Genomic DNA, 72,089 nt, shown 5'->3' on the forward strand with positions numbered 1-72,089 from the left:
TCAGCTCCAGATTTTTAATTTTTCGAGGAGCCTTTAAACTGTTTTCTGTAGCAGTTGCACCATTTTAAAATCTGTCCATAACACACAGGGATCCAGTTTCTGTACGTGCTTGCCAACAGTTGTCCTTTCCTTTCCTTCATATGTAAATTGTGTGTGTATATGCACACACAATTTTTTTCATGCCCTTTTCCATTATTGTTTTTCACAAATTATGAATATAGTTCCTTGTGCTATCCAGTACGATCTTGTTTGTCTATTGTATATATTACAGTTTGCATCTGCTAATCACCAGCTCCCAATCTATGCCTGCCCCACTTTTCCCCTCTTGGGAATCACATAGTCTGCTCTCTCTCTCTGTGAGTCTGTTTGTGTTTCATAGATAAGTTCATTTGTGTCATATTTTAGAGTCCATGTAAGTGATACCATACGAGATTTGTCTTTCTCTTTTTTTTTTAATTTTTATTTTTACTTTATTTTATTTTACAACACTGTATTGGTTTTGCCATACATTGACATGAGTCCGCCACGGGTGTACACGAGTTCCCAATCCTGTCCTCCTCCCACCTCCCACCCCATATCATCTGTCTGGATCATCCCTGTGCACCAGCCCCAAGCATCCTGTATCCTGCATGGAACATAGACTGGCGACTATCTTACATGATAGTGTACATATTTCAGTGCCATTCTCCCAAATTATCCCACCCTCTCCTTCCCCCTCGGAGTCCAAAAGTGCGTTCTATACATCTGTGTCTCTTCTGCTGTCTCTCATACAGGGTTATCATTACCATCTTTCTAAATTCCATATATATGTGTTAGTATACTGTATTGGTGTTTTTCTTTCTGGTTTACTTCACTGTGTATAATCGGCTCCAGTTTCATCCATCCCATTAGAATTGATTCATACAAAGTCTGCCAGCAATAAATGCTGGAGAGGGTGTGGAGAAAAGGGAACCCTCTTACCCTGTTGGTGGGAATGCAATCTAGTACAGCCAGTATGGAGAAGAGTGTGGAGATTCCCTAAAAAATTGGAAATAGAACTGCCGTATGAGCCAGCAATCCCACTGCTGGGCATACACACTGAGGAAACCAGAACTGAAAGAGACACATGGACCCCAGTGTTCATCGCAGCACTGTTTATAATAGCCAGGACATGGAACAACCTAGATGTCCATCAACAGATAAATGGATCAGAAAGCTGTGGTACATATACACAATGGAGTATTACTCAGCCATTCCAAAGAATATATTGTCTTTCTCTTTCTGACTTCCTAAGTATTCTTTTTAATGCTAGTGTAGATTCAAGTATTTACTTAACAACATGTGTTGCTACTGTATAAAATGTGGTTGACTTTTAAAATATTTGTCTTCTATTCTGCAAGCTTTATATTAATTCTGATACTTGTGTTTTCTTCAAGATTTTCTATATACAAAAGTATGTTATCTCCAATATACTTTGACTGTTTCCTTTCCATTCTGAAGGCTGTTTTTTGTTTTTGTTTTTTCTTTTCTTTTTTTTTTTTTAAACAACAGCAACATTTCTCTTTTGTTACCTGATTGCTCTGGTTATAGAACTGCCAGTATAATGTTGAGCCAAAGTGTGTAATAGACTTCCTTGTGTTGTTCCCAGTCTTAGAGGGAACGCTTTCAGTTTTTCATTATTAAGTGTGATGTTAGCTGTGGGTCTTTTTACAGGTGCCCTTTGATTGAGAAAGTTCTCTTCTGTTCTTAATTATTAAGTGTTCTTTTAAGCCCGGTTCTGAAAAGGTGCTAGATTCAGGGAAATGCTTTTTCTTCAGGCAGATGTGTTATTTGTTTCATTGTTTTAAAATGGCATAATGTTGGGTGACTTTCATATAATGAAGCAACTTTGCATACCTCCCTAAATCCCATGTGATCATGGTATACAGTCTTTTTTATATGTTGTTGGATTTCGTTTGCCAGTATTTTGTTGAGGACTCTTTCACCTGTATTCGTAAGGGATATCAAGGTGTGTGTGTGTGATGCCTCTGTCTGATATTGGTATGAGAGAAATACTGGCATCACTTTGCCTGCTATGTGGGGAAGAGACCTGTGGCGTGAAGGATGTAGCATTGTTGGATTTAAGTTTAGCCAGGATTAGAGGGAGAAATTTAGGATATATCGGTGTGGAATTGGGGTGAGATTATCAAAGAGAGCTCATTCTCAATTTCCTAGGCCTGTGTTAAGTGCTTGACATTGAATTATGCTGTTTGTTAACTAGGTATAGATAGATTATACTTTGAATTTGCTACCTATTTTCTTTGTTAACATTTATGAAATTAGAATTTGTGAATCAGGTGTAATGTGCATTTAAGATACATTTTCTTCAAATTTTACTACAAAACAAGATGCCATTGAATAGCTGATGCCTTTTAAAAAGAGCTGGTAACCTTAAGTCTAAGAAATAAGCATGTTTGTCTTTAAGAGACAGAAACACCTTTAAAAGTTATAAATTTGCCCAAGAAGATGCAACTGGTGTGTGGTTAACTTAGAATTCCAACTTAATCTTCTTTGACTCCAAAGTCCATGTTTCTGAACGCTGTACAACAGTGCTTTTGTAAAAATACTCGTCCTTTACATGTGATTTCACCTAATGATCAGTCGTGGTGGGTTTTTGGTTTTTTTTTTTTCTTTATTTTTTTAAATAGAAGAGGTTAAAGTGAACGTGGGACAAAGCTTATGATTCTAGAGCCATGTAGACTTGTAGTCATAGGTTTTTCAGCTGTCACTGAGTCTCGTTGACACTCGGTGTCTTTGTCTGTAAGATAAGGATGTTTAAAACTACTCTAGAGTTTTGGAGATAATCAAATAGCCCATTTTTCTGTACTTAACTAATATGTAGTATGTTTATACTTAGGTGGCAGTTTGTATAAAGGAAGCCCTGGGACTTGTGGCCGCACCCTCTAAGAATAAAAAAGTACTCAAAATATGGAACTACCATGTATGTTACGTGAAGAAGAACAAGAGCCAGAAGTACGGAAAAGGGAGGGAGAAACCAAACAAGCAGATGATGATGATGATGATGAAGTGATCTTGGTCAGAGTGGAACATGTAAATGAAGATGCTGACGTGATCTTTGTTGGGATGAGCTCAGCTTCAAAACCAGTCGTTTCAAACGTACTGAGCAGAGATACCCCAGGTTCTTGTTCAAGGAGAAAAAGGTATGGTCACTTCAGGAAAGGTAACGCTGACAAATTACAGCCAGCTAGTCATGTGACTCCTACATCAGAAGCAAAGGCTGCCTTGCCAGTTTCTGACTCTGAATCAAGATCAACAGATAGCCCTATTATTATTGAACCTCCGTCTCAAGCTGATTATAAAAATATTTCACCACAAAGAGTGCCGAATTGCTTTTCAAAGGAATCATGTTCTTCTTTGATTACCTTCACAAGTTCATTGCAGCATCCAGCAGAAAGAGCAGTTTCTGCAGGAGATATGAATAAAAGTCCTCATGTCTCAAAGGTACTTTCCACTTGTGAAACAAATAGCAGAAATCCCAAAAGGCCTAAGCTCAGTGATGGCATTATAGGGGAACATTCTTTAGGTTTTTCCCCTTCAGGTATTTTTCATACAGTGACCACTCAGCAAAGCACACCGGACCGTGTCCATACCTCACTAAGCCATGTTCAGAATGGAGAACCTTGTCCAACACCTTTTCCAAAGGACAGTGTTCATTGCAAGCCTGTAAGACCTTTAGGGGAAAATGGACTGACAAAAACTGATTTTCCAAGTTCAGCAAGTCCAGACAAAATTGGTGATCCCACAGAAGGAAAGCTGACTGTGTTACTTGGTGACTTCTACTATGGAGAGCATATAGGAGTTGGGCAGCCAGAACCGAAGACCCACACAGCGTTTAAATGCCTCAGCTGCTTGAAAGTTCTAAAAAATGCCAAGTTTATGAATCACATGAAGCACCATTTGGAACTTGAGAGGCAGAGAGGTGACAGCTGGAAAACCCACACCACCTGCCGGCACTGCCTCCGCCAGTTTCCTACTCCCTTCCAGATGCAGTGTCACATTGAAAGTGTCCACACTCCCCAGGAGCCCTCCGCAGTCTGTCGCATCTGTGAGTTGTCCTTTGAGACAGATCAGGTTCTCTTAGAGCACATGAAAGACAATCATAAGCCTGGTGAAATGCCCTATGTATGCCAGGTTTGCAGTTACAGATCATCATTTTTTGCAGATGTGGATGCACATTTCAGAGCATACCATGGTGACACTAAGAATTTACTTTGCCTGTTTTGTCTCAAAATTTTTAAAACTGCAACAGCCTACGGACATCATCATAGAGGACACTGGGAAAAGAGTTTTCGCCAGTGTTCCAAATGTCGGCTACAGTTTTTAACTTCCAAAGAGGAAAGGGAGCACAAGACCCAGTGTCATCAAATGTTTAAGAAGCCTAAGCAGCTAGAAGGATTGTCTCCTGAAACAAAAATTGTTATTCAGGTATCACTGGAACCCCTTCAACCAGGATTGGTGGAAGTAGCATCCATTACTGTGAACACATCTGATTTTGAATCATCACCCCCCAAATCTAAAAGTAGGAGGTCAAAAAAAGAAGAAAAAAGTTAATTCTGCTTTCAGTAAGTCTGAAGCAAGTATTTCAGTCAAAGTTAAAAACCCCATTAAAACCAAAAAGATCAAATTATAGCATTATTCAATAATATCAAATATAGGGAAACCGATGGGTAATTTATGTGATTTTGTTTTAAATACAGGAAGTACAATGTCGTTTGATCTGCGTATTGAGATGTTATTTAAAAATCTATTATCTGTTTTTCATATAATTGTCTTAACATGTAAAAAGATTGTGTGCACGTGTGTGTGAGAGAGAGAGAATGAGAGAAGTGGAGAAAGGAAAGGTAAGAACCTATTTCGGTAGCTGATGTTACTTGTAAGTTCGAAAGCTCTAGTATACATATAATCTGTAGAGTGTTTTAGCAACGTAATTTTCAACTGTTTTCATGCCTTGAAGTTCTCAGTATCAGCTATATAGCCAGATTTGAATGTCACTCTCTGAAGTGCCTCTTGGGCTGATCGAAGATAACCTGGCTCTGAAAGCGTGCAGTGGAGAAGTTGATGGAGAAGCTATGATGTGAGTTTGGACCAGACACGGGATTTAATCAGCGAAGAGCTGTGGCTTCTTGTCCCAGCTGAGGAAGAGGCATACATTCACTCCAGGCATAGAGCCAAGGTAGAAGGAACACTGTCTCAGAGTGCGTTTACCTAGCCCAGGCACATCTCAAGGAAGCCAACGGTTAAAATGCCTGTGTTTGGTGAGAGACCCTTGCAAGCATCAAGCAGGCCCTGTGTATCACTGACTGCAGTTGGAGAAGCAGAGATAGTTAATAGAATGAGACCTGGTGCCTGTGGACCTCCTGTTGAGTGATCAAAAGGGGAATTTGATTCATTGCGTCCCCTTTGCCAGTTGGCTGGCCTGTAGTCCCAATGAGGTAGGCATATCTGTGTCAGACACAGTAGCAAAGCAAGTTAAAATTCCCAAAGGAAAGAGAGCCTTGACGTCCACTTTGATTTGTGCTGGACCCATAGTTTTAACTGCAAAGGATCAAACACAGGAAATCTGTTCAGCTTTTGAATTGGGCTAAATTGAGTTCTCTTACCCTTAAGCTACAATGGAGTTGTCCAAGAATAGTAAATATGGCGGATAAAAATAGTCCAGGGTGATTAAACCCTTTTTAGAACTCTTCCTTATATTTTCCAGTTACATGTGTCTTACCCTAGTTGAACATGTGAAGATTTCAGTTTTGTATCTTATCTTGCCTTGGACACAAATGTAGTAGCGTTAACAGCTAATTCTTGGCGTGTGTAATTTCCCATTGTATCAAACTAATTGAGTTTCAGTCTTTCTTGACACAGTCTGATGTGCAGGAATTGTCTCATGTATTTCAGTAATTATCAGGTCATAGAGTTATCCTTCCTCTAATCTCGCCAACCATCTAATCTGTGATTATACTTGTGGAAACCTTTTTTTCTTGCGGTCTCCAAGGGCTCTTTCACAGACCTGTGGGGTACAACCCCTCTAAGTATTGGTTCCTGAACATCAGCACACTTGGCTGCCTCTGTAGGTTCTTGGAGTTGAGTCTCCTCCTGGAGTTGAATGTCACCCCTTCTCCACTTCTGGCACAGATAGCTAGCAGTCTCTGTGCACCATTCAAGGAAGCTGGGATCCTGTCTGTAGACCTATGCCAGGAGCAATCTCTCCGTTTCCTCTTCCTTTCTCCTCCTCTTTGTCTCTCCCCACTCTCCCCACTCCTCAATTTATTTAAGTCCTCTAAACTTTCCCAAAATGCTGGAAAGTGATAATCACCAAGGGGTTAGCATCCCTCTCAGAACTGAAGAGGAAGGACTACAGATGATTAAGCTGTAGTGAGTCTATTGTCTCCATTTTAGGTAATTTCCTGAGTGTAAATTCAAATTCAAATAAATTGTGTTTATTTACTCGAAGCTTGATTGGTTTATTTGCACTTTGAATATTTTACTAGGCCTTTCCAGTTAGTTTACTTGGGCCAAAGCACTTTGCTGAGTGTCAGCTTAAACCACTTTTAGTTGTATAAAGAGTGTGTGTGTATTCTGGTCTCAGGTGAAAACTCTGTGTATAAATAAATACGCAGACTATTGCATTCTTATCTCCTTTCTTCGATTTCTGTAGTAAAAAATACGAAATGTTTTAGTTATGTGTTTTTATTGTTGCTGAGTATTATCAACACTGTTACTGTTAGTTGCTGTGAAGTATGCTCCTAAGGAGGACAAGTTGTATTTATTGCCAAATTAAAAGGTTCCAGCAATATGGTCCCTGACTGCTTCCTCTCTTCCATTCTCTGTCCTTCTACTCTACTATTTTCCCTACGAATGTACTCTTTTTGACAACACTGGCCTTGGTTTTCCTGCATCAAGTTCCATTTCTTCCCGATCCAGAGACTGCAAGTGCTGTTCTTCGGGAAATGCTCTTCCCGTAGGCCTGCATGGCTTGCTACCTCCCTTGTTTGAGCTTCACCAATGCTGTTCAAATAACACAACCAAATCTCCAACCCCCTCTCTTTCCTCCTCCTTCAAGGCACTTGAAGTCTCTATCCTCTTCTTCCCTCTCCAGCCTAAATTTCCTAAATTTTCACACACACACACACACACACAGACACACACACACACACACAAACGAAGAGATAATAACCTCAGGGCTTTGCTTCTTAGATTTAACTTGAGTCAGATTCTGTGCCTGCAAATAAAAGATAGTTAATAGTGAGTTGAGTTCTTTCAGGAGCTTCCTCTGTTTTTCTATTGATACCTCTATATTTTGTTCACACAATGACACTTTGTTTTCTTTGCGAATATATTGAAGATCTGTCAACATTACTATTTTGTTACTACCCTTTGTGAATTTCCTTGTCTGCTGTGCTTGTTCTTTTGGGAAAAATTTATTATTTTATTAATGTTGCCAAACATTGTAAGTAAAATTAGTATTTGTAGAAATAATTTTTAAAAAATTATTTCTGCTGTCTTTTTACAAATAACATGGCATATTTTTATTTTTTTAAATAATCGTATTGGTGTTGGCCAGTTCTGAACTTCTAAATAGTGATGTGTAAATGGGCTTTCTTGTTCTGAGTACCATCAAAAGCAATGAGTATCTGGCTTAATAAATTTCCGTTTCTGTTTTTAGATCTTGAAGAGAATTGTTTGATTGGATAGTTTACAACATTTGTTGAGACATTTACTTTTCTTTCGTTCTCCGTTCGTTCCTTTCTTTTTCTTGCTTTGTTCCCTTGTCTCTCTTCCTCTTTCTTTCCTTCCCTTTCTTTCTCCAGGTTTTTGCTTGACTGGACCTTTCCTGAAACAAATGTAATTCCACTCAGAGTTGAATATTATCCTCTCAGAATCCCATAATTAACCTCCTTGTCCCCTTATTAGATTTGCCACAGTTGTATCAATGTTTCTGATTTTCTTTTTCCAAGAAGCAGCTCTTGCTTTATTATCCCAACAAGGTTTATTTTTGTTGTTTTCTATTTTTGTTTCAATTCATATATACTTTCTACATTCTTTAGGATTTTTTCCTTTGTAACTTTGTATTTTAGAAGCTTTCTTTACAATTTTTTTCTCTGTTAATGTATTAAATTTACAGTCTTGAATTTCAGATGTATATCAGAGTGATTTAGTTATGCAGATACGTATCTATTCTTTGGTAGGTTCTTTTCCATTATAGGTTATTACATGATACTGAGGATTTCTTTTTTTTTTTTTTTTCCTCATAGATGGTTTAGGGATTGACCTATCTTTATTTGGCAATTTTGTCTGAATCCCAAATATTTTTATGTATACATGGTTTTTAATTAAAATTTCATTGTCTAAGATTTTTGGCAAGTTGATTCCAAAGATTTCACTATTTTCAGGCTGAATGTTTTAATTTATCGTTTGCTGAGAATTAAGTTTTCCTTGGAGCTCTGAGGGTATGTGTGTGTATACACTGACATGTCTATACACACATCCTTTTCAGATTCCTACATGTTTTAAGATATGTAAATGTAGTTTCAAAGATATTTTCTATTTGTATGGTGAAAACATAAAATGTTTTAATTTTAGATATTTGTTCTGCCAAATGAATATAGTATAGAGAGTAAGGTATAAAACTATATTCCTTTGAGAATTATCCTTACTAACAGAACTTGGCAATGTTAAAAAATTATTCATAACACTTCCGAAAGGTGGTAAGGAAAACTTGACTCAAGGTAAGAGTACTACAGTGGGGTATTATAACATGGGAGAGAGATTGAGCTTATGTCTGACTCCAGCAGGGATGCAGCTGGGATTTATAGCTAAGGAACAGGGTGGGTCCATGGGATTACAAACAGAGATGGGAGACTGAAAAGCAATGGACAACAATAACAGAATGGGTGTCAGTGGATGGAAACTTATTAAGAGGACTATAAGGGTGAGGGTGGATTCTGGCTCAACTGAGAGGATCATTGCTGAGGCTAGGCAAGGCTGATAAGATATTCAGGTGAGTGAAATGATATTTGATCTAATACTGAGGGTGGTCAAATCAAGGGTGGGCTGTGTTTTCTAAAGTGAAGTAGCAGATTCTGGATTAGATTGGACTAGATGGACAGGCAGCCCTGAATAAAGGCATTGCCCAAAGTTGGCAGTGCATTAATGAACGAGTGCTGCATAACCAATTAGCCAAAACTAGCAGCTTGAAACAATATAGTTTCATACTGCTGGTGAAAGTTGGGAATCCAGGAGTAATTCAGCTGAGTGTTGTGGCTCAGTGTCTCATGAGATTGCCATCCTCTGAAGCCTTGCCATGCGCCGGTGGATTTCCTTCCAAGATGGCTTACTCACATAGCTGTTGAAACCAGTTTGCTTGCTGGCTGTTGGGAGAAAGCCTCGGTTCTTTCACATGGGCCTCTCTAAAGGGCTACGTGAGTGTTCCCAAGATATGACTAAGCTGGCTTCTAGAGTGAGTGATCCAAGAGGATGAGCAAGGAGGCTGCAGTGCCTTTTATGACCTAGTCTCAGACGCTTCATTGTTGATTTCTACAATATTCTAACATGAGAAGTGAGCCACTAAGTCCACCACACATGTGAAGGGGAGAAGGAAGGAACCGTGGACATAGTTTAAAACCGCGTGGTACACAGATGGCCGGAAACTGTTTACATGCTTGTATGTCCAAAATGCATTTTCCTGCCAATGCTTTCAAACGATTTATCTGTTATAGCATTAACTTGAAGTTCAGGACCTTGTCGTCTAAGTCAGGTCCAGCTATGGATCAGGGTCCACGTGTACAGTATCTCAAGTGTTCTGTTGCTCAGTTGTGTCGTATTCTTTGCGACCCCATGGACTGCAGCCCTGCAGGCTCCCCTGTCCGTCAACTCCAGGAGCTTGCTCAGACTCAAGTCCATTGAGTCGATGATGCTATCCAACAATCCCATCCTCTGCTGTCCCCTTCTCCTACCTTCATTTTTTTCCGCATCACGGTCTCTTCCAAAGAGTCAGTTATTTGCATCAGGTAGCCCAAGTGTTGGAGCTTCAGCTTCAGCATCAGTCCTTCGAATGAATATGCAGGAGAGATCTACTTTAGGATTGACTGGTTTGATCTCCTTGCAGTCCAAGAGCCTCTCAAGTCTCCAACACATCAGTTCAAATTATACAAGTGTAGTTCCTGTAGACCTGAGGATGTGTGAGCAAAAGAGATGAGTAAATCTGCTCCCTTTCACAGCCGACATACAGTGGTGGTATGTTGGGGCATAGATAACCTTCATAGACACTCCTGTTCCAGAAAGGGGAGGGGAGATGGGAGTCAATAGTAGCAGTTGTGAAATCCCATGGGTTCTTGTGGGCAATCCTTTGATTAGTATTTAAGGCCTGGAAACTTCCTCGGCTTCAGTCTCTGATTTTTTAACTCTACCCCCTGACGTGATGCCGTTGCGTGAAAGGTGGCTAGTATATGGTTACATGAAACAGTCTCCCTAGCCTGCTTCCTGCTTGTAGAAGGTAGAAGTCCAGAGCTCCTATTTTGTACTATTGCTGGTCCTTGCAGTCCGAGCTGAACTTAAATATGTTATCTTAAAACCTTGGTGTGTCTCCTGATACTCTTACTGGTGTTCATGGCAAAGCACCCCACTCCAAAGCCACAATCACACATGTCTTCATAATAAGGCTTACTCTGTCTTGGTTTTCTGCTGAGATAGCTGAGGGATAACACCCTGAACCTTGGTAGAAGTCTTATTGTGTGACTGAAAGGATCTCGGAGTGACACCCCTAAACTCTTTGGAGGGTATTGGCCTGACTAAATAATGCCATGAGGCATCCCCTTCCAGCTTTCTGAGGCTTACCAAACAATTTTACAGTCACACTCACCTTTAGAACACCTTTGTTTATAAAAAATAATACGAAGAAGAACTGGCCTGTTGGTGGTGTAAAATGTTATATTTAGACCACCTAATCTCAATGCCCTGGATATGATCTTGCTTGAGAGTCATTAACTTTAACATCTTCTGTCGTCTTAAAAGACTGAAAAATTGCCAAATTTTTAGAAAAATTCCCTTCATGTTTTACTACAGGCAGCAAGAAGAGACCAGGAAGCACTTTTGGCTGTTTGGATGGAAATCCTCTGAGATAAGTCAATTAATTAAGTACAGTTTGTCCTCCCAGCACATTAGGTACATTTTCTAGTTTTCATAAACTGCAGGTGTAGTGGACTTTCCTCTTCACACTCCCCAGGCTCTTTCCTCCTGCCTCTCCTTTCTGCCAGGCATTCTAGCTGCACGACTGTGATTCCACTTAGAGCGTGTTTGCTCAGTGAGATAACGGGGAGCGATTCCCTGGCTTCAGTGCTTCTGCTGGCCAGAGACTATGTACCTTTCCCTAAGAACTTCATGTTTTTGCTGTCCAACTTCTATCACCTGGCTAGGTCAGTTGCAATAGCTCATACTCTCAAGCGAACTGGCAGGGATTTCTGCCTGCAAATGTGCAGAAACATACATGTGTACACAGTAACATCGCTGAGAGGAAACTTGTCCATATGCAGAAGTACAAGCTTTCTTTTCCAGGAACATGAATTTTGATAAGCACTCAAATTTCTACGCACACATGTGCACAAACATACACGTGTACACAGTAACATCCCTGAGAGGAAACTTGTCCATATGCAGAAGTACAAGTTTTCTTCTCCAGGAACATGAATTTTGGCAAGCACTCAAATGTCTGCACGCACATGTGCACAAATGTATGGGTGAACACAGTAACATCACTGAGAGGAAACCTGTCCATATGCAGAAGTACAGTTTTCTTTTCCAGGAACATGAATTTTGGTAAGCACTCAAATTTCTGCGCACATGTGCACAAACATATGTGTGTACACAGTAACATCGCTGAGAGGAAACCTGTCCATATGCCGAAGTACAAGCTTTCTTTTTCAGGAACGTGAATTTTGGTAAGCACCCACATTTCTTTGTCCTTGTTTTCTCACTTGCTCATCGATCATGTCATGTTACACTTCTACCTCTGTGCCTTATCCTCAAAGGTTCCAAAACCTTGGCATTTGCTATTGACAGGGACTGGCCTGCAGAGCAGCGGGCAGGGTTGGAAGTTCTTGGCATGAACAGCTGTATAACATGTGCCTGCCTTCTGCATTCTCCCATCACCTTGGACAGCTTCACAGTACCAGTCACGTTGGCCTGATCCATTGCCTGTGCATTCCTTCAGGGGACCAGAAAACAAGGACCTCTGAGCTCAGCTGACTTGAAGAACTGCTTTCTCGGTGTGCCCCTATCTAGGTCATTCCTTGTCAATGTTGTGCCCCTCTTGCTAGCCTACCACCCGTTACAGCCCCCAGCATTCTGAATGAGGCCCCCTGTTCTTCCTATCTGTGTAGCGTTCTGTGTGCACCATCTGCCTGTGCCCCCACGTGCTATCTCCACGTAGCAGGGAAAGGCCAGAAACGCCTGAGCCTCCAAAAGCCCCCAGAGACTGTGACAGGCCTGGGTCTGATGCAAGGTTGTGAAGAAGGTGCACATGGATACAGGGTCTCTTCCGATACCAAGAATGGAACTGGAGGCCATAAAAGTAAGGTGGCATCCCTACACATCTTCCTTTGTGTTTAACACTACCCATGCACATGGAGTCCCCCAACGGATGATGCCCTGGGAAACCTGCAGTTTCTGGGCCCAGAGCTAATGCCTCCGTTGGACAGAAAGCAGTGTTACTATCTGAAATGGACCAAGAGGGCTTGAACCACCCATGCCTCAGTGATTTGCTAAATGCCAAGGCTCTGTTTCAGTTGCTCTCATTAGGCCCAGGTCGGACTCCCTACAGTCATGCATCCCTGCTTCCCTACACAGCACCTGTTGCCAAGGCAGCCAGTGCCCGGTTGGGCCCAGGGACATCCAAGACAGTCACCTGGAAGGCAGCATCCCTCTGAGTGTCACCTGGGTGCAGATCCCCTACAACACAATCAGAGACTCTGCTTGAGCAAGACTACCAGAATCCTCCTTCAGGTGCAGACGTGCACCTTTGCCCTTCAGGCCCCCAAAGCCAGGGGCAAGACCCCAAAGAAAAGAAGGAATTCATGTCAGAACTTTCAGCGTGGACCATGGGGTATCTTTGGCAGGACCGCTACTGCCTAGAGTCTGGACCCTGAAAACCAGCAGGCCCTGAACTGTGCCAGGGGCTTCTCTGTCTCCCTCTCCTGGGGTCCCTTGGGACATGCAGTTTACCCACCGCCCTTGTCTTTTCTCTGTTCCCTCCCTCACAGGCATATCCCGGCATAGGGTCACACAGGTAAGCCCACTTGCGCTTTCCTCGCCTTTGGGCACTGCCAGGGAGGCAGGCTGGAAGTGCCTGGAGGCATGCCACGCTCACAGCATGTCTCTCCTAGGATGCCTGTGGTTTTGCAGATACAGCATACTTTAGCACATCTCATGTTTTGTGTCATACCGTGCCAGTGTGTGCCACCCTCAGGGAGGGCGTGTGCTGGCTGCTGGGCTGATCTGGGGCAGCACTGGCCCAGGACCTTCCCAGTTCTCCTTGTCACATGTGTGTGGAACAAGTCTCCAGTGCAGCAGGCAATCTGTGACTCTTTCTCCTTCAGCTCTCTGCCCATCTCGGCAGGACCTTAGCCTCACCATCCCGGGTCTTGCCATAGGCACGTCCATCATTTCCAGAGGCCAGCCTGTGGCCCCACACACTGAGGGCTCCACAGGCAGTGGTTTCAAAGCCCCACCCCACGTGATTTGCTCTGTGTGAATCCTTAGACCGTGAAACCCTTTTCCTGATCCAAACACACACAACAACACGGTAGAACTGATGAGCATGTTTTGTATCTGGTCTAATTGCAGATATCTGGAGCCACAGTCTGGAGTTATCACTGGCCATCCTTTCCTCGTTCCCATCCTGGGCAGGGTCAATGCAGAGATACGGCGACTGACCACCTTCAGCCTGGTCGCCTCATGATTCCTCTTCTGGTTGCTCAGCACCTCCTCTCCTGCCGCCTTCATCTCTGCCTCTGCCCTGGGCTGGACACACACACACAAACACACAGGCAGCACAAATAAGCACGTGTGTATACACACACACGCTCAGCACGGGGACACAAATGCAAATAACGAACATAGGTGTTTCAGGAGGTGAAGGCGACCGAGGCCAGCAATGGCGGAGATGGCGACAGTAGGTACCATGTCCTGCCCTTGGGGCTCCCTGTTCACCTTCTCCACGAATTCTTCCGTATTTCCCAAGGCAGCCTGAAGCCGCTTCCAGCGCAGCATGTGTGGTGGTGCTGAGCCACCAAGTGGTGGATGTGGAATTTCACAGAAGATCCCAAAGTCAGCACACAGGTGCACTGGGACCCCGGAGAGGACGCCCTTGCAATTTTAGGCCTTCCCAGGGTAAGGGGCGGGAGTGTAAGGCACAGGCAATCTCAAACTCAGTGAGCAACAGGAGGCCAGGAGATGGAAGGACCCATGGAAGGATGATTCTGACAAAGGAACTTAATTCACCCTGCCTCTAATAGTATCACCTAGCACTCTCAACTCTGCAACCACAACTGATTTGAGGGGACTTGCTTCACTCACAGACACACTGAATCCCCAAGCCCCCAGTCTCAGCAGGCCACTTGCTACATGCGTGGCCCAAATTCAGACTCCGCAGCCAGCGTGCATGAGACTGAGCAAGCCCATTTGGGAAAGGACAGTGTCCCGGCTAGCACAAGGCTGTCCCTTCATGGCCCACCTCCAGACCCCTTCACCACACGTGTTTCTGTCATGGAAAAATCTTCTCTCCTGGGGTAGTCCTTCAGGAGATCATCCCACTGATCTTCGCTGATAATCTGCTGGCAACACTTTGCTGCTGAGCAAGCTTATCCCTGGGCTGACCAGGATCTGAACCCTCACACGAGCAGCCAAGAACTCCAACAACAATCATCAACTGTATGCAGGACCAAAACAATACCACCTCAGCAATCCTGTTTGATTCTGGGCAGTTGTGGCCTGACAACCAGTTGAGAAAGTTAAGGCTCCTGGTGTCCAGCCTGCAGCTGGTGCTCCCTGTTCAAAGTCCCAGAACCAACGGACTGGAGTGGAACGATGTCCCCTATACCCTGCAGGAAGAGAGGGGAGATGGGTGTGGATCCCAGAGGTGGATCATCCACACCCCTGCACACCCACAATCATCATTCCCGGACTCATGTGTTACCAGTGATGTCAAGGTAATACTCCTTTATGATCACTCTTTTCAAGAAATAGGGGTGGTCTCGAAAGGAAAAGATCAGCTTGCTGCATGACCGTGGACGGCTCGCACCTGTACCTGCTAGGACAGGGAGGAGGGAAAAGGTGCAAGCTTCTAGGGTCCTCAGCTTGCCTCCCAGGCAGGCATTAACAGCTTCCACGAAGCCTCTCCAAACTCTCACAGTGTAGGACATGGATAACATGGTCCTCCCACACCCCACCAAGTCCCATGCCCAGCTGTCCTCAGTCTCCCTCACTGACATTCAAGTCGATCATGTAGCTGAGAAAGTCTTTATCTTGGTCGCTGATCATGACAGGAACTTGAGGGTGGTTCATAATCTGCTTGAGGTCAAGGAGCCATTTACGCCACATGCTGGGCCCAGAAGAGCCAGGCGCATCAGCCCTAGTCTGGGGTGGAAGAAGGACACGGGAAGAGGCATCTTCAAGGATGCTGGGCACTTCTGCTTACCCAGCCACTACTGATGAGCTCAGGCCCTGCCATACCATCAGACAAGCTCATGGCTCTGTGTTCCTGGTGGTGTTCTGTATCTGAGGTGGTCTGCATTCCCCAGGCAGGGGCTGTTTCTGATAGCTATTATTTCCCAGACCTGTGTATGCTGGGTAGTGGCATGTCACTGCCTACATGGTAGGACTAACAATCGTTGTGACAAACCATGTCTGAAAGCAAAGGGGTTGGGGTTGGCTAGTGTATGTCTACATATGTTCTGTGGGTGTGTGTGTGTGTGTGTGTGCGTGTGTGTGTGTGACTCCCATATCTCAGTTATTTAAGGAATCATTCACCTTGACAACAATAACTGTCAGCTAAGGCGGCTCTGGTGTACTGTCTCTGGTCATTTCTGACTTAGAGGCTGTTCCTCCTCAGATGCAGGCCTGAAGTAGACACACAGGGTCATGGCTGCGACACTTACAGGTGTGGCCCTGCCCGGACTCTACTCAGCTGTGCCTTTGGAGCCTGCCAATTGCCCAGTACCACACTTCCTTCAGGGTCCACCATCCTGCCCCCTCGCCTCCACCCCTCCTCCTGCTCCTGCCTCTGCACCTCCCCCTCCTCCTGAGCAGCGGACCACAAGGAGTAGCAGGAAGGATACCACGTTGGCCCAGAAGCCAGGGATGCCCTGGATGATGGCACTCTTCTGAGCCAAGTCCCGCTTCCTCCTCTCATGGCTCTTGCACATGAACCAAACGTAGGCCCTGTAGGTTTTCTCAGGCTCAGAGCTCAGTTCCACTTGCAGGGTCGCCAGTGCCTGCATCACATCTAGTGCCGGGAGCTCACTCGGGCCTCCAGGCCTTTCCTGGCACTGCTCCTCCACCGTCTTCTCCTCCAGCTCCAGGGAGGACCCCTGTCGCTGTTACTCATGCGGCACAACCTCCACATCCTCAGTGATGTCCTCTGGAAGCAGCTGGAAACCCCGTCTGATCCCTGCCACGACTCCGTCCACCTGGGCCTCGCCGTCCTCTCCTGCCTCCACTCTGAAGAGGGTGGCATCTTTGCCTGGCGTGGCCACTGGTGGCTGCAACGTCCCAGCCATGCGCAGCATCACCAGGACAGGCCACGGGGCCCCATCCCCCTGAGCACCTAAGGAGCTCACAGCTAAGGAGGTCTGGGGTCCCAGGACGCTCCCGCATTCCTCTCACGCTCCTCTTGGCTCTGGCCATGACCCCAGCCTGGGTCAGACGCTAAGGGACAGGACATAATAGCACCACAGCAAGTGGTGAGCAATGGCGGCCCAGGGTGCAGTAATCCTGTGGGGCCCACTAGCGTTTTTGCTGTGGGGAGTGTGGGGCATGGTTCAGAGGCTATGGCTCACGTGTGTGTGGGGGGGGGGCAGTGGGTGGCCTGAACTATAGAAACGGACGGTGGCAGCCCAGGACAGGGTGAACAGGCCCTGGGACATCAGCCATACAGGCGGGGCCCTAGGCTGTGAGCCACGCACAGGCAGCTGACCCAAATCTAGATCAGTGGCCGAGAGGGTGGTGGACAGCACACGATGGACACGCCCCTAGACCGGATGGCATCTTCCGTGGTTCCTGGGATCCAGCTCCACTACGTGGCCAGACTCTGATCCAGAGAGCTAGCAGGTTTTGCATCTGCCGCTACCTCAGGCACTGTCATTGATCTGGTTCTGGAAATTCCAGCCACGGTTTCCTGATCCACAATCCAAACAGCACACTCCTGTGTCCCACAGGACCTTCAATATCTGGGAGCTCTCCCTGAGTATCCAGAGGATACACAGGGGTGCCAAGTGGCTGGATACTTTTCTCCATGGGACAGACAGACTGTTGCTGGCCGGATGCTAGGGGAGTAGGGAGAAACCCCACCGTTTGCCACGTTGATCTCCATTGTTCAGGGACACCAGGACCCTAGGGTATAGAGCTCTCTCTTTGTCTCTTTGTCTCTGCTTTGGCATAGCACTGTTTGGAGCAATCCTTCCTTGTGTGTTCCAGGGCTGGTGTCTGTGTGTCTCCTTCTCTTTAAGTGGTGCTGTTGCCATTTGCCACTCTATGGACACCAGCGCTTATAGGAGAAGCTTATCCTTGGAGTGAAGGCAAGCCCTTCTCCTCCTGAGTGAGTTGCACCGACGGGAGATCAGTTATTTTTTCCACAGGTTTCGAGAGTGCTTTCTCCATCTTGAAAGCCAACAGTGGGCAGTCCCTGCTGAACCGCAGAAGGGGTCGGGTAACCCTCCCTCCCTCACTGGACAGACATGAACCTGCACAGGCCTGAGGTGGCTTGGCCACACTTTTCACAGAGGGAGAAATGGGGCATGCTCTGCTGGCATGAGGAAGCTCCCTGAACCTTGTTCAAATTCCTGCCAGTGAGTCGCTAAGGACAACTCCCTGTTAAGTTCCGTGACTCACTGGTGCGGGAGACATGTACGTCTGCCCATTTACCCTATCGAGGCCCTTTCAGGTGGTTCTGTTCTCCATCTGAGAACACGTACCAGCCTGCCCAGTTACCCAATCCTGTGGGGCGGGGGGCAGCAACAGGAACAATCTAAGCCATCCATCGTATAGTCGTGACCCCCTATATATGCTTTCTGCAAAGAGTACAAAGAGTGATGTTTCAGACTGGAAGACTATGCAGGTAGCAAGTGCCTATGCTGCGGTGCTGGTCCATTTCTGAAACCTCACATAAACGGCAAGTGTTGCTCATGCTCACGGTACGGTCAGGGAAAGAATTCCCAGTGTTCGAGAAGGATGGAAAGGCCTTTGTAGCTGCATGTCCAAAGGGCTGTGGGGTCACCCGCTGTGGCTTCTGTGTCTGGCATTGCAGCCTGTTCTGTGTCTTGGCTCCTCTGCACTCTCCCTGGTGGCCCCCAGTCAATTTCTTCCTGCCTCTCCTTTCTGCCAGGCTTCCTGGGTGCACCACTGTGATTCCACTTAGAAACTGCTCACTCAGTGAGATAACAGGCATTGGTACCCTGGCTCCAGTGCTTCTCATGGCCTGAGTATGTACCTTTCCCTATGGCTTTCATGTTTTCGCTATCCAACTTCCATCACCTGGCTGGGTCAGTTCCGACACTTCATATTCACAAGCGTACTGTCAGGCAATTTTGTGCACACACATGCACACACATGCGTGTGTACACACTAATATCCCTGACAGGAAACTTGCAGATATGCAGAAGTACAAGCTTTCTTCTCCAGGAACATGAGTTTTGGTAACCACCCGAGTTTCTCTGTCCTGGTTATTTTCTTTCACATGCTCATCGATCATGTCAGGTTGCACTTCTAACTCTGTGATTTAGCCTCAAAGGCTACAAAATTTTGGCATTTTTCTCCTGACAGGGACCGATCTGCAGAGAATTGGGCAGGTTGGAAACGCTCGCCCTGGACAGCTGAGTGACAGGCACCTGCGTTCTGCATTCTCCCATCACCTTGGACAGCTTCCCAGTACCAGTCAGGCTATTCTGATCCATTGTCTGTGCAATCCTTCAGGGCACCAGAAAACAAGGACGTCTGGGCTCAGCTGACTTGGAGAACTGTCTTCTTGGTGTGCACCTATCTAGGTCATTCCTGGTCAAATCCGTGTCCCTTTTGCTAGCCTACCACCCCTCAGGGCCCACAACATTCTGAGTGAGGCCCCCTGTTCTTTCTATCTGTGTAGCTTTCGATGTGCACCTGTCTACCTGTGCTTCCAAGTGCTATCTCCCTTTAGCAGGAAGAGGCCAAAGAGATGTCCGAGCCTCCGAGGGCCCCCAGGGACTGTGATGGGCCTGTGTGTGATCCAGTGCTGTGAGGATTCGTGTGTATGTTTGGCAAAACCAATACAAATATTGTAAAGTAAAATAAATAAAAAATATAAGAATTAAAAAGAAAAAACCAAATTCTTCCCTTAGATGAAGATTGTTTACAACCCAGTGTGTGTCCATTGGCTGGACATGGTCCTTGGAATTTCGCTGATGCGTTTGGACCCTAAACTTCAAAATGATGGCAGAAGGTAGAAAGACATTTAGACGTTGTTCTGCGAAAGCAAGGAGAAAGGCACTACTGCCAAAAAGATGACTAAGAGGGAACAATAATAGTCTTCTATCATTGGAAAAATATAATGGTCCCAGGGAGAGTATTTAGATAATATAAAAAGGATCCTTGGGAAGGAAAATTCAGACTCTCAGGAACATTTTCTACATCAGGACTTGTGAAATAGTGTTCCAAAAAAAGAGGCAGAAACTGTCTTCACTGAAACATGGAAAGTCAACTGAAAATTGAATATGATAAGAACTCCAGCTGGGCATCGCCAATCTACTTCTTAAAGATGAGTTTGCCAAGATGTAGATTTAAGAAAGATCTTGAACTGTAGGCCAAGAGCGAACAAGCTATTGCTGCAGGGAAAACATAGATACGTCTCATTAAGTATAATGGTAAGTAATGTAAGCTAGACACAGGGATGCATACTGTATGATTCCGTTCATGTAAAGGTCCAAAAGAGACCAAACTAATCTATGCGTTGAAAGTCAGATATCCTAGTTATCTTTGGAGTGCGGTGATTGGGAGAGACACAAGAGAGTTTTCAGGGTTGCCGGTGATGTTCTGTTTCTTGATTTGGATGCTAATTACGTGGATGTGTTTAGTTGGTGAGTATCCATGGAACTGTACACTCCTGACTTATGTATTTTTCCATATGTATATTGATAACAAAAAGTTATAAAGCTTTTAAAAATATAAATACATAACCATGTATTGAGGAAGGAGCACATAGATAAAGGGCCACTTCTGATACAAGGCGTGCAACCTGAGGCCATAAAGATAAGGTGGCATTTCCACACGTAGTCCCTTGTGTTTATGACTACCCTGACCCACGGAATCCCCCAACAGATGATGACCTGGGAAACCTGCCCTTACTGGGCCCACAGATCAAGCCTCCCTTGGGCAGATAGCAGTTTTTCTATCTCAAAAACAACAAGAGGGCTTGATTCCATCCACCCTCACTGATTTGCTAAATGTGAATACTCTCTTTCAGTTGGTCTCATTAGGCCCAGGTAGGACTCCTTACAGTCAGGCATCCCTGCTTACCTACAGAGCCCGTGTGCCTAGGAAGCCAGTCCTCGGTTGGGCACAGGGATATCGAAGACGGTCAGCCAGGACGCAGCTTCCCTCTGAGTTTCCGATGGTGCAAATCCCCTCTGAAAACACCAGACAGCCTGCTCCAGCAAGACTGCTAGAATCCTCTCTCAGGTGCAGACACACACCTTTGCCCCTCAGGCCCCAAAAGCCACAGGCAAGGCCCAGATGACAGAAGGAATTTACGTCAGGGCTTCCAGCATGAGCCATGGGGTATCTTGGGCAGGACTTTCCCTAGACCCTGAAAACCAGCAGGCCCTGAACTGCCCCCAGGGGCTTCCCTGTCTCCCGCTCTCCTGAGGTCCCTTGGGACATGCAATGAGCCCACCATCCTTGCTTCCTCCCTGTTCCCTCCCTCATAGGCACACCCCGGCAGAGGAACACACGCGTACACCAACACCTGCACTTTCTTCGCCTTTCTGCACTACCAGGAGACTGGAAGTGCCTGGAGGCATGCCACGCTCACACCTTGTCTCTCTTAGGATGCCTGTGGTTTTGCACGGACAACCTACCTTATTAGCATGTCTTGCATTTTCTGTCGCATCGTGCCAGTGTGTGCCACCCTCATGGAGAGAGCGTGCTGGCTGATGGGCTGATCCTGGGCAGCCCTGGTCCAGGACTTTCCCAGGTCTCCTTTTTACGTGTGTGGAACAAGTCTCCAGTGCAGCAGGCAATCTGTGTCTCTTTCTCCTTCAGGTCTCTTCCTTCTCAGCAAGACCTTAGCCTCCTCAACCATCCCAGGTCCTCTGTATCCACATCCACCATTTCCGCATGCTGGCTCATGTCCGCACAGACTGTGGGCTCCACAGGTGGTGGTTTGAAATCCCCACACCACTTGATTTGCCCTGGGTGAATCCAGAGACCATGCACCCGCTCTTCCTGGTCCAAACACATACTACAACACGGGAGAAATGGTGAGCGTGTTTCTGTATTTCCTCTAATTCCAGATGTCTGGAGCCAAGTTCCTGTGTTACTACTGGCCATCCTTTCCTCATTCCCATCCTGGACAGGGTCACTGCGGAGATACAGTGAGCAACCACCCTCAGACTTGTGATGCCTTGTGTCTCCTCTTCTGGTTGCTTGGCATCTCCTCTCTTGTTGCCTTCATCTCTGCTTTTTCCCTGGACCAGACACACACACACACACACACATACACACATAAACACAGGCAACACAAGCATACATGTGTATACAATTACAGGCTTGATACAGAGACACAAACGTGTACAGGGAACACAGGTGTTTCAGGAGCTGAAGGCACCATGTCCAGCACTGTTGGCGATGGCGTCAGTAGGCACCACGTCCTGCCCTTGGAGCTCCCTGTCCACCTCCTCCCTGAGCACTTCCGTATTTTCCGAAGGCAGCCTGAAGCAGCTTCCAGCGCAGCATGTGTGGCTGTGGAGAGACGCCGATTGGTGGATGTGTAAATTCACAGAAGATCCCAAGGTCAGCACACAGGTGCCCTGGGACACCGGACAGGACGCCCTTTCAATGATAGGCTTTCCCAGGGTAAGGGGTGGGAGTGTAAGGCACAGGCATTCTTAAACTCATTGACTAACAGGAGGCTGGGGGATGGCTTGACACATGGAAAGAAGATTCTGACAAAGATACTTAATTCATCCTGTTTCTAGTAGTATCACCTGGACTCCCGCACTGAGGAAGACTTGCTTCACTTGGACACACCGAGTTCCAAAGCCCCCAGTCTCAGCAGGTCATGTGCTACATGCAGGACCCAAAGCCTGGCTCTGCAGCCAGCTTGCATGAGTCTGAGCATCCCCATTTGGGAAAGGACAGTGTCCTGGCCACGACACGGCTGTCCCTTCAGGGCCCGCCTCCAGACACCCTCCCCGCATGTGTCTCTGTCAGTTACCGCTCGGAGCAGAACTTTCCTTCCTCGGGTAATATGTCACAGGATTGTCCCACATGTCTTGACCAATGATCTGCTGGCAACACAAGCAAGGTCAGCCCAGGGCTGACCAGGCCCAAACACTCTCGTGAGCATCCAAGAACTCCAACATCAGTCATCAACTGTATGCAGGCCCAAAGCAACTCCACCTCAGCAATCCTGTTCGATCCTGGGCAGTTGTGGCCTGACAACCAGTTGAGAAATTTAAGACTCCTGATATACAGCCTGCAGCTGGGTGCTCCTCATTCAAAGTCCAAGAACCAGTGGAGTGGCGTGGAATAACGCGCCCTATACCCTGCAGAAAGACAGGGAACACAGGGGTGGATTCCGCAGGTGGATCATCCATCCCCTAACACACCTACACCTCCATGAAGCCATGTCTTACCAGTGATGTCAAGGTAATACTCCTTAATGATCACCATGTTCCAGAAGTAGGCGTTGTCCCCAAAGGAAATGATCACCTTGCCGTTGGACCTTGGATGGCTCTGCACCTGCACCTTCTAGGACAGGGATGAGGGTAAAGGTACAAGCTTCTAGGTGCCTCAGCTTGCCTCCCAGGCAGGCATTAACAGTTTCCACAAAACCTCTGCACATTCTCACATCACATGAACATAGATAACATGATCCCCCCAACTCCCCACCAAGTCCCGTACACGCATGCCCTCATTCTCCCTCACTGACCTTCAAGTCAATCTTGTAGTTAAGAAAGTCTTTATCTTGGTCGCTGATCATGACAGAAACGTGAGCGTGGTTCATAATCTGCTTGAGGTCAAGGAGCCATGCAGGCCACATGCTGGGCCTACTGAGGTTGAAATCACGAGTTTGCATTCTGCTTTTACTAAGAATTGAATTAGGACAGGTGCACTAGTTAGTTTGTGCTCTGCAACATACATTACAACTCTAGAGCATAAGTATCACAACCAAGTGCGTCTGCGCTCCGGACCTGGCATGCGGTAACGACTGAAAATGCAAGAAGCTTTTCACAATCACTGACCCTGGAGTTGAAACCGCTGCTGCTGCTGCTGCTGCTAAGTCACTTCAGTCGTGTCCGACTCTGTGTGACCGCATAGATAGCAGCCCACCAGGCTCCCCTATCCCTGGGATTCTCGGGGCAAGAATACTGGAGTGCGTTGCCACTTCCTTCTCCAATGCGTGCATGCATGCTAAGTCGCTTTAGTCTTATCCGACTCCGTGCGAACCTACGGACGGTAGCCCACGACGCCCCTCTGTCCACGGGATTCTCCAGGCAAGAATATTGGGGTGGGTTGCCATTCCCTTCTCTTATGTCAAACCACACATGCCACAAGCACTGAGCTTGCCCTCTGGAATACGCGCTTGTCAATACTGAGGCCGCCATCTAGAGGACGCTCGCCGGAACTACTTAAGTTTCCAATCTGGATCACCCTTTCCTGCCGCAATTGAGACTGTTAACAAGCTTTAGAACCAGTGCATTGCTGTCACTGAGACTGCACAGTAGAGCATACATCCCATCACTCCTAAACCCGGGCTCTTTAGGATATGGCCTGCCACTACTGAGCCTGTCCTTAAAACATGCCTGTTGTAAGGACACATACACTTCTGGTGTATTACACTCTGGATTCTGCATCCCTGCACTACTGAAATTGCCTTCCAGAGCAAGAGTTCATCACCGGCTGAACTTTCACTCTGAAGCATAAATATCACAACCATTAGCTTGTTGCTTTATAGGTAAGTCAGGCCACTACTCAACCTGCACTGTAGTTCAGGCGTGCCTGAACAATTACTGAACTTGCACTCTGAAGTTTGCTTCTGGACACAACTGAGCCAGCACTCCTGTAGACAGAGTGAGTTTAAACACTGGAGGACATGCTACGCCTCTACTGAGCATGAGCTCAAGTGCAGGCATCCGGGCTCTGGTGAGAACATGCTCTAGTTGCACACATGCCACAGTAACTGAACGTGCAGCTGGGGGTACAGATCTCATGACTACAGAGTGAGCACATTTCATCATGGGTTTTGCACTACTGAGGTTTACTCAGAAGCATACCTCCCATCATGACTGCGTGTGCCTTCAAGAGCCAATGTTCTGACCCACTGAGACTGCGCTGTAGAGTAAGAATGCCTGAACTACACGACTGCACACTGAATCATGCAGCCCAGCAGTATAAATCCTAGCACTACAGCACACGTGTCACTTCTGAGTCCTTACACTAAGCAAGCATGGCACAGCTAGTGGGCATGTGGTCTAGAGCATATGTGTGGCCATTGCTAATTTCACACTCGGAAGCCTGTGTCTTGCCACTTGGAAGCCCAGGCCCCCAAATATTCATGTTTCAGCTACTGATTTTGCACCCTGGTACACTCCTTTATCACGCTGAGCCTGCGTTATAGAGCATGAGTTCCACTACTACTAATCTTGCTCGATGGCCTGTGTGCTTAAACCTGTGAGCCTACACTCTGCAGCTGAAAATTGCCAATGACTTGGCTTGCCCTCTGTTGCATATTTTCCCCACTCTTCTTCCTGCACTCTAGAGCAGGTGTCCCAACTACTGAGGTTGCACTCTGGAGGACCTACTCCAGGAGGCTGCTTTCTAAAACCCATATCCTACCCACGAGTGAACCGTCATTCTAGATCAACTGTGTGACCACTAGTGACCTTGAATTCTGAAGAATAAAGTCACTTCCTTGAGGTATTGCTCGAGAAGGTGCGTGCAACAATTACCCCAGTGACATTTTATACCAGCCATTTTGCTGCTAGTCACCCAGCACTCTAGACTGTGCAAGCTGTGAGTAGTGTACCTGTATATCTATGGATGATGTTGCCACCACTACAGACCTGGTGTGTACTTCATATTTCCTGCCTCAATTGATCATGCATCACAATACACATATGCCACAACCCTTGCGCTTGCTCTGTTGAGGGCTTGTCTTCCCCCTACTGAGCTTGTGTGGCAGAGCAGGTATATCACATTTTCTGAATTTGATCTCTGGATATGCAACCAAAAATAAAAACCCAGCTTTCAAGAGAACATGTCCCTCAGCAGTCTGCACTCTTGAGCAAGGGCACTGCAACTCCTGAGACAACACTCTGAAGCACATGTAGAGCAGGCATGCTGCATCTGCTGAACTTAGCTCTTCAGCATGCCTCTCAACAGTGAAACACGCTTTAGGCATACCCCTCTTCATACAGACCCATGATCTAGAGCAGGCATGCTTCAAATACTGAATCTTGGCTTTAGAGAACACGTGCTTCATCTCCTGAGATGGTGCTTTTGCGGATTCTCCCCACCACTACTAAGACTGTGCTCTCGAGCGGGTGTGACACAAACAGTAGGATGGCACTTTGGAGCCTGCATGCATCACCACTGCATCTCAGCTCTAGCCTGGAAGTACTGAAACAGCTTAGCTTGCAATCCGGAGCACACGTTCTGCCACTAGTGTGCTTGCACTTTAGAGCAGGCTGTCTGAAGCCATCCCATTGGCACTGGCAACATGCGTCCAGCCACTGCTGAATGCACACTGGAGCACAGTTCCTGCCACTATTGAGCATGTACTCTACCACAGGATGTCTAAAACTGCTCAGCTCCTTGCGGAGCATACCTCTTTCTACAACTGAACTTGCATTCTACAGGAAATGGTACACAAACACTGACCTTGTGCTCTAGAATTGGCACACCATACATAATTTTCTTAACATTTGAAGCATATGTCTGGCCAACACTAAATCCACGCTTTAGATCAGCTGTGCTAAAATCACTGAGCTTGCCCTCAAGAGTATATCTGAACTCCCATGTTATAGCACACCTACTACCACTGTGGATTCTGTGCTCTAAAACTCTCGTGAGATGAGAGAACAAGATGGTGGAGCTGTAGGTGGATGTGGAGTACTTCTCTCCATGGATACATCAGGCATACATCTTCAGGCACAGAAGAGTAATCAGAACATCAGCTGAAAGCAGACAGGAGTACCTGACAAGTGGAAAAGAATATATAGAACCACGCAAAACTCAGTAGGATGAAAGAACTGGGGGGAAATCAGGAGGGTTAGTAGGACTGGATCTGCCCTGAGTGGGTGAAGGCACTGAAGCTGAGGTCCAATCCCACATTGGGTCAATCGTCTGAATCATAGAATACACATTTAAAGCTGAGAGTGAAACAGCTGATCTGTGGAAAGCTAGGTGCAATGAGAATCAGAGGGTCCTTGCTGCAGCCGTCCATACCCTGTACAAGGGCATCTGTCCCCTGAAAGGCCCCGTGGCTGGGAGCTGCAGTTTAAGGACTTTGCGGCAATTCACGGGGAGGGCTGCTGTTTACTGGGGAGAGATGGAGAGAGGGGGTGTGAAGGAGGACACTGTGGTAGGGTATGCCTGTGGAGGAAAGCCTGGCAGCCATGAAAGCAAGGCAATAACGCCGAGTCACATGTAGGGGGTGGAGCAATCACCATAGCCTCTCTCTCCCCACATGCTAGCCTCACCAGTTACTACAATAGTGAGGCTGACCCATCAAATGCTGAACACACTGAAATGCACAGCAGGACACCACCCAGCGTCCTCCTTTAAGTGCCTGATGCACCATACTAGAGTAGAATCCCACTTAGGATGCTCCTTTAAGTGTCAAATGCACTGATTTACACAGTAGGACCCCAGCCAGGAAATTCTCTCTATGTGCTGACACATGGAACGACAGAGAAGGATCCCAGGCAAGGAAGCCTTCTGAATGGCTGAATAGGTGGAACTAGGGAGAAGACTGGCCAAAGAGGCCTTCTTCTCACCAGAAAGAAGAGCTCAAAAAAAAAAAAAAAAAGACTCTGACAGGGCCATAACTCCTGCGGTGTAGTCAGTCTGTGTCCCTGCACCCTGCCCATTTGACACCACCTGGGTCCCTCAAAGCCAAGCAGCTGCTCCACCTTCACAGTTAACTCTCATTGGAAAAAAAAACTGCTACAGGTTGAACAAAAAAAAACCTGGCAACTAACTATTTGCACAGGATTGCTTCAGTCCTGTCTAACTCTGTGTGGAACACATTTCACCACTACAGAGAAGAAGCTCTAAAATGCGTATACTGGAACAGCTGATCTTTTTCAGTCTTGTAGCCACTGCTGAGTTTTCCAAATTTGCTTGCATGTTGAGTTCAGCACTTTCATAGCACTATCTATTGGGATTTGAAATCACTCAACTGGAGTTCTCTATCTCCATTAGCTTTGTTTCTCTTGATGCTTCTTGCGGCCCACTTGACCTCACATTCCAGGATGTTTGGCTCTAGGTGAGTGATTACATCATCATGATTATCTGGATCATGGAGATCTCTTCTGCATAGTTCTTCAATCTTTGCTGTATAGATTGTTGCTACCTCTTCTTAATATCTTCTGCTTCTGTTCAGTCCATACAATCTCTGTCCTTTATTGTGTCCACCTTTGCATGCAATGTTCCCTTGGTATCTCTAATTTTCTTGAAGAGATCTCTAGTCTTTCCCATTCTGTTGTTTTCCTCTATTTTTCGCACTCATCCCCAAGGAAGGCTTTCTTGTCGCTCTTTGCTCTTCTTCGGTACACTGTATTCACATGGGTATATCTTCCCTTTGCTCCTTTGCCTTTTGCTTCTGTTCTTTTCTCAATTATTTGTAAGGCCTCCTCAGACAACCATTTTGCCTTTTTGCGTTCATTTTCTTGGGGATGGTCTTCATCACTGCCTCCTGTACAATTTCATGAACCTCCATATGCAGTTCTTCAAACACTCTATTATACCTAATCCCTTAAATATTTTCTCATGTCCACTGTACCATCATAAGGGATCTGATTTAGGTCAAACCTGAATCATCTAGTGGTCTTCCCTACTGTCATCAACTTAAGTCTAAGTCTATAGCAAATACTGAGCTTCCACTCTGAACCTTCCTTCTTACAAGTATCTGTCCACCATTTTAGAGCACTTTTGCTGCACCTGTTTATCTTCACTCTGAAACACATGTACCGTCACTCCTGAAAGGATGCTCAAGTGCATGCATTTAACTCCTACTGAGCCTACGCTCCACAGTAGTCATGCCGATCTACTAAGCTTGCATTCTGCCGCATGCATCTTTCACTATTTAGACTATGATACTGAGGTCATGTTGCAACTGCATAGTGGCAGTCTCAAGCTTATCTTCTTCGACTTTCAGCTTTTATACCAGCACACGTGTTCTGCCCCTCCTAAGCCCACTTTCTTGAATAGATATGAAACAACTGTTGAGGTTGTATTCTGGAGCATGTCCCTGCTATTTCTGAATGCATTCTTTTTTATTTCTTCATATTTCTTTTAAAAAATGATTTATTTCAATTGGAATAGAATTACTGTGTATTACTGTGATGGTTTTTGACATGTACATCAACATGAATCAGCCACATGGATACATGTGTCCCCCTATCCTGAACACAACTCAAACCTCCCTTGTTACCCCGTGCTTCTGGGTTCTTCCACAGCACAAGAGTTGCATGCATCTTTCGTGCATTGAACTTGCCCTGGTCATCTCTTTTATATATGGTAATGTACCTTCAATGCTATTTTCTCAAATCATCCCACCCTTGAACTCTCCCATTGGGTCTCAGCGTGTGTTCTTTATATGTGGATCTTTTTTACTAGCCTTCATGCAGAATCATTGTTACTGTCTTCCTAAATCCCATTTATACGCATTAATAAACAATATTTGCCTCTTTCTTTCTAACTTTTTTTTTTTACTCTGAATAATAGGCCGCAGGTTGAACTGCCTCACTAAAAGTGACACAAATATATGTTTTTCTGTAGCTAAGCAATATTCTATTTGAATATATAGCACAACTTCCTTATATTTTCATCTGCTGATGTGCATCTAGATTACATCCATGTCATAGCTTTCGTAAAGAGAATTGTAATAAACATTGGGGCACATGTGTCTCTCTTGATTGTAATCCCCTCTGGGTATATGCCAAGAAGGGGGGTTGTTCAGTCATATGACAGTTCCAGTCCAAGTTTCTCAAGGAATCACCAAACTGTTCTGCATACAGGTTGTACCAGTTTGTGTCACCACTAGCAGGGTATTAGGGTTAGCTTTTCTCCACAACCTCCCCAGCATGTCGTGCTTGTAGAATTTCTGGTGATGGCCACTCTGAACAGTGTGATATGACTACACATTAAATTTCAATTTTTGTTTCTCTCATAATGAATGATTTTCAGCATATTTCATGTGTTTGTTAGCCATCTGTATGTCTTCTTTAAAGAAATGTCCGTTGAGGGGTTTACCCCCTTGTAGTGATGCTGTGAAAGTGCTTCACTCGATATGGCAGCAAATTTGGAAAACTCAGCAGTGGCTAAAGGGCTGGAAAAGGTCAGTTTTCATTCCAGTCCCAAAGAAAGGCAGAGCCAAAGAATGCTCAAATCACGGCGCCGTTGCATCCATCTCACGCTAGTAAAGTACTGCTCAAAATTCCCCAAGCCAGGCTTCAGTAATACATGAACCATGAACTTCCAGATGTTCGAGCTGGTTTTACAAAAGGCCGAGGCACCAGAGATCAAAATGCCAACATTAGCGGGATCATTGACAAAACAAGAGAGTTCCAGAATAACATCTATTTCTGCCTTATTGACTAGGCCAAAGTCTTTGACTGTGTGGATCACAATAAACTGTGGAAAATTCTGAAAGAGATGGGGATACCAGACCACCTGACCTGCCTCTTGAGAAACCTATATGCAGGTCAGGAAGCAGCCGTTCGAACAGGACATGGAACCACAGACTGGTCCCAAATAGGAAAACGAGTCCGTCAGGGCTATATATGGTCACTCTGCTTGTTTAATTTATATGCAGAGTATATCACGAGAAGTACTGGGCTGGAAGAAGCACACGCTGGAACAAAGACTGCCAGGAGAAATATCAGTCACCTCAGATATGCAGATGACACCACCCTTATGGCAGAAAGTGAAGAGGAACTAAAAAGCTTCTTGATGAAACTGAAAGAGGAGAGTGAGAATGTTGGCTGAAAGCTCAAAATTCAGAAAACTAAGATCATGGCATCTGGTCGCATGGCTTCATGGGAAATAGATGGGGAAACAGTGGAAACAGTGTCAGATTTTATTTTGGGGGGCTCCAAAATCACTGCAGGTGGTGACTGCAGCCATGAAATTGTAAAAGACGCTTGCCCTATGACAGGAAAGTTATGACCATCCTAGATCGCATATTCAAAAGCAGAGACGTTATTGTGCCAACAAAGTTCCATCTAGTCAAGACTATGGTTTTTCCAATAGTCTTGTTAGGATATGAGAGTTGCACTATGAAGAGAGCTGAGCACTGCAGAATTGATGCTTTTGAACTGTAGTGTTGGAAAAGACTCTTGAGAGTCCCTTGGACTGCAAGGAGGTCCAGCCAGTCCGTTCTAGAGAAGATCATTCCTGGGTGTTCTGTGGAAGAAATGAGGCTAAAGCTGAAACTCCAGTACTTTGGTCACCTCATATGAAGAGTTGACTCACTGGGAAACTCTGAAGCTTGGAGGGATTGGAGGCAGGAGAAGGGGACGACAGAGGATGAGATGGCTGGATGGCATCACTGACTCGATGGACGTGAGTTTGCATGAGCTCCGGGAGTTGGTGATGGTCAGGGAGTCCTGGTGTGCTGCAATTTATGGGGTTTCAAAAAAGTCACACACGACTGAACTGAGCTGAACTGAACTGAACTGAAGCAACTGACAAAGAATTTATCTCAAAAATACACAAACAACTCCTGAACCTCAATTCCAGGAAAATAAATGACCCCATGATAAAATAGGCGACAGGAGTAAACAAACATTTCTCCAAAGACGACATACAGATGGCTAACAAACACATGAAAAGATTCTCAACGTCACTCAGTATCAGAAAAATGCTAATCAAAACGATAATGAGGTACCATTTCACGCCAGTCAGAATGACTGCTATCCAAAAGTCTGCAAGCAATAAACGCTGGGGAGGGTGTGGAGAAGAGGGAACGCTCTTACACTGTTAGTGGAATTGCAAACTAGTACAGCCACTGTGGAGAACACTGTGGAGATTCCTTAAACAAACAAACAAACAAACTGTAAATAGAACTGTCATACGACCCAGCAATCCCACTGCTGGCCATACACACCAAGGAAACCAGAATTGAAAGAGACACGTGTACCGCACTGTTCATCACAGCACTATTTCTAATAGCCAGGGCATGGATGCAACCTAGATGTCCATCAGCAGACTAATGGATCAGAAAGCTGTGGTACATATACACAATGGAGTATTACTCAGCCACTAAAAAGAATACATTTCAATCAGTTCTAGTGAGGTGGATGAAACTGAAGCCTATTATACAGAGTGAAGTTAGCCAGAAAGAAAAATACCAATAGAGTAAACTAGCGCATATATGTGGAATTTAGAAAGATGGTCATGATAAACCTGTACGTGAGATAGCAAAATAGACACAGATGTATAGAACAGTCTTTTGGACTCTGTGAGAGAGGGCGAGGGTGGGACGATTTGGGATAATGGCATTGAAACATGTATAATATTGTTTGTCAAACGAATCGCCAGGCCAGTTCGATGCGTGATACAGGATCCTCGGGGCTGGTGCACTGGGATAACCATGAGGAATGGTTTGAGGAGGGAGGTAGCAGGGGTTTTCAGGATAGGGGACACGTGTATACCTGTGGCAGATCCATGTTAATGTATGGCAAAACCAATACAATATTGTAAAGCAATTAGACTACTCTTAAAATAAACAAATTTATATTAGAAATAAATCAAATAAAATTGTGTCCAACGTGAGGAAAACAACAGCATTTTTTGAACAATATCACTAAGTAAGCTTGAGTTGCAATTTTCTGGGTTCAAGGTGCCCTCATAAGTATGAGCCCTAACTCTTATTACAGAAAGAAGAGTGGAAAATGAGCTAGATGAAAGGAGAGCTTTTCAGCAACAAGATAGGAATGTTTCAGCCAGAAAGATACTAAGTAACGTAGGGCTTCCCAAACAGTTTATTACGATCTTGGGAGCTAGCAGTGAGTGTGGTCACCTACATAAAGTTGCCTAAAATTATATTTTGACATCTATACATACATACACCTGTCTATGCATGAGTGTGTGTATGAAAAAAGTGCAATGGCTTTTAATTCATGTTAGGTGTAATAGAAATGGGAAAAAAATAAAACCCAAATGTAGAATGATTCAAATTCTACTCGATTGTTGAATATTATGTAAGTTGAAATACTTCCAAATATGTTTTCTTGGCCGCATGTAAAATACGAGGACTCTTTTATATCACTCACCTCTCTCCGTTTCATAAATATATACCCATTTTCAAATGTTTGTCCAGTTTCATGACAAAATACTGATACAGAAATATATATATAAATAATATATAAAATAGAGAGATGTTTTCATATCATAAACTATTGATAGCAAGCTTAGATTTTAGAATTATTTCCAACTCCATGCTCCATCTCAACAGGAAAGAGCCAAAGTTGTTGCTGACTCACTCACTCCAAGAGCTGGGAAACCTGAAAAAGAAACTGAACCTGCACTGAGATTTTGTGTCATATTTATGATCGAGCTCTAAGTCCGAGACTTGTTTTCCTTTATTGTACTAAGCAGTCCCTTCTTAAGACTGAAAAGCATGGACATCGAGAGAGAGAGGTAGGAGATTGTAGACGTCCTCATGTTCAACAGTAATTTTAATCGGAGAAGCTAGAAAAGACAGAAACTAAGGAAAGTAATCAAGCGATAGACAATAATAATGATTTAGCCACTAGTCAACCTCAAGGGTCTTTAGTCGCTCCTCAAGGGCCAGCATGGAGAAGGAAATGGCAACCCACTCCAGTGTTCTGCCTGGAGAATCCCAGGGATGGGGGAGCCTGGTGGGCTGCCATCTTTGGGGTCGCACAGAGTCGGACACGACTGAAGCGAATTAGCAGCAGCAGCAAGGACCATCGATGACATTCTGAGCAATCTCCTGTGAACAATTTTAGAGATGCTAAAGCCCAAACCAGGCTGAAATTTAAGTGCATAGTTGGAACTAGACGGTCAATGATGTGGACTCCCAATATCCTCAGTAATAGGCCACTAGTAGAATGTCCCAGTATTGATCACAGACCCCATGTTCCACCCTCACTCAGCCATTAAAATATTTCCCCTGACAGTGTTTGGGGATTTGCGTCTTTGAAGCACCAGCTGCTAAGACACCTTGCTTGGTCCTACAATAAGCACTTTCCCGCCGCCCCCCCCCCCCTCCGCCAACTGAAACCCACAGTCAATTCATAAATTTTTTTGCACAGAAGCAAGTAGACCAAGTCTGCTAGGGTAACAGGACTGAATGTTAAGAATGTGTGTATAGAAGGATGATACATCACTTTTATTTCAGAAATAAAGTAGATTTATTGATGTGAGTTTTCGATAACCCTGTACGTGAGATAGCAAAATAGACACAGATGTATAGAACAGTCTTTTGGACTCTGTGAGAGAGGGCGAGGGTGGGATGATTTGGGATAATGGCATTGAAACATGTATAATATCATATATGAAATGAGTCCCCAGCCCAGGTTCAATGCATGATACTGGATGCTTGGGGCTGGTGCACTGGGATGACCCAGAAGGATGGTACGGGTTGGGAGAAGGGAAGGGGTTCAGGAAAGGGAACATGTGTATACCTGTGGCAGATATATGTTAATGTATGGCAAAATCAATACAATAATGTAAAGTAATTAACCTACAATTAAAATAAATAAATTTATTTTAAAAAAAAAGAAATCATCCAAAAAGCTCCATACCTACATTGAAACCAAACACCACCAAGAGCCAACAAGTTCCAGAGGAAGACATACCATGCAAATTCTCCAACAACACAGGAACAGAGCCCGGAGCTTCAATATACAGGTTGCCCAAACAGCAAACCCATAGACATCTCAAACCTCACTACTGGACACTTCATTGCCCTCTAGAGAGAAGAGATGCAGCTCCACCCACCGGAACACTGACACAAACTTCCCTAACCAGGAAACCTGACAAGCCACTCGTCCAACCCCAGCCACAGGGAGGAACCTCCACAATAAAGAGGAACCACAAACTGCCAGAAAGAGAAAGGCCATCCCAAACACAGGAACCAAAAAAAAGCCAACAACTTTAGTAATGAGATTTTGCATGCTTCATGGTTTTGGTTACTATTTCTGTCAGCAGTCTGTATTTGAAGTTGATGCTGAAGTAAACACTTGGTTGAACATTACTCTTCAATTGCTAGGAGACCAGTGATTTTGTGATGTCACAGCTTTTTGACCGGGAGGACCTCTGTGATTGTCCAGAGAGTTTCTCTCTGTAGGCCAGCCAAACATCATTTGAAGTTGCATTGTGTAAAAGCAGACAAATGAGAAAATTATCTGAAGAAAGCTTTCCCTGAGATGGCACATATTTCTTCAGAAATTCAAGATGGACCTCCTAAAGATGAATCCACTGGTTCAGAAACCTCCATTAGATCTTATTGGTATGATTATACACCTGGGGACTCAGTTTTGAGATCTATGAGTGAAGAATGTGCTTTTCAGGCTTTGTCTGAGGATCTTGTGATCAAAAGGCCACACTACACATATTCTGTCTCTGAAACAGATGATGTGAATGATTTTCTTTCCCTCACATTTCCACAAAAGCTTTGGAATATAGTTGAAAGTGATCAGTTTGAATCTATTTGGTGGGATGAGACAGGCACATGTAGAGTGATCAGTGAAGAACTCTTTAGGAAAGAAGTCTTGGAAAGAAAGGAGCCTTTCAGAATATTTGAAACCAAGAGCATGAAAAGTTTAATTCAACAGCTTAATCTTTATGGATTTAATAAAAACCGACAAACCGTTCAAAGATCGGCTTCACTACCTGTCTTTCTGGAAGAAGAAAACAACATCTCTCTTTTGAGTAAGGTATTCCAAAATTTTCACTTATCGGCAATATATCAGATTAAATCATGTGACCTAGAATGCATGTTCATATATGTAGCTAAAACGGAGTTGAAACTTGAGGTAACAAATTATTGAAAAAGTTTTCTTTTTGAAGTTGAGAACAGCTGGAGGTTAGAATATTGGATGTTTAACAAACCTTCCTAGTAACTTGAAACCGGATACAAGTTCTGAAGCTACTTAAAGTGGTATTTACTGTATATATACAACGTATTTTTAGTTGAGCATATATGTTCTAACATGTTACCTGTTAAAACTACCAACAGAGGTATTTTATTTGATGTTATTTCATTGCTTCCATTAAAGGAAACATAGAGATATGAAGGAATGAAATTAGTAAAGAATGAAAAATGAATATAATAGAGAAGAAAATATTGTCACAAAACCAAAACTTTATTTTCCCATATGACTACTAGGAGACTTCCAGCAGAACAGGGCCTTTAAAAAAGACTCTGTAAAGGGTCAAAAAAGAAATATTTTAGGCTTTGCGAATATCATCATTGGCATTAATTAAGTTTTCAGGCATAGAGAATAACCAAAGAAGCTGGCAAGTCCCTGTTCCAACTTTAAGGACTCCGAAAACGGAATTTCACACAATTTTCATGTCAGAAAATAAAATTCTTTTCGGTTTTCCTCAGCCATTAAAAGTGCAAAGGTATAAAATAAAAAAAAAAGAAGAAGAAGAAGAAAAAGTAAAGCTCATTCTCAGCTCACAACAGACAGTGCAAAAACAGGGGCAGGTTGCCCTGCCTTGATTGAAATGTAATTCCAAGAGGAGGGGCGTCAAGATCCACTGTATGGTCAAGTTCCTTAAGCAAAGAACTTGCTTAAGGGAGGTCATCCCTGAGGGCTGTGAGTGCTGGACACCATCACTGGACTCCCCTGGTAGACTCGGAGGCCGTTCTCAGCCCTGTGCATCTGTTTTCTCTTCGCGTTTGGTGAGCTGAGCAATCTTGACCCAAGACCCTTGAGATTCAGATTCAGCCTGACCACGCCCCCAGCAGGCGATTGTACGGGGTGAGGGGGTGGGGGGAGGGTTCATCGCCCGCGCATGCGCCCAACTCGGCCTCGAGGCCAATCAGATTGCAGGCGCCGACACCTGGCCGCCAATCATGGGAGACGCCCGCACGCCTGTAGGGGGAGCTGAGGCGGCGCCCCGGACCTGAGGAAGCGTCATCCTCTCAGGCTCGCCTCCTCAGCCTTGGTCCGGGAACTGCCTAGGGCAGGTGAGCCACAGGCAGTTCTGTCTCCTCCGCCAACAGGGACCGGTAAGGACTGGAGCGTGGTTCAGCCCAAGCGGTGCCTGATGGCTAAAGGGAGGGTTTCTCGGGTCCCCACTCGCACCAGGCCTTGCTCGGCGGGGCGGCCGGTGAGGGCCCGCGGGCCCTCAGGAGGGAGCCTGCGGCAGGACCCACAGGCCTCAGGCTCCTTTCGCCCTCTCCCCTCTCTAGTCTGGGCGGGCTGTGCTCTCCAGCAGCTTTCCTGCCCAGGGGGTGGGACAGGCCAGCTCACGGAAAGGGCCTCTTAGGCCCCTGGCCACCGGCACCACCCCCAGCTCTCCTGTGGAACCTAATGTATTTAAACACACACACACACAAATCTTCACGGCCCAAGCCGGTTCTGCACCCAGGCACAGTCAGGTGGGCGCAGCAAAAAAAAGAAGAAGAAAAAAAATCGATCTAGTGGCCTCTTCACTGCCCTGGTGCTTTGGTCGTTTTCCTGTTTCCTCTGCGTCTCCTCGAACTCCAGGGCTGCCCCGTCCCTGGGGGCCCCGAGATTCAGGCCTTTGGTTCGGGAAGTTGGCAGATGAGGTATTTGTTTGTTTGTTACTGAGAGAAGGGAGGTGGGAGGAAGAAGCTCAGGGCAAAGGAGTTCAATCACTCGGTCTGGTTGAGTGTGAGACGCCTGGTCAGCATCCGTAGGGTAGGACCAGGTAGGGCCTGGGGGGATAGAATGTTCCCGGAACAGGTGACTCACCCTGAGCTTTTCCTGTGCTTGTCCCCAGGATGTGACCGTTTGCTGCCTGGTAGGTCTGAAGCGCTCAGGATTTCAGTGGGCCCCTGAGGTAAGGTGACAGACATCTTTACAATAAGGGACAAAGTTGTGGCTTGCTTTCTTTCCGTTTTTCTCCTTTCATTCGTCGGCTGACACGTTGGTGTTGAGAGAGAGTATTCCTGATTGGGGATTACCTGTCCCTGATTGCGGGTGCTGACTTCAGGGCAGTCATGGTTTCAGGTTTGCAGCTTTCTGAGTGGCAAGCTTAAAAACAGGCAGGGTGACTTGCTTTCTCCTGCCTTCTTGAAAGAAAAAAAGTAAGAGCACCATGGGTCTTAAGCTGTGTAGAGCTGACTCCTACCACTTGGTGAGGCTAAAATGGGGAATGCACATATCCTAAGGTTTTAGCTAGCAGAGCAAAGCAATGCAGGTGTGGGGGTTCCCTGGTGGCCTGGTGATTCGGATTCTGGGCTTTCACTGCAGTGGTCTGGATTCAGGCTCTGGTCAGGGAACCGGGACCCCACAAGCCAAGCAGCATGGCCAAATGAATAAATGAATCAAGTGGTTCATTCAGAGAAAATGTGTGTGGTTTAACATGTTCACGTGGGATTACTTGCTCATTTCTGTACCCTTAAGGGCTTTATTTCATTAAGTTAGTGAACTCCACTGGATGGGGGCGAGGGACCACATGAGTTCATTTCATGCATGTAAACAAGATCATAGGTAGCTCTATGCCCAGCAACTTGTGCCTACAGCTGTGTTGTATACTTATCTTGCTGGTACAGCTTTGAACTTCACAGCATGTTTTGTTTTGGTCACAACATGTGGCTTCGTAGGATATTCGTTCCCCAACCAGGGATCGAACACAGGATCCTGGCAGTGAGAGGACTGAGTCCTAACCAAACCACTGGACTGCCAGGCACCTCCTGTGTTTCGGTGCTTTGGATTGTTTTGTTTGTGTGTGTGTGTGTGTGTTTAAAATTTTTGCTATATTTATAGGAGAACTCTTCTGTGTGTAAGTATGATGTGAGTGGTATGAATAACTTGAAATGTTTGTGTTGTACATATGATCTCAAATTGAGTAGTTTGAAAGAACTTAACACTTGTTTTCTCTTGGCCTAGGATCTCTCCTGAGGTAGTCAAGCTTTTGTCTGGCTTGGCAACCTCTGAAGACTTAGTTTGTTGAATCTAAGCTCTCTCACTTGTCTGTACTCATGAAGCCTCAGTTCCTCCTTCTGTGGGCCTCTCCAAGGGGCTTCTCTTGTGGAGGCTGCTGTCTTTTCTCAGAATGAGTGATTCAGGAAAGCACTTGCACCCATGATAAAGTGCAGAGTCTTCTTTCAGATGTTACACATCTTCACTTGTGTATTTGCTTAGTCTCACAGGTCAACCCTGTGATAGATTGAGAGAGAACTACACAGGGGTGGGAATATCAGGAGATTCGATTCACTTGAAGGCTGGTTACCATACCCATTAATCCACCATGCCAGCCTTTTTTTCATGATCTCAGCTCTGTCAATGTGAGCAAATTATTTGGCTTGTGTACTCTTCTTGTGTGCTGCTACTGCTGCTAAGCTGCTTCAGTCGTGTCCAACTCCGCAGTCTCATGGACAGCCGCCCACAAGGCTCCCCCTTTTCTGGGATTCTCCAGGCAAGAACGCTGGAGTGGGTTGCCATTTCCTTCTCCAATGCATGAGAGTGAAAAGTGAAATTGAAGTCTCTCAGTCGTGTCCGACCCTTCGAAACCCCATGGACTGCGGCCTACCAGGCTCCTCTGTCCGTGGAATTTTCCAGGCAAGAGTACTGGTGTGGGTTTCCATTGCCTTCTCCAGCTTGTGTGCTCTCCAGCTTGATCTACTCAATTCTTGATGTACTCAGTTCTAGACCTACTCATTTCTTGATATTCTAGCAAGTCTCCTCTTTGTCCCAGATTAAGTTTTCTGTTTCTCTGGATGGTTCCCATCAGCAAACAGACTGACTATAATGTGACCTGTCGTTAAAAATCCATCTTTTGGTGACACATTCTGCTTCTGCTGCTTTTATTTCATATTTGTTTATTATAGACTTCTGCAGAGTTGTTCCTAGACTTTGTTATCTCGAGTTCTCTCATTTTCCTTTAAAGCCACTCTTGTCAAGGCCACAAGTGAATTTCAAATGTTTAACTCAGCGGTCAATTTTTAGTTGTTATTTTATTTAATTTATTGGCAGCGTTTATCAGACTAGTTCATTTCCTCCTCCCTGAAAAAAATGTTTCACTTGGATTACAGAGTGCTTCTCTTTCCTGTTTCTCTTCCACCTACAGTTCTCCCACATACAAAGTGTGACCTTTGTGTCTGGCTTGATTCAGATGTCATATTTTCTTTTTCAATATTTATTTATTTAGCTCTGTGGCATGTGAGATCTTAGTTCCCAGCCCAGAGATGGAACCTGTGGAGAGTCTTAAACGCTGGATCTCCAGGAAAGTCCCCTCGTTTGTGTACTTTCAAGATTCCTCCATTTCATGGCTGTATAGCAGTGAATGTTTTTGTTTTATTTTTATGGCTGAATATGGATTATGAATATGGTAAATGACTTCCATGCATTCCATTTTGAGCATATACCACAGTTTGCTTATCCATGATGAATGGATAATACGTGGATGGTGTACTCTTTGTGGCTATTGTGAGTAATGTTGCTGTGAACACTGACTTTGCATGGACTGAACATTTTCAGTGTTGTGGATATATACAGAAGACGAAATTGCTGCATCATATGGCTACTCTATATTTAATTTTTGAGATACTGACAAACCACTTTTGCAAGAGTGGTTGTACCATTTTACAGCAGTTACCTCAACAATATCTGAAGATTCCTTTTCTCCACATCCTCTGCAGCACTTGTTATTATTCGTCATTTTGATTGGGTGTGAAGTAGTATGAGTGTGAAGTAGTATCTCAGAGAGACTGCTTTACATTTTGCTAGGGGCTTCCCTGGTGGCTCAGAAGGGAAGGTGTCTGCCTGCAATGTAGGAGACCTGGGATCAACGCCTGGGTGGGGAAGATCCCCTTGAGAAGAAAATGGTAATCCACTCCAGCACTGTTGCCTGGAAAATCCCATGAACGGAGGAGCCTGATAGGCTACAGTCCATGGGGTTGCAAAGAGTCGGAAATGTCTATTCACATTCTTTTCCTGGTTGTTAAATGCTTTTCTTTTTTTAATTGTTGTAGAAAACATCCAACTTAAATTTTTACCATTTTAATCATTTTTGCATGCTAAGTATTTCACACACTTTCATCAGCCTTTTGGAGAAAGAAATGGCAACCCACTCCAGTATTCTTGCCTGGAGAATCCCATGAGAAGGGAACCTGGTGAGCCTTCGTCCATGGGGATGCAAAGTTGGGCACACCTGAGTGACTAACACATATACACACACATAGTCACAGTGTTGTTTTGTTGTTGTTGTCATTGTTTTAGCTGTGCTATGCAGCTTGAATGACAGTTCCCTGGTTGAGGATCATACCCAGGCCCCTGATAGGAAACTGTGGAGTCCTAACCTCAGAACTACCAGGGAATTCCTTATCACATAGTTATGAAACAGACCTCTACACCTTTTCATCTTGCAAAATTGAAACTCTGTACCCATCACCTGTCCCATTAAACAACAACTCCTCTTTTCTTGACTGTTGACCTAGACCATGGACTCTATCGTTCTTTTTTGTTTCCTTTATGTTGCTTGACTATGTTAGCTATTTCATACAAGTAGAAACTTACAGTATTTGTCTTTTTGTATGACTGGCTTGTTTCATTTGGCTTGATGTGTGCAATGATCATCCATGTTGTAGCATGTGAGAGAATTTTCTTCATATGGCTAAATAATGTTTCATTGTATGTATATATCACATTTGATGGACATTTAGAAGCTTCCACCTCTTAGTTGTTGCAGTTAGTGCTGCCGTGAGCACGGCTGCGCAAATATCTCAAGACCCCATGTTAACTTCTTTTGAATTTATATCCTGAAGTGGAATTGCTGAATCATGCATCAGTTCTATTTTTTAATTTTTGGAGGAGCCTTTAAACTGTTTTTTGTAGCAGTTGCACCATGTTAAATCTATTCATAACACACAAGGATCCAATTACTGTACATGCTTGCCAACAGTTGTCTTTCCTTTCCTTCCCTTTCCCTTTCCTTCCCTTCATATGTAAACACACACACATATGCACACACAATTTTTTTCATATCCTTTTCCATTATTGTTTATCACACATTATGAATATAGTTCCTTGTGCTATCCAGTACGATCTTGTTTGTCTATTGTATATATTATAGTTTGCATCTGCTAGTCACCAGCTCCCAATCTATGCCTGCCTGACTTTTCCCCACTTGGTAATCACATAGCTGGCTCTCTATGTCTGTGAGTCTGTTTCTGTTTTGTAGATAAGTTCATTTGTGTCATATTTTAGAGTCCATGTAAGTGATACCATATGATATTTGTCTTTCTTTCTTTTTTTTTTTAATTTTTATTTTTACTTTATTTTACTTTACAGTACTGTATTGGTTTTGCCATACATTGACATAAATCCGCTACGGGTGTACATCAGTTCCCAATCCTGACCCCTCCTCCCGCCTCTCACCCCATATCATCTGTCTGGATCATCCCTGTGCACCAGCCCCAAGCATCCTGTATCCTGCATGGAACATAGGCTGGCGATTCGTTTCTTACATGATAGTGTACATGTTTCAGTGCCATTCTCCCAAATCATCCCACCCTCTCCCTCTTCCTCAGAGTCCAAAAGTCCATTCTATACATCTGTGTCTCTTTTGCTGTCTTGCATACAGGGTTATCATTACCATCTTTCTAAATTCCATGTATATGTGTTAGTATACTGTATTGATGTTTTTCTTTCTGGCTTACTTCACTCTGTATAATCGGCTCCAGTTTCATCTATCTCATTAGAATTGATTTGTATAAAGTCTGCAAGCAGTAAATGCTGGAGAAGGTGCAGAGAAAAGGGAACCCTCTTACACTGTTGGTGGGAATGCAAACTTGCAAACTAGTACAGCCACTATGGAGAACAGTGTGGAGATTCCTTAAAAAATTGCAAATAGAACTGCCATATGACCCAGCAATCCCGCTGCTGCGCATACACACTGAGGAAACCAGAACTAAAAGAGACACATGTACCCGAATGTATATCGCAGCACTGTTTGTAAGAGCCAGGACATGGAAACAACCTAGATGTCCATCAACAGATGAATGGATCAGAAAGCTGTGGTACATATACACAGTGGAGTATTACTCAGCCATTATAAAGAATATATTGTCTTTCTCTTTCTGACTTCCTAAGTAGTATTTTTAATGCTAGTGTAGATTCAAGTATATACTTAACTTCATTTTCAGAACATTTGTTGCTACTGTATAGAAATGTGATTGACTTTTAAAATATTTCTCTTGTATTCTGCAAGCTTTATATTAATTCTAATACTTGTGGTTTCTTCAAGATTTTCTATATAAAAAGGTATGTTATCTCCAATATACTTTGACTTTTTCCTTTCCATTCTGAAGGCTGGTTTTTTTTTTTTTTTTTCTTCTTTTTTTTTAAACAACAGCAACAGTTCCTTTTTCTTACATAATTGCTCTGGTTATAGAACTGCCAGTATAATGTTGAGCCAAAGTGTGTCGTAGACTTCCTTGTGTTGTTCCCAGTCTTAGAGGGAAAGCTTTCAGTTTTTCATTATTAAGCATGATGTTAGCTGTGGGTCTTTTACAGGTACCCTTTGATTGGGAAAGTTCTCTTCTGTTCTTAATTATTAAGTGTTTTTTTTTTTAACCCCTGTTATGAAAAGGTGCTAGATTCAGGGAAATGCTTCTTCTGCAGGCAGATGTGGTTTTTGTTCTATTGTTTTAAAATGGCATAATGTTGATTCACTTTCATAAAATGAATCAACTTTGCATACCTCCATAAATCCCATGTAATCATGGTATACAGTCTTTTTTATATGTTGTTAGATTTTGTTTGCCAGTATTTTGTTGAGGACTCTTTCACTTGTATTCATAAGGGATATCAGGGGTGTGTGTGTGTGATGTCTCTGTCTGATATTGGTATGAGAGAAATACTGGCATCACTTTGCCTGCTATGTGGGGAAGAGACCTGTGACGTGAAGGATGAAGCATTGTTGGATTTAGAGGGAGAAATTTAGGATATATCGGTGTGGAATTGGGGTGAGATTATCAAGAGAGTTCATTGTCAATTTCCTAGGCCTGTGTTAAGTGCTTGACATTGAATTATGCTGTTTGTTAACTAGGTATAGATAGATTATACTTTGAATTTGCTACCTATTTTCTTTGTTAACATTTATGAAATTAGAATTTGTGAATCAGGTGTAATGTGCATTTAAGATACATTTTCTTCAAATTTTACTACAAAACAAGATGCCATTGACTAGCTGATGCCTTTTAAAAAGAGCTGGTAACCTTAAGTCTAAGAAATAAGCATGTTTGTCTTTAAGAGACAGAAACACCTTTAAAAGTTATAAATTTGCCCAAGAAGATGCAGCTGGTGTGCAGTTAACTTAGAATTCCAACTTAATCTTCTTTGCCTCCAAAGTCCATGTTTCTCAACACTGTACAATAATGCTTTTGTAAAAATACTCGTCCTTTACATGTGATTTTACCTAATGATCAGTAGTGTTGGGTTTTTTTTTCTTTATTTTTTTAAGTAGAAGAGATTAAAGTGAACATGGGACAAAGCTATGATTCTAGAGCCATGTAGACTTGTAGTCATAGGTTTTTCAGCTGTCATTGAGTCTCGTTGACACTCGGTGCCTTTGTCTGTAAGATAAAGGTGTTTATAATTACCCTAGAGTTTTGGAGATAATCAAATAGCTCATTTTTCTGTGCTTAACTAATATGTATATGTTTATACTTAGGTGGCAGTTTGTATAAAGGAAGCACCGGGACTTGTGGCCGCACCCTCTAAGAATAAAAAAGGATTCCAAATATGGAACTACCATGTATGTTACGTGAAGAAGAACAAGAGCCAGAAGTACGGAAAGGGAGGGAGAAACCAAACAAGTAGATGATGATGATGATGAAGTGATATTGGTCGGAGTGGAACATGTAAATGAAGATGCTGACGTGATCTTTGTTGGGATGAGCTCAGCTTCGAAACCAGTCGTTTCAAACATACTGAACAGAGTTAACCCAGGTTCTTGTTCAAGGAGAAAAAGGTATGGTCTCTTCAGGAAAGGTAACACTCACAGATTACAGCCTGTTAGTCATGTGACTCCTACATCAGAAGCCAAGACTGTCTTGCCAGTTTCTGACTCTGAATCAAGATCAACAGATAGTCCTATTATTATTGAACCTCCGTCTCAAGCTGATTATAAAAGTATTTCACCACAAAGAGTGCCAAATTGCTTTTCAAAGGAGTCATGTTCTTCTTTGATTACCTTCACAAGTTCATTGCAGCATCCAGTAGAAAGAGCGGTTTCTGCAGGAGATATGAATAAAAGTCCTCATGTCTCAAAGCGACTTTCCACTTGTGAAACAAATAGCAGAAATCCCAGAAGGCCTAAGCTCAGTGATGGGGAACATTCTTTAGCTTTGTCCCCTTCAGGTATTTTTCATACAGTGACTACTCAGCAGAGCACACCAGACAGTGTCCATACCTCACTAAGCCATGTTCAGAATGAAGAACCTTGTCCAACACCTTTTCCAAAGGACAGTGTTCATTGCAAGCCTGTAAGACCTTTAGGGGAAAATGGACTGACAAAAACTGATTTTCCAAGTTTAGCAAGTCCAAACAAGATTATTGACCCCACAGAAGGAAATCTGATTGTGTTTCTTCGTGACTTCTACTATGGAGCGCATATAGGAGTTGAGTAGCCAGAACTGAAGACCCACACAGCGTTTAAATGCCTCAGCTGCTTGAAAGTTCTAAAAAATGTCAAGTTTATGAATCACATGAAGCACCATTTGGAACTTGAGAGGCAGAGAGGTGACAGCTGGAAAACCCACACCACCTGCCGGCACTGCCTCCGCCAGTTTCCTACTCCCTTCCAGATGCAGTGTCACATTGAAAGTGTCCACACTCCCCAGGAGCCCTCCGCAGTCTGTCGCATCTGTGAGTTGTCCTTTGAGACAGATCAGGTTCTCTTAGAGCACATGAAAGACAATCATAAGCCTGGTGAAATGCCCTATGTATGCCAGGTTTGCAGTTACAGATCATCATTTTTTGCAGATGTGGATGCACATTTCAGAGCATACCATGGTGACACTAAGAATTTACTTTGCCTGTTTTGTCTCAAAATTTTTAAAACTGCAACAGCCTACGGACATCATCATAGAGGGCACTGGGAAAAGAGTTTTCGCCAGTGTTCCAAATGTCGGCTACAGTTTTTAACTTCCAAAGAGGAAAGGGAGCACAAGACCCAGTGTCATCAAATGTTTAAGCCTAAGCAGCTAGAAGGATTATCTCCTGAAACAAAAATTGTTATTCAGGTATCACTGGAAGCCCTTCAACCAGGATTGGTGGGAGTAGCATCCATTACTGTGAACACATCTGATTTTGAATCATCACCCCCCAAATCTAAAAGTAGGAGGTCAAAAAAAGAAAAAAAAACTTAATTCTACTTTCAGTAAGTCTGAAGCAAGTATTTCAGTCAAAGTTGAATACCCCATTAAAAACAAAAAAAAATTATAGGGTTATTCAGTAATATCAAATATAGGGAAACTGATGGGTAATTTATGTGTTTTTGTTTTAAATACAGGAAGTACAGTTTTGTTTGATCTGCATATTGAGACGTTATTTAAAAATCTATTATCTGTTTTTCATAGAATTGTCAACATGTTAAAAGAATGTGTGCGTGTGTGAGAGAGAGAATGAGAAGTGGAGAAAGGAGAAGTAACAACTTACTCTGGTATTTCATGTTACTTGTAAGTTCGAAGGCTCTACTATACACATAATCTGTAGAGTGTTTTAGCAACGTAATTTTCAACTGTTTCCATGCCTTGAAGATCTCAGTATGAACTATAGAGCCAGATTTGAATGTCTTTGTTATGGTATGGACCCCTGTGCTGCTGAACTCTCTGAAGTGCCTCTTGGGCTGATCGAAGATAACCTGGCCCTGAAAGCGTGCAGTGGAGAAGTTGATGGAGAAGCTATGTTGTGAGTTTGGACCAGACACGGGATTTAATCAGTGAAGGGCTGTGGCTTCTTGTCCCAGCTGAGGAAGAGGCATACATTCACTCCAGGCATAGAGCCAAGGTAGAAGGAACACTGTCTCAGAGTGCGTTTACCTAGCCCAGGGACATCTCAAGGAAGCCAACGGTTAAAATGCCTGTGTTTGGTGAGAGACCCTTGCAAGCATCAAGCAGGCCCTGTGTATCACTGACTGCAGTTGGAGAAGCAGAGATAGTTAATAGAATGAGACCTGGTGCCTGTGGACCTCCTGTTGAGTGATCAAAAGGGGAATTTGATTCATTGCGTCCCCTTTGCCAGTTGGCTGGCCTGTAGTCCCAATGAGGTAGGCATATCTGTGTCAGACACAGTCATAAAGCAAGTTAAAATTCCCAAAGGAAAGAGAGCCTTGACGTCCACTTTGATTTGTGCCGGACCCATAGTTTTAACTGCAAAGGATCAAACACAGGGAATCTGTTCAGTTTTCGAACTGGGCTACATTAAGTTCTCTTACCCTTAAGCTACAATGGAGTTGTCCAAGAATAGTGAATATAATGGGTAAAAATAGTCCAGGATGATTAAACCCTTTTTAGCACTTTTCCTTACCTTTTCCAGTTACATGTGTCTTACCCTAGTTGAGCATGTGAAGATTTCAGTTTTGTATCTTATCTTGCCTTGGACACAAATGTAGTAGCGTTAACAGCTAATTCTTGGCGTGTGTAATTTCCCATTGTATCAAACTAACTGAGTTTCAGTCTTACTTGACACAGTCCGATGTGCAAGAATTATCTCGTTTATTTCAGTAATTATCAGGTCATAGAGTTATCCTTCCTCTAATCTATCCAACTATCTAATCTGTGATTATACGTGTGAAAATCTTTTTTCTTGCTGTCTCCAAGGGCTCTTTCACAGACCTGTGGGGTACCCTCTAAGTATCGGTTCCTGAACATCAGCACACTTGGCTGCCTCCGTAGGTTCTTGGAGTTGAGTCTCCTCCTGGAGTTGAATGTCACCCCTTCTCCACTTCTGGCACAGATAGCTAGCAATCTCTGTGCACCATTCAAGGAAGCTGGGATCCTATCTGTAGACCTGTGCCAGGAGCAATCTCTCCGTTTCCTCTTCCTTTCTCCTCCTCTTTGTCTCTCCCCACTCTCCCCCCTCCTCAATTTATTTAAATCCTCTAAGCTTTCACAAAATGCTGGAAAGTGATAATCACCAAGGGGTTATCATCCCTCTCAGAACTGAAGAGGAAGGACTACAGATGACTAAGCTGTAGTGAGTCTATTGTGTCTGTAAGAAACGCCGCAGGAAGAAAGAGCCACCTCTATGGACCGTTGATCAGAGCCTTTATTGGGCGGTCGCTCTTGGGCAGAACTCCCGGGGGTGGGTGAGCAAGGAAGCAAAGGGAGTCTGCGAGGTATGAGGGGTGGGGAAAGGTTTTATAGCCAGGGCCGGGCTCCCATATAAGGTAGAAATCACGGGCTACAGCGGTGGTTGGTGTCCAAGGGCTCCACGTCGGCACCTGATTGGACTGCTTGGTTGCCGGCCCGCCTCCGGGACTTGTGTGCGGCACTTTTCTGGGGCATGCCTCAACATGCCCGACCTTTCAGTCTCCATTTTAGGTAATTTCCTGAGTGTAAATTCAAATGCAAATACATTGTATTTATGTACTCAAAGCTTGCTTGGTTTATTTGCCCTTTGAATATTTTACTAGGCCTTTCCAGTTAGTTTACTTGGGCCAAAGCACTTTGCTAAGTGTCAGCTTAAACCACTTTTAGGTGTATAAAGAAGTGTGTGTGTGTTCTGGTCTCAGGTGAAAACTCTATGTATAAATAAATGTGCAGACTATTGCATTCTTATCTCCTTTCTTCAATTTCTATAGTAAAAATACGAAATCTTTTAGTTATGTGTTTTTTTGTTACTTAGCATTATCAACACTGTTATTGTTAGTTGCTTTGAAGTATGCTCCTGAGGAGTACAAGTTGTATTTATTGCCAAATTAAAAGTTTCCAGCGATATGGTCCTTGACTGCTTCCTCTCTTCCATTCTCTGTCCTTCTACTCTGCTATTTTCCCCAGTAATGTACTCTTTTTGACATCACTGGCCTTGGTTTTCCTCCATCAAATTCCATGTCTTTCCAATCCAAAGACTGCAAGTGCTGTTCTTCTGGAAATGCTCTTCCCGTAGGCCTGCATGCCTTGCTACCTCCCTTGTTTGAGCTCCACCAATGCTGTTCAAATAACACAATCAAATCTCCAACCCCCTCTCTTTCCTCCTCCTCCTTCAAGGCACTTGAAGTCTCTATCCTCTTCTTCCCTCTCCAGCCTAAATTTCCTAGATTTTCATTAAAAAAAAAAATAAGAGATAATAACCTCAGGGCTTTGCTTCTTAGAATTAACTTGAGTCAGTTTCTTTGCCTTCAAATAAAAGATAGTTAATAGTGAGTTGAGTTCTTTCAGAAGCTACTTCTGTTTTTCTATTGATATCTCTATATTTTTTTTCACACAATGACACTTTGGTTTGTTTAGAAATATGTTGAATATCTGTCAAGATATTTTGTTATTGCCCTTTGTGAATTTCCTTGTCTGGTTTGCTTGTTCTTTCAGGTAAAGTTATTTTATTAATAAAAGAGAAGGGGACTACAGAGGATGAGATGGTTGGATGGCATCACGACTCGATGGACATGGGTTTGGGTGAACTCTGGGAGTTGTCGATGGACAGGGAGGCCTGGTGTGCTGCGATTCATGGGGTCGCAGAGTCAGGCACAACTGAGCGACTGAACTGAACTGATTATAACAAATGAGAGCTGTCTCAAGGTGACATATATTAATTTTCTCCATGAAAATGAGAAAGCTTTTATTCTCTCAAACAATGTCTATAGTCTCTTCAGCTACACGTATGTATTTACCCCCTTATTTTTAGAGCAAGTAAAAATCAACAAAAGTGCAACTATTAATCCAAAATCACAAATGCTATTTCCAAGAAAGCTATCTGCTACTAGAAATATTTAAGTTATCCGTTAATATGAGAAAAACAATTCAGTCTTGGTCTTCATGGCTACACGGTCTACCTTTGGACATCAAAGTGGCTCATTTCAAATGGCACGCTAAATGCTGATTTAGCAACATCTCACACTGCGTATTTGAAAGGTCGGGCAATGCCGGGCATGTTGAGGCTTGCCCGGGCGTGTTGAGGCATGCCCTGGAAAAGTGCCGCACACAAGTCCCGGAGGCGGGCCGACAACCAAGCCGTCCAATCAGGTGCCGACACGGAGCCCTTGGACACCAATCACCGCTGAGCCCGTGCTTTCTACCTTATATGGGAGCCCGGCCCTGGCTATAAAACCTTTCCCCACCCCTCATACCTTGCAGACTCCCTTTGCTTCCTTGCTCACCCGCCCCCGGGAGTGCTGCCTGAGAGTGACCGCCCAATAAAGGCCCTGATCAACAGTCCATAGAGGTGGCTCTTTCTTCCCGCCGCGTTTCTTACAGTATTCATCAAATCTTGGCTTTCCTTTCCCTCATGAACTCTACTGATTTTAAAATTAGGTTGATCATTAACAATATTTTGCTTGAGATCACATTGATGCTTGTTCTAAAGTGCTTAAAGTTGTATTTCAAGATAAGGCATGAAATGTTTAAAAACAATTATGTCGAAGAATAGTCAAGAGACCACCTAATTCTTCTGTCACTTGAAAACACTGACATAAGCATTAGCCAGTATGGGACAATGTCTTCTTGACTTAAATGACAAAAGCGGGCATCAGAATAAAGAGAAAGAAACAGATAATTAATATAAAACTGGTACATTACTAAATTTTGTATTAAGGCCTAACATCAAAGTGATAGCCACTGCAGCCATGGTTAAAAAGTTCCTGCTCCTTGACCATTAAGGTGTGACCTAAATCAAATCCCTGATGATAATACAGTGGAAGTGAGAAACAGATTTAAGGGACTAGATCTGATAGAGTACCTGATGAACTATGGACAGAGGTTTGTGACATTGTACAGGAGACAGGAATCAAGACCATACCCAAGGGAAAATAAAATGGCAAAATAGCAAAATGGCTCTCTGAGGAGGCCTTACAAAACTGTGAAAATAAGGGAATCAAAAGGCAAAGGAGAAAAGGAAAGATAGACCCGTTTGAACGCAGAGTTCCAAAGAACAGCGAGGAGAGAAAAGAAAGCCATCTTCAGGGATCACTGCAAAGAATTAGAGGCAAACAATAGAATGGAAAAGACTAGAGATCTCGTCAAGAAAATTAGAAATACTAAGGGAACATTTCATGCAATGATGTGCACAGTAAAGGATAGAAATTATATGGACCTAAGAAGCAGATATTAAGAAGAGGTGGCAATACATAGAAGAATTGTACAAAAACGATCTTCATGACCCAGATAATCACGATAGAAAGTTCACTCACCTAGACCCAGACATCCTGGAATGGGAAGTCAAGTGGGTCTTAGGAAGCATCACTATGAACAAAGGTAGTGGAGGTGATGGAATTCCTGTTAAGCTATTTCAAAACCTAAAAGATGATGCTATGAAAGTGCTGCATTCTATGCCGGCAAATTTGGAAACCTCAGCAGCGGCCAGGGGACTGGAAAATATCAGTATTCATTCCAATCCCAAAGAAAGGCAATGTCAAAGAATGCTCAAACTACTATACAATGGCTCTCATCTCACACACTAGAAAGGTAGTGCTCAAAATTCTCCCAGCCAGGTGTCACTAATACTTAAACCGTGAACTTTCTGATGTTCACCATCTGCAGTGATTTTGGAGCCCCCAAAAATAAAGTCTGACACTGTTTCCACTGTGTTCCCCATCTATTTCCCATGAAGTGATGGGACCAGATGCCATGATCTTCGTTTTCTGAATAGTGAACTTTAAGCCAACTTTTTCACTCTCCTCTTTCACTCTCATCAAGAGGCTTTTTAGATCCTCTTCACTTTCTGCCATAAGGGTGGTGTCATCTGCATATCTGAGGTTATTGATATTTCTCCCAGCAATCTTGATTTCAGCTTGTGTTTCTTCCAGTCCAGTGTTTCTCGTGATGTACTCTGCATATAAGTTAAATAAGCAGGGTGAAAATAAACAGCCTTGATGTACTGGTTTTCCTATTTGGAACCAGTCTGTTGTTCCATGTCCAGTTCTAACTGTTGCTTCCTGACCTTAAGGGGATACCAAACATTGATAGGCTGTGCCATCATAGGCCCCATTAACTCATTGTTTGATATCATAAGAACTGTATGCTTGATTTTCATTTTTTCATGGCATGTTCAAGGCACATTATGAGAAACGAATGTCATGATGAGGAACAAGAAAGAACCAAGAGCAAAGAGTGCTTTTCTTGGAAAATGATTCAACTAAAACACCTGGGAGTCGAGGTGATCTTAGATGTTCAAGACATATTTCATGCACAGTTGTGACTCAAATTGCCATTGAGTATGTTTTGTGTTGTTTGGTTAAAAATGACACCATCCCCCATGAAATAGTCAGCTGACACTCAAGATGTGTGCTGTGCTGAGTTGCTTCAGTTGTGTATGACTCTGTGTGACCCTGTGGACCATAGCCCACTAGGCTCTTCTGTCCATGGGATTCTCCAGTCAAGAATCCTGGAATGAGTTGCTGTGCCGTCCTCTAGGGCGTCTTCCCAACTCAGGGATCAAACCCATGACTCTTATGTCTCTTATGTCTCCTATATCTCCTGCATTGGCAGGCACGTTCCTTTCAACTAGTGCCAACCTAGGAAGCCCAGGTCAGCCATAGCAAATTCATTACCCTCTTCTTTCCTGATTGCACTGAAAAAATAATCTGTGAACAGTTCCACCTCTTTAAAAAAAAAAAAATTTAAAAAGAGTACACTTCAAAATTGTAATAACATGGGCCGTCCTTCTTAAAAGATGTTTCTAGAGCTGCGAGTCCTTGGAAGAAAAGCTATGACAAACCTAGACAGTGTACTAAAAATAGAGATGTTACCTGACACACAAAGGTTCATCTAGTAAAAGCTATGGTTTTTCCTGTAGTCATGTGTGGATGTAAGAGTTGGACCATGAAGAATGTTGAACCCTCAAGAATGGATGTATTTGAACTGTGGTGTTGGAGAAGACTCTTGAGAGCATCCGTTGGACTGCAAGGAGATCCAACCAGGACATCCTACAAGGGGTCAGTCCTGAATATCGTTGGAAGGACCAATGCTGAAGCAGAAACTCAAATACTTGGGCCACATGATGCGAACAGCTGACTCATTGGAGAAGACCTGGATGTTGGGAAAGATTGAAGCCATGAGGAGAAGGGGGTGACAGAGGATGAGATGGTTGCATGGCATCACTGACTGAATGGACATGAGTTTGACCAATCTTTGGGAATTGGTGATGGACAGGGAGGCCTGGCATGCTGAAGTCCATGGGGTGGCAAAGAGTTGGACACAACTGACTCTGTGAACTGAACTGAGAGCTCCTGCAAAGCTTGAATTACACAGATCAGTGGTAAAATACTCCCTGGGATTGTACAGAGACAGAAACTAATGATGAGAGTACATCACTGTACGCCTTGGGGTGGAGGTTTTTTATTTTTAATTTTTATTTCTTTGACAGGCTTCTCTGTTATCAGAGATATACTCTCCAATTGCTTTGCAATTGCATCCTCTTTGCATGACTCAGCTCTCTGGAGACAAGGGAACTCAGAAGAGTGACCACCAGGGAGGTGATATCAAGAATATCCTGGCTTTGTAGAAGCCTGTGCTATCTTATGCTCTCCTCTGGATGGCTTCCTAGTCATAGCTGATAAGTCATGAGTGTGATTCATGGCCTTTGAAATCTGATTCTGCACAGAAGTTCCGCCTCCTTTTGTTCTGATCTCTGGTGGTTGTGATTTTCCACATCTGAGCTCTACTGAACACCCCTTTCCTGTGTTGACTCCTTAATGTCCATCGAGTATGTCCCTTGACCTGCCTTCCCAGCTCACTTAGTCCTTGTTTACATTCGTATTCCCTGCCCTGTGTTGCTTTGAACCACTGCCGATCTGTGATCTGTTCTGGGTGGGGGAGATGCTTTTACCTGTCTACCTAAAGGATAAGCTGCATTTGCTCACATGATACAGGATCATTCCCCTGCTTCCATGTCTGTCCTTCTGGGAGCCCCCCACACTCCACCCACCACTGCCTCCAGGGTATCCTTCAGGTTTCTGAAACTCAAGGTCAAATTCCTCATCTTCCTCTTCCTGTACTTATCTTTAACAGCTCCCCTGCCAGGGCACTGCACTCCTCAGGCTGAAATTCTTCATTCGGGGGCCTGGGTTCGGACCCCTTCTCATGGACTATACACCCCTATTTGTGCCGGGCCTTTCAAGTTGCTGTCCAGGGAAGGTCTTTCATCGCCATCCACAAGCTTTGCCCCTCTTACCCCCACTGCCATGACCCAGTCGCTTCCTAAGTAGGTCCTGACTCTCATGAGAATTGGGGGTCCCATGGCCTTCGTGGGTAAACATCTTTCATCATCTGTAAAGTCCATTGAATGAAATATGAAAGCTTGCTTCCAAAAAGACTTCCAATGAGTGGTTTTCTTTCTTTTTTTTTTTTTTTTCCCTCTTCCCTCTTGCTGTTTTCAGGATAAATCTTTGCATAAGGACAGCAAAGCAGTATGCTCATTTTTGGGAGGGATGCTGGGAGGGATTGGGGGCAGGAGTAAAAGGGGACAGCAGAGGATGTGATGGCTGGATGGCATCACCAACTCGATGGACGTGAGTTTGAGTGAACTCCGGGAGTTGGTGATGGACAGGGAGGCCTGGCGTGCTGTGATTCATGCGGTCGAGAAGAGTTGGACACGACTGACAGATTGAAATGTACTGACTGAACTGGGGACCTCAAGAGGAGTTTTACAAGCCAAATTCCAGTGAATAATCTTAAGTCAGAGTATTCAACCTGGCGAGAGAGCTTGGGGCTTTCCTTCTGACTGGTGCATATTACAGGCATTGTGGGTGGGGTGTGGATTCCTTTATCCTTGTCTGCTTGCCTTTTTGTACAGGGTGGTTTGTTGTTGTTTCTGATCTACAGTAAGCGATGCTGAGAACTTTGCCTGGGGGTTGTAGGACAGGATTGCTCCATTGTTGGCTCCTGCAGACAGTACCCTCTGCAACTGGCAGTGCCCAGCACTCTCTTGACTGGCGATAAAAGGAATGTACATGTCTGGAATGAATGATGCACTTAAGGCACGACTTATCACATGTAAGATATGATACACTATACAGAGCTGGCAGGCAAAGCCATATTCCTGGGTCCCTAGGTCCAGCTTCAGGTCTGTGCTTCACCAGGTTCAAGCCTAACGACGTTTCCCTCATGGGAGAAGTTTGATGGTGTCAAGATTTCAGACTAGAGGTCTTCAAAGCTGCCTTATTTGCCACTCTTCACCATGAGTGAGAAAAATGTTGAATAAATGCTTTGTTTTGGTGAGGAAGCCAAGGAGGGCAGGGATCCCCAGCTACTCTGTCTCTCAAACCTGGAGCCATTTTTGCTGGGAGTGTAGGTGGAGTATGGTTTGGGAGAGGCAGATGGGCTGCCTTGGAATGCAGTCTTTGTGGCTGGAGGAGGAGCTGGGCAGTCTTTGCAGACGAAGGGAAGCGACACAATATGCTCTGGGCTTCAGGGTGAAGCCAGATGTTCGTTCAAAAACACATATATGCATATTTTTGGCCAAGTAAGATCTTCCTCGAAGCTCTTCTGTCTTCACTGTAGCATTTAGAATCTTTAACTGAGTAATACTCCATTGTGTATATTTGAACAGTTCTAATGAGGTAGATGAAACTGGAGCCTATTATACAGAGTGAAATAAGCCAGAAAGAAAAACACCAATACAGTATACCAACACATATATATGGAATTTAGAAACATGGAAATGATAACCCTGTATGCGAGAGAGCAAAAGAGACACAGATGTATAGAACAGTCTTTTGGACTCTGTGGGAGAGGGTGAGGATGGGATGATTTGGGAGAATGGCATTGAATTATGTATATCATATATGAAATGGATTGCCAGTCCAGGTTCAATGCAGGATACAGGATGCTTGGGGTTGGTCAGTGGGATGACTCAGAAGGATGGTACGAAGAGGGAGGTGGAAGGGGGGGGGGGGGGTTCAGGATGGAGAACACGTATACACATTCATGTTGATGTATGGCAAAACCAATACAATATTGTAAAGTAATCACTCTCCAATTAAAATAAATTTGTGTTAAAGAAAATAATGTTTAGCTGTGGCATGTGGGATCTAGTTCTCTGACCAGGGATTGAACCCCTCACCCTGCATTAGGGAGCGCGGAGTCTTAGCCACTGGACCACCAGGCGAGTCCCTTAGCCAAACGCTAATGACAGCACTTTGAGAGAGTCTTGTGTGCAAGGATTTGTGGGGATGAGAAAGAAAAGCCCACCAGGTCATGGCTGAGTCATTATAGATGATGGGTTGCTGTAGGGAGTGCTACTTTAAGAACCTGTCCTAAAATCCTGCATGTTCCTCCATCATCATGGTTTCACCTAAAGGCTTTCTTGTGATGCTCAAATTCAACAGCTCTGTGCGAGTCTGGTTGTTGTCTCTTTTGGGACACACGCCCCTTCTTTCTCCTCCATGATGTTGAAGCTGAAACTCTAATACTTTCGCCACCTGATATGGAGAGCTGACTCATTGGAAAAGACCTTGATGCTGGGAAAGATGGAGGGCAGGAATAGAAGGGGACGACAGAGGATGAGATGGTTGAATGGCATCACCGACACAATGGACATGGGTTTGGGTGGACTCCGGGAGTTGGTGATGGACAGGAAGGCATGGCGTGCTGCCGTTCACGGGGTCGCAGAGAGTCAGACACAACTTAGTGACTGAACTGAACCTGCTCCTTCACCCTCTTTTTCCAGGAAGCCCAAGGGTTCTGTCCTTTGCTGTTCGTGGGTCTGTTTTCTGTGTGGGCAGCCTCCATCACTGCCTTTCCAGTCTTTAAGTTCCTTCCCCTGTTGTTCACTCCATTTTTTTTCTCTGGGACTTCCACCTCCCACCCCCCCCACCCCCCCAGATAACTGCCCACCAACCCTCCGACTGGAAACAGCCCCTGGGCCTCCCAGCTGGGGCATGTCAAAATACAAGCTCTCCACAACGTGTCCATAACCTTGGCTGGTTCTGGGTGAGTATGTAATCTTGGCCAGGTGGCAGCTTATTAATGTTGGGATCTGTCATTATGTTGGGATGAAAATTGTCTAGAATTTAAAACCAGTTGTTCGCCAAATGAATTGCTCGTGGTTCTGTTAGGGGTAGTCATTTTGTTTGTCGTGTCAGCTTACAATAAATAATTGTCTCTGTTATCCTAATGTGTTGTTCTCGGGTCCAGGCGGAGAAACAAGTCCAAGTACCATGTGGTTTCATACATGAGCCTGTCAGTGGCTGCATTTCCAGCTCTGTGACTCCCAGAGGAGGAATGTTTCCTTGCTTTAGTGCCTGGTAAGGTTTGGAATTGATTTTCAGGTCAACCCTGTTATATAGTAGGAGCACAGCAAACTTTCAAAACTGTACATAAACATTCATCTTTTTTGCTACTTTTCCTAGCAGTTTGTAAAAAGAATGGCTTTTTGGTGTAGAACAGAGGTTGGCATTTTTTTTTTCAGTAACAAACCAAGTAGTAATTATTTTTGGCTTTATGGGCCCCAGATTATTCCATTCTCTCCAGTAGCAGTGAATAATCAAATAGGTGTAGTTGTATTGCAGTAAAATTTTATTTACCCCACCCCCCCAATAAAAAAGACAGGTGTGTAGATATTTTGCAGGGGGAGGATAGGATACACCATCTAGCATGTTGGGTTTTCCTGGACAGGGATGGGACCCAGGCTCCCTACATTGGGAGCATGGAGTCTTTTTTGTTTGTTTGTTTGTTTTGAACTCCATTATCTTCATTAAAGCTAATTACTTTACAATATTGTATTGGTTTTGCCATACATCCACATGAATCCACCATGGGTCACTGGACCACCAGGAAGTCCTAGCTGGCTGGATTTGATTCCTGGGCCATAGGGCTTCTCTGAGAGTTTAGCTATTAAGGAACCCACCTGCAGTACAGGAGACCCAGGTTCGATTCCTGGGTTGGGGAGATCTAGTGGAGAAGGGTTCGCCTACCTACTCCAGTATTTTTGGAGTTCCCTGGTGCCTCAGGGTGTAAAGAAACTGCCTGCAATTCAGGGACCCTGGGTTCAATCCTTGGGTTTGGAAGATTCCCCTGGAGGGAGAAAACAGTTACCCACTCCAGTATTTTTGTGTGGAGACCTCCATGACAGAGGAGCCTGGCATACTGCAGTCCATGGGATCACCAAGTGTCAGAGATGACTGAGAGACTAAGCACAGCATTCAGTTTCCAGGGCACTGGTACTGAAAGTAGGTTGGTTAATTGATGGCTTACTAAATGCTTAGTTGGGTTATTACTATATAATAAAAGCTGAGTTAAGGACTTACAGATTGAAAATTCTCAGCATAAAATCATAAAATCCTTTTAAGGAGTCAGCCAATATACTTGTATACATACTGTGTATAACTCTGAGTAGGAAATGTTTTACATACATGGGTTCAATGCCTTGGTCAGGGAACTAGTTCCCACATTCCAGACCTAAGACTCTATGCCATGACAGAAAATCAGTCTAGCAGTTCATGGAAATGTTTAATCTAGTTGCCACATGACCCCGCCATTCTACTCCTAGTTTTACACACAAGGGGAATAAGGACGCATATTCACACACAAACATGTGTATACAAGTGTTCGTGTGTGCTGATAGCCAAATGTATGAATATGAGAGTTGGACTCTAAAGAAAGCTGAGCACGAAAGAATTGATGCTTTTGACCTGCAAATATTTTGTGCTGGAGAAGGTGTTGGACAAGGCTCTTAAGAGTCCCTCGGACTGCAAGATCCAACAAGCCCATCCTAAAGAAACTCAGTCCTGAATATTCATTGGAAAGACTGATGTTGAAGCTGAAACTCCAATACTTTGACCACCTGATGCAAAGAACTGACTCACTGGAAAAGACCCTGATACTGAGAAAGAATGAAGGTGGGAGGAGAAGGGGATGCCAGAGGATGAGATGATTGGATGGCATCACTGACTCAATGGACATGAGTTTGAGTAAGTTCTGGGCATTGATGATGGACAAGGACGCTGGCATGCTGCAGTCTGTGGGGTTACAAAGAGTCAGAGATGACTGAGCAACTGAACTGAACTGGCTCAATAGCCAAACAGTAGAAACAATGTAAATATATCCATCCCTGATAAACAGATAAATCAAATGTGGTCAGTTGGTATAATGGAATATCACTCAACCATAAGAAGGAATGGAGTTCCCACACAGAGGTCAACAGGGATGCACCTGGAAAACACATCATGAGTGAAAGAAACCAGACACAAAAGGCCACCTGTTGTATGACTCTGTGTATATCAAGTGTCCATAGGAGGTATATCCAAGACCCACACATGGTTTCCAGGGCCCAGGAGGGCTGGGGAGTGACTGCTGACAGCCATGAGGTTTCTTCTGGGCTTAGGAAGCCTGTTCTCAACTGGGTGGGTGTTGAAAGTTCGACCACTCGGAGTACAGTTCATTCATATGTACATAGGGGATTGGTGTTTACTTGAGTTATAGCTAAGTAAAGCTGTTACATAAATAAAAAAAATAAAATATTAAAAGAAAGCTGTTACAGGAAAAGTCCTAGGTGCAGGACCTTTCTAAAATATTTGTTCATTCATTCATTTATTTATTTGGCTCTGGTGGGACTTTGTTGGTGCATGTGGGCTTTCTCCAAGTGTGGCAAACAAGGGCCCCTGTCCACTTGCAGCATGTGACCTTCTCATTGTGATGGCTTCTCTCGTTGTGGAGCATGGGCTCTAGGGCACACCACCTTCAGTAGTTGCAGCACGTTGGCTCAGTAGTTGCAGCACCTGGACTCTGGAGCCCAGGCTCAGTGGTTGTCGTGCACCGGCTTACTTGCACTGTGGCATGTGGACTCTTCCCTGAGCAAGGATATCACCCATGTCTGATGTGCTGGCAGGCAGAGTTTTAACTATGGGATCCCCAGGCAAGCTCTAGGTGCAGGATTGATGAGTGAGAAATAACTAGTCAATAATTTTATAACACCCGTATTTTTTTCTTTTTTTTTGGTGGGGGCGGGGAGGAGATCTAGAAAGCGAAGGGGTCTCCCTGGATCCCCCGTTTCTGGTGTATTTTTGAGTGTTGGTGTATTTTGGGGTCCCTTCCATAAGAGGTAGGCCTTGCAGATACAAACCAGATGAGGGGTACAGACCAGGAAAAGGGTGCATCCCTTGTCTCCCACAGGGAATCCTGGCCCAAGTTGGATATCTTCACTTCTGGGTTATCCTGAAGCCAGTCTGACAACTGGTAGGTGGCACAGAGCTGTCACCGACACATCCTCCTGTCTGTGTTCTGGGGACTGGTTTGCTCTTTTGGTGTGGGGGAAGGTTCCTGGACCCTCTTTCTGAGTTGCAGGTCAAAGAAAGGAGCAAAGCTGCAGCCATGGACAAACTGCTGGCTGGACATGAGACTGTGGGCATCAACGACATTGGTCTGTCCAGGTTTAGACAGGAGGCCATCTGCCTGGTGAAGGGGTTGCATAAGACCCTGAAGCTGAAGGTGAAAAGGTAAGACCTGGGTGTCAAGCCTTGTTGACAGACAGAGATGAGCAGGCCAGCAAAGTGTGCAGTCTCTTGGCTGCCCTGTGTCAACTGTGGCAGTCTCAATGTCAGCATGTGTGTGTCTGTGCATACATGTGTGAGCATGTACACTTAGGAAGTACAAGAGTGATTCATCTCTTGGTTAAGGATGAATCCAACATCACAATCTTAAAGGATTACCTCTTATTATTAGTTTTATGTTGAAGTATATTTAACTTAGTTAAAGCTCCAATCCTTTGGCCACCTGATGCAAAAGGCTGACTCATTGGAAAAAACCCTGATTCGGGGAAAGACTGAAGGTGGGAGGAGAAGGGGACAGCAGCAGATGAGATGGTTGCATGGTATCACCAACTCAGTGGACGCGAGTTTGAGCAAACTCTGGTAGGTAGTGAAGGACTGGGAAGCCTGGCGTGCTGCAGTCCATGGGATCACAAAGAGTCAGACACAAGTTGTCATCTGAGCAACATATTTAAGTTAATAGTTAATATTGTGTAAGTTTCAGGTATACGGCAAAGTGAATCAGCTATATATTTATATCCACTCTTTTTTTTACATTCTTTTCCTGTACTTGTTTGGTGGCTCAGATGATAAAGCATCTGCCTGCAATGCAGGAGACCCAGGTTCAATCCCTGGATCATGAAGATCCCCTAGAGAAGGAAATGGCAATTCACTCCAGTATTCTTGCCTGGAAAATTCCATAGATGGAGGAGCCTGGTAGGCTTCAGTCCATGGGTTTGCAAAGAGCTGGACATGACTGAGTGAGTTCACTTTTTCCTGGCTTGTCACAGAGTATTGAGTGGAGTTCCTGGTTCTGTAAGGTCAGTTTTGAAAAAGACTCCTTCTTTCATTACTGCTGAGTGTTAATTTTTGATTTATGAAGTGATTTTGATTCCTTAAATCTTATTCCTGGCAACAGCTGATGCTCTGAATGAAGCAAAATATCATGGGCCATTTTTAACCCAAGGGGGCAGGGTACCGGATTTTCAGGCCTTATGCTAATATGGAGCGATGTACATGGACATCCACATCCACGCTTTGGGGTGGGCTAGCATACTTGATTCGAAAGCAAATTGTGAATAGGAGTTGGGGTAATTTGAGGTTGTCAGGGAAATTGGGGATGTGATGCTTTTACACACAGGAACTAGAACAGTACTGCTGGGCAGCTTGGAGATACTGGTAACTGTTTTTGGCCATGCTGGCTACAAAACTTGCTGGCTTCATTGGCAGCTCAGCCGATAAAGAATCTGCTTGAAATACAGCAGACCCCAGTTCTATTCCTGGGTTGAGAAGATCTGCTAGAGAAGGGATAGGCTACCCACTCCAGTATTCTTGGGCTTCCATTGTGGCTTAGCTGGTAGAGAATCCTCCTGCAACGCGGGAGTGAAGTTAGGCTAAGTGAAGTCGCTCAGTCATGTCCGACTCTTTGTGACTTCATGGACTGTAGCCTACCAAGCTCCTCTGTCCATGAGATTTTCCAGGCAATAATATTGGAGCAGATTGTCATTTCCTTCTCCAGTGGATCTTCCCAAACCAGGGATTGAACCCAGATCTCCCACATTGTAGACAGACGCTATATGTTCTGAGCCACCAGGAAAGGCCATGCAATGCAGGAGACCTGGATTCAATTTCTGGGTTGAGAATATCCCATGGAGATGGGATAGTCTACCCACTGAAGTATTCTCGGGCCTCTCTTGTGGCTCAGGTGGGAAATAATCCACCTGCAATGTGGGAGACCTGGGTTCAATCCCTGGGTTGGAAAGATCCCTGGGAGAAGGGAACCCACTCCAGTGTTCTGGCCTGGAGCAGTCCATGGAATTTTTGCAAGATCTTAGTACGCTGACCAGAGATCAAACTCAAGGTCCCAAAATGATAGTGCCAGAGTCTTAAACACCTCACAGCCAAGAAATACCCGTGATTGCTTTTATATACAGAAGTAATCCTCAACTTGGTATTTCAGAGGTGGCTCACTCACAGTGCAGTGTTGACCTGCCCTTTTTAATAGGATTAGTCCAGTCTTCCAAGATTGGCTGTAAATTTTAAAAAGTAAATTGATCCCCTGCACTCCTGTGTTTAGTATGGACTTGAAGACATATCCCAAAGGATATACATATACATATATATGAACCAAAATAACATCCAAGAAGGAGGTTTAGAATGGCAAAAAGGAAAAAAAAGTTTCATTCTTTGCCACATTAATGGAGCAGTTTCATTGCTCCATGAAATAGATTATTGTCCTCCTAAATGCGAAAACAAGTACCCCCACATGGCCACTTCCAAGCTTTTTAAGGTGGAGGGGATCTGAGAGATAGTGTCGTGATGTATCGTTTCTTTGGGGTCACTTTACCAACCTCTGCACTTTTAAAGAGGAGAAGTTTTTGAAGTTTTGTGAGGGGTGTTCACAGGAGTCAGCAGCAGGTTTAAACCCCAAAGGGTTCTAAGCAATACCCCAAAGGATTTGCTTACTACACAGTGGTCAAAACAACTGCTCTTCAGGGGTGGATGCTGGAATGCCAGCTACAGTTTTATCCCAAGGTGTCTTTTTATTCCACATTTCTCAGTACTGAGACTGACATGTGGACATGGGAAAACATTCACTTTTCTTGCCGTTGTTAAGTATTTCTTATTTTTATTTATTTGGGTGTGCTGGGTCTGAGTTGCAGCACCTGGGATCCAGTTCCCCGACTAGGGATGGATCCCCAAGCGCCTTGCATTCAGAGCACAGATTCCTAGCCACTGAGCCACAAGGCAAGTCCCAATATTCATTTTCATTGCATGAAATCCGTCAATCTTTCTCCCACTCTCTCTGCATCCCCTCGCTTGGCTGTGTCAGTACTATACTCTTAGGTATCCTTTTAGAAACAGATGGGTGCTTGTGTGTTTAAACATGAAAGTGGAATTTGTTCCACGTTGAGTGCCCTGAGGTCTGACTCACGACTTGTCTTAGCGACTCCATGATGCTCTGTGGTGGTCTGGATGGTCTACTGGGTATGTAACAGATCCTTTGTGCATGGATGTTTTTATGGTGCTTCTAGAGGATTTGTGTAGCAGACAGTGCTGCACTATGACACCTTTGTACCCAAGTTCGCGCGTGCGTGTGTGTGTGTGTGTGTGTGTGTGTGTGTGTGTGTGTGTGTGTGTTGTGTACGTGTGTGTAGCTCATCATGCTCCATTCCTTGCCTGGGAGGTTTTGAGTCAGAATGTACATGCCTCATGAAGTTTGTTTTTGCTTCCTTTGTGGATGGAATAGGTGACAGATGCTTTTGTTGTTTGAAATAGACATTTCTGTCTGTGGGAGTGAGGTGGGACATCCTTCCATATCTTCAGAAGCTTGTTCTGAATTCGAGGAACATATGTAAGGGTCTGAAAAGAAGACACTCTGATTTTTTTCAGAGCACAAGCCATGAGATCTGATGGTGGGAGAAGCGAGATGAGGCCTAGGGGTCTGTGTGCTGGTGGGGGCAAGCAGATATCTGGTCAGATTTCGACACTGAAGGGTGGAGGGGAGCCCCCAGTGTAGACTCTCACTTTTGCATTCTGCATTCCTGGGTTCCTTTTAAGTGACAGGTGTGCAGAATGATTATCTAGTTTGGAAGGGCTTAGTAATCTAAGTAACATGGAGAAAGAAACAGCAACCCACTCTAGTATTCCTGCCTGGAAAATCCCATGGACAGAGGAGCCTGGAGAGCTACACAATCTGTGGGGTTGCCAAGACTCAGAGACAACTGAGAGACTGACCTTAGGAATCTAAGTAACAGGTATCACACATTAGAAAACCAAAACAAGTGGTTGGTTCAAACACTTTAAACACACACACACACGTGTGTGTGTCTTTAGGACTCTGTGGGAAAAGGTGAGGGTGGGATGATTTCAGAGAATAGCATTGAAACATATATGTTGTCATATGTGAAATAGATTGCCAGTCCAGGTTTGATGCATGAGACAGGGTGCTCAGGGCTGGTGCACTGGGATGACACAAAGGGATGGGATGGGGAGGGATGTGGGAAGGGTGTTCAGGATGGGGAACACATGTACACCCGTGGCTGATTCATGTCAATGTATGGCAAAACCACAACAATCTTGTAAAGTAATTAGCCCCCAAATAAAATGAATACATTTATAAAAAAATAAAACTATGTTGCAAAAATAAGAGTAAGACAATGAAAATAACAGGGAGAAAAAAAAATGATCCACATTAAAATAATTTTTTTTAAGAAATAAGAGAAAGTCATTTATGCTCAAGGGTTCCTCAGGTGGCGGTAGTGCTAAAGAATCCACCTGCTAACGCAGGAGACATAAGAGACACAGGTTTGATCCCTGGGTCAGGAAGCTCCCTTGAAGGAGGCCATGGCAACCCACTCTGGTATTCCTGCCTGGAGAATCCTGTGGACAGAGGAGCCTGGGGTCTATAGGATCACAAAAAGCTGGACACGACTGAGAACACATGTATTTATACTCACAATAGCATGTGTTCCAGTAGGTAAATGTACGAGCACACAGCCTTGCACCCAAATGTGCCATCACTGAGGATTCAGCCTGGCAAATGCAGGAGGACGCAAGTGTGCAGCCGCAGCCATTCGCAAAGCCATCGATATACTGTGGCCATCATGTGATTGCCACAAACTGCAGAGCAGCCCATGGTTAGGCTCTGAATAAGAAAAAGTATAGACTTCTCCAGTCTATACAATAATTGCAGCCCTGGAAAACTTTTATTAAATATAGGTGACAAAGTGCAGATAAAGGTTTTTATGAACAACCCAGGTTATTATGAATGGGTTTGTACTTATTTAACTATCTGGCAGAACATTTGAAAATCATTCAAGCCTAAGGCATGCGATGAAGCAAGCATCTGCCCCCATGTGTAGTGCCCCCCCATATCATGACAACAGTCAAAAATCACACCCCTAAATTTTTCACAGTCACTCATTCTTCAAGAACTAGGGTCGCCTAGTCTAGGGTCGCCCTCCCTTAGTGAGCCAGGAGGAGGTAGAGCTGACAGAGATGCCTCTTTATAAACTAAAGTGAAGTGAAGTGGAGTCTCTCAGTTGTGTCCGACTCTTTGTGATCCCATAGATTATACAGTGCGTGGAATTCTCCAGGCCAGAATACTGGAGGGGGTGGCATTTCCCTTTCCAGGGGATCTTCCCAACCCAGGGTTCAAACCAAGGTCTCCAGCATTGCAGGCAGATTCTTTACCGGCTGAGCCACCAGAGAAGCCCAAGAATCCTGACGTGGGTAGCCTATCCCTTCTCCAGGGGATCTTCCAACCCAGGAATCTTCCCAACCCAGGAACTGGCGTCTCCTGCATTGCAGGTGGATTCTTTATCTACTGAGTTATGAGGAAAGCTGAATACAAGAGTTCTTTTTTTATTGATATCTTAGTTCTCCAACCAGAGATTGAACCCATGCCCCCTGCAGTGGAGGCACAGAGTCTTAACCACTGTGCCTGCAGGGAAGTCCCGGAGGTGCCTCTTTCAATTTTATGTTTCGGGTGCCTCCCTCAGCTCACCCTACAGCCACCTGGCTCTCACAGAAACAGGTGACCAGGAGAGCACATTTTGCCGTAAATCCCTGCTCTGCCATTGTTGGCTGTGTGGCCTTCAGCCAGTGTCAGCCCTCTCTGAGCTGCCTTTTAACTGTCACACCTTCAGAGAACAGATACCAAGAAGGGCAGCAGAAGAACTGTGCAGAGTTTGCCCTCAGTAACCCAAAGCCGGCGTGGTTAATACTCCCTGTGACTGTGGGGGATGCGGGAGTGAGGGAGAAAGCTAAACCCATCTTCAGAAACTTAGAGGAGGGTCTCTTTCCAGGGAAGCCAGCAGAGAAAGAACACAGGAGTCTGAATCTGCACAGAACAAAGGGGAAAGTCTGAATAAACAAAGAATCCAATTAAAAATAAAGCAAAGAAGAGGGGATTTCCCTGGTGGCTCAGTGGTAAAGAATTCACCTGCTGATGCCGGAGACACTGGTTCGATCCCTGATCCAGGAGGATCCCACATACCATGGAGCAGCTGAGCCCATGCATCACAACTACGGAGCCTGTGTTCTAGAACACCGGAGGCTTAACCTCTGTGTCCACTTGGCCTGAGTCCGTGCTGGACAACAATAGAAGCGACTGCACGATAACCCTGCATGCGATACAGCAAAAGAGACATGGACGTATAGAACAGTATTTTGGACTCTGTGGGAGAAGGCGAGGGTGGGATGGTTTGGGAGACTAGCATTGAAACATGTATATTACCATGTGTCAAACAGATCACCAGTCCAGGTTCGATGCCTGAAACTGGGTGCTCTGGGCTGGTGCACTGGGATGACCCAGAGGGATGGGATGGGGAAGGAGGTAGGAGCGGGGATGAGGATTGGGAGAGATGTATACCCGTGGCTGATTCATGCCAATGTATGGCAAAACCACTACAATATTGTAAAGTAATTTGCCTCCAATTAAAATAAATGAATTTATATTAACAAAAAAGGAAGTCACTGCAACGAGAAGCCTGAACACTACAACTAAAGAGTAGCCCCTGCCACCTTCAAGTAGAGAAAAGCCTCATGGCAATGAAGACCAACACAACCAAAGATAAATACATTTTTTTTTAATATGGCAGAGAAGTTATAAAAGAAAACAGGAGAAGTATGACAAATAGAAAACACAAAGTAATCTGATATAAAAATAAAACCAAGTTTCATCACAATATATGGGAATGAAGGAAAATTTCAAAGTCAGTGATTTTCTGACCTTTGATTTTTTTTAAGCTGGCTGAATGTGAAAGATTCATAATACATAGAACAGTTGAAAAATACAGAAAAAGTATTTGTGTGTATACTAACAATGAAAGCAGATGCAGCTGTATTAATATCAAGGAAATGGATTTTAAGGTGAAAATCATTACTAAAAATTCAGAAGTATAAAAGTATTCATTTGAGCTAAATTTGCAAGAACCTAATAAAATACCTTAAATAAGGGGGGGGTGGGGAGTGCCCACATAATGAAAACTCACCTCAATGTCTTGTTTCGGCAAAGTCCACAGGAGCAGTGTATCACTGAATCCAGGCTATGGGAGTGGATGAGGTAGTCCCCAGCGAGGCCAGGTTTTGTGCAATGGGGTTTGTGTTGCCCGGGATGCCGACCAGCAGCTTAAACAATCGAGAGCTGTCTCTGTCTCATTCGCTGCCCATAGAGCTGGGACAGCACCAGGGACCCAGGCCGCTTCTGTCTTTGTTGCTCTTCCAATCCAAGTACTGCTCTTACCACACAGTCTAAGCTGCCCTCTCACCCCCTCAACCTCTGCACTGCCCCTGCACCAGGAAAGTTAAGGGGGAGGGAAGAGGGACTGACTCCTCTTCCCTTTAAGAGCACAGCTGACACGGGTCAGCATGACTGCTGCTCAAATCCATTTGGCCAGATTGTTGAGTCAGAAAATCACACCTTGCCACAAAGGGAGCTGGAAGATGTAGACTTTATTCTCAGCCACTCCTGCCTAGCAAGGAAAGAAACAAATATGGGAGCATTTTATGAGAGAGAAGGGAAGAAAAAATGCAGGGAGCCAGCCAGCAGTCTCCATCACAGCCAGCAGGCAGGTGGTGGGGCTGTAACTGCCACCCTACCTAATCCCAGGCCTTACCCACTACTCTTGATTACTGATGTCATCATTTTATTTAATCCTCTAACCCCTCCCCCCACAAAGTGGGTACTATCCCCTCTCATTTTATAGAGGACATGTTTGAGACTCAGAGAGGTTAATTTACTTAAAGTCACACAGCTGGTACATGCAAACTGCTATGTGTTTTGCTGCAAACACCTGGTAGGAAGGAGGTGGACTTAGGAATTTCAAACACTGCTGTTCCACACCCCTGAGCTGATAAGCAGAGAGTGGAGTCCACCAAAGAAAACTAGGATACACCACCCTCATATGGCAAGCTCCCCTGAAAACTCCTACCAGTGTCTGAAGCAGCAGCCTCAGCCCATTAATGAGAAATTCTGGGCTCCAGCATCTCCCCTGGCCTGATGGGTGGGCCTCATTAGCCCAGGCTGTGGACACCTGAGCAGTGTGAAATGCCACGACAGGACAGGGTGCTTTGGCTGTTCCAGCTGACAGTGTTGTTAATATTTCCATTTTAGCAGGTTATTTGTCTCCACCTCCCCACCATTGATAAATCCACCTGGGCACTGTAACCACCAGGCCTGGGAGGGAAGCTGCTGAGACAGTTTTTTCTCCTTTGCTCATTTCCTCCCAGAAAAATAAATTACGTTGTTTAAACAGGGACTGGATTGGCCAGGCAGCCACCAACATCCATCCTTGCAGAGAATGAAAGGCTCAGCCAGGCTGAGGGGCGGAGAGTGGGGGAGCTGAAAGGCATGAAAGAGACAGCATCTGTTGCCCATGATGGGTAATTTTCTGCTTCGTTTGGGCAAAAGAGAAAAAGCTGTGTCCTCCGAGGACTGCTTTGAGAAACTCACCTTCCCTCTTTTTCTCCCTCCCTTCCTTTTTTCATTCATTCCACAAATATTAAGTGCACACTGTGGGCCAAGAGGCATACTAGGCAGCAGTGAACATGACTTTCCAAGCTCAAACACTCCTCAGGGCCTTTGCACTTTCTGTGCCTTCACCCTTGACTACCTCCCCCCACATTTGCATGGCCCCTGCCTTCCCATTCTCTGGGGCTTACTTAAATATCACCCCTCCAGAGAGGCCTGCCCTGACCCAGCTATCAAAAGTATAGAGCCCCCAGAGGCAGGAAAGGGTTTTTTGTGCTCCTGGAACCAAAAGGACACTTGTATAGTTTCTACCCTGTAGACACAGAACCTCACAGGGCAGCAGATATACCACGGAATGCCCCCCAAGTGGAGGCATTCATATATATTCATCAAGCACCCTCTGTTCACTCAGTTAATAATTGAAGGCCAGTGACTGTCTTGAGGAGGCTCAGTATCTTTTAGCTGTAATGAAGACTTAAACAGTCGCTCACCTAACAAGATTAGAAGTAGGTGTACCTTAGATTGTTTCAGTTGGTCCAAAAATTCACCAAGTATCACTTTCCATCATTTTGCTCTACTTTTCTATACATCTTTGGCTTTTCACTTCTGCTACATTGCCTCATGATTTCAAACAGTTCCCACAGCTCCATACACCACATACTAACATGCCAGCATTCAAATGAAAAGGGAAAGTAAGGAGGAAAGAGGTCTCAAGGTACTCCTCTCTAATCATGGAGGAAAATCATTCCCAGACACCCCCAGTGAACTTACTCATTGGCTTCTGTGGCTCACTAGTCAGGAGGTTCAGTTCAGTTCAGTCGCTCAGTCGTATCTGACTCTTTGCGACCCCATGAACTGCAGCATGCCTGGCCTCCCTGGTCATCACCGACTCCCGGAGTTCACCCAAACCAATATCCATTGAGTTGGTGGTGCCATCCAACCTTCTCATCCTCTGTCGTCCCCTTCTCCTCCTGCCTTCAATCATTCCCAGCATCAGGGGTTTTCAAATCAGTCAACTCTTCACATGAGGTAGCCAAAGTGTTGGAGTTTCAGCTTTAGCGTCAGTCCTTCCAATGAACACCGAGGACTGATTTTCTTTAGGTTGGACTGGTTGGATCTCCTTGCAGTGCAAGGGACTCTCAAGAGTCTTCTCCAACACCACAGTTCTAAAGCATCAATTATTTGGCGCTCAGCCTTCTTCACAGTCCAACTCTCACATCCATACATGACCACTGGAAAAACCAGAGCCTTGACTAGATGGACCTTTGTGGACAAAGTAATGTCTCTGCTTTTTAATATGCTGTCTAGCTTGGTCATAACTTTACCTCCAAGGAGTAAGCATCTTTTAATTTCATGGCTGCAATCACCATCTGCAGTGATTTTGGAGCCCAGAAAAATAAAATCAGTCACTAGTTCCACTGTTTCCCCCATCTGTTTGCCATGAAATGATGGGACTGGATGCCATGATCTTAGATTTCTGAATGTATATCAGTGCATTGATTTGTGTGTTATTACGCTTGTATTCTGCTGCTTTAGTGTATTCATTGATTAGTGCTACTAATTTTCTGGTGGCACCATTTAGGTTTGCGGCGAAAAGGGAAAAAATGTCATCTGCAAACAGAGGGTTTTACTTCTTTTACTATCAGGATTCTGTTTCTTTCTCTTTTCTGATTGCTGTGGCTAGAACCACAACTTCCACAACTATGAGGAATAAGAGTGGTGAGAGTTGACTCCCTTGTCTTGTTCCTGATTTCAGATGAAGTGTTTCAATTTTTCACCATGTTAGCAGTAGGTTTGTTATAAACAGCCTTTAAGTAGGCCTCAGAGTTAACAAAACAGTCTGAAATGCAGTATTTGGCTGCAATTTCATAAGTGATAAAATGATCTCAGTTTAATTACAAGATAAAAAATTCAGTATCATAGTAATCCAAGTGTATTCCCCAACTACTAATGCCAATGGTCCTATAAAGACCTATGAGACATTCTAGGACTAATACCCTGCCCCTCCCCCCAAAAGAGACATTCTTTTCATCATAGGGGATTGGGATGCAAAAGTAAAAGTCAAGAAAAACTTGAAGTAAGCAGGGAATTTTGGCCTTGGAGTACAAAATGAAGCAGGACAAAAGCTAACAAATTTTTTTCCAAGAGAACACACTGGTCATAGAACCACCCTCAACAAACAAGAACACAAGAGATGACTCTACACATTTATATCACCACATGGTCAAAACCAAAATTAGATTGCCTACATTATTTGCTGCCTAAGATGGAGAAGCTCTATACAGTTAACAGAAGAAAATCTGGAACTGATTGTGGTTCAGGTCATGACCATGTTATTGGAAAATTTAAGGCTTAAATTGAAGAAAGTAGGGAAAACCGCTAGGCCATGCAGGTAAGATGCTCAAATACCTTTCGACTACACAGTGGAGGTGATTAATCAAGTAATTAGAAATGGTAAACAGAGTGCCAGAGGGACCATGTAAAGAATTTCACGACGTTGTATAGGAAGCAGTGACCCAAAACCATCCCTAAGAAAAAGAAACACAAGAAGGCAAAATGGTTGTCTCAGAATACTTTACAAATAGCTTAGGGGAGAAGAGAAATGAACGTTTGGGGAGAAAGGGAACGATACAGCCAACTGAATGCAGAGTTCCAGAGAAAAGCACGGAGAAATGAGAAAATCTCCTTAAGTGAACAGTGCAAAGAAATTGAGGAAAACAATAGAATGGGAAAGGCTAGAGATCCCTTTAAGAAACTTAGCAATATCAAGGGAACATTCATCAAGGATGGGCATGATAAAGGGCTGAAATGATAAGGACATAACAGAAGCAGAAGAAATTTAGAAGAGCTGGCAAGAATACAAGGAAGAACTATACAAAAGAGTTCTATCCTAATGATGGGGATAACCATGATGGTGTGGTCACTCATCTATAGCCAGACATCCTGGAGTGCTAAGTCAGGTGTACCTTAGGAAGCATTACAAAGAACAATATATACTCAAGTTTATGGAATTCCAACTGAGCTATTACAAATCCTAAAAGATGATGCTGTTAGAGTGTTGCACTCAATATGCCATCAAATTGGGAAAACTCAGAAGTAGCCA

General features: G+C 44.4%; 2 protein-coding genes and 2 pseudogenes across 2 annotated transcripts; 3 read left to right on the plus strand and 1 right to left on the minus strand.

Moving 5' to 3' along the window:
• Window positions 1–2,946: 2,946 nt before the first annotated feature.
• On the plus strand, window positions 2,947–4,569 carry LOC128071086 (zinc finger protein 280B-like; the record flags this gene model as incomplete). The annotated part of the gene is made up of 1 exon (XM_052664052.1): window positions 2,947–4,569. A coding segment is annotated over exon 1 (1,623 nt), but the record flags the coding sequence as incomplete, so codon positions are not given.
• A 10,178-nt stretch (window positions 4,570–14,747) lies between these two features.
• On the minus strand, window positions 14,748–16,966 carry LOC128070909 (testis-specific Y-encoded protein 1-like; annotated as a pseudogene).
• An 18,148-nt stretch (window positions 16,967–35,114) lies between these two features.
• On the plus strand, window positions 35,115–35,618 carry LOC128070997 (heat shock transcription factor, Y-linked-like; the record flags this gene model as incomplete). The annotated part of the gene is made up of 1 exon (XM_052663993.1): window positions 35,115–35,618. A coding segment is annotated over exon 1 (504 nt), but the record flags the coding sequence as incomplete, so codon positions are not given.
• A 1,154-nt stretch (window positions 35,619–36,772) lies between these two features.
• On the plus strand, window positions 36,773–60,484 carry LOC128070910 (zinc finger protein 280B-like; annotated as a pseudogene).
• Window positions 60,485–72,089: the final 11,605 nt, after the last annotated feature.

This window comes from Budorcas taxicolor, chromosome Y (assembly GCF_023091745.1).
Source record: "Budorcas taxicolor isolate Tak-1 chromosome Y, Takin1.1, whole genome shotgun sequence".
Taxonomy (NCBI): domain Eukaryota; kingdom Metazoa; phylum Chordata; class Mammalia; order Artiodactyla; family Bovidae; genus Budorcas; species Budorcas taxicolor.